The 71856-nt window shown below is 36.9% G+C and overlaps 5 protein-coding genes across 11 annotated transcripts; 1 reads left to right on the plus strand and 4 right to left on the minus strand.

The window, feature by feature from the left end:
- Positions 1 to 2305: 2305 nt before the first annotated feature.
- On the minus strand, positions 2306 to 3399 carry LOC104437010 (hypothetical protein). The gene has a single exon (XM_010049861.3). It carries the CDS (start codon positions 3277 to 3279, stop codon positions 2629 to 2631), a length of 651 nt encoding a protein of 216 aa, XP_010048163.2. The 5' UTR covers positions 3280 to 3399; the 3' UTR covers positions 2306 to 2628.
- Positions 3400 to 9446: 6047 nt separating this feature from the next.
- On the minus strand, positions 9447 to 16062 carry LOC104437009. Of its 5 annotated transcripts, XR_005549800.1 has the most exons (9): positions 15606 to 16062; positions 13546 to 14789; positions 13058 to 13117; positions 12740 to 12868; positions 12043 to 12096; positions 11524 to 11664; positions 10276 to 11405; positions 10088 to 10194; positions 9447 to 10012 (listed from the first exon to the last, which is right to left on the minus strand). XR_005549800.1 is itself a non-coding variant. In XM_039310090.1 (8 exons), the coding sequence occupies exons 1-8, from the start codon at positions 15769 to 15771 to the stop codon at positions 10362 to 10364; spliced, it is 2754 nt and encodes a 917-aa protein (XP_039166024.1). In that variant the 5' UTR covers positions 15772 to 16062; the 3' UTR covers positions 9447 to 10361. The 5 variants fall into 5 exon arrangements, 2 of the variants coding, with proteins under 2 accessions (XP_039166024.1, XP_039166023.1); XR_005549798.1 differs by having other exon boundaries at positions 9447 to 10194; XR_005549799.1 differs by having other exon boundaries at positions 10088 to 11405.
- A 13587-nt stretch (positions 16063 to 29649) lies between these two features.
- LOC104437007 (hydroxyproline O-arabinosyltransferase 1) lies at positions 29650 to 35901 on the minus strand. Its single transcript, XM_010049859.3, has 8 exons — positions 35224 to 35901; positions 33743 to 33810; positions 33438 to 33639; positions 33004 to 33101; positions 32841 to 32910; positions 31209 to 31280; positions 30905 to 31018; positions 29650 to 30060 (listed from the first exon to the last, which is right to left on the minus strand). The coding sequence occupies exons 1-8, from the start codon at positions 35638 to 35640 to the stop codon at positions 30001 to 30003; spliced, it is 1101 nt and encodes a 366-aa protein (XP_010048161.2). The 5' UTR covers positions 35641 to 35901; the 3' UTR covers positions 29650 to 30000.
- A 3370-nt stretch (positions 35902 to 39271) lies between these two features.
- Positions 39272 to 48659, minus strand: LOC104437005 (neurochondrin). Its single transcript, XM_039310324.1, is given in 18 exon segments — positions 39272 to 39805; positions 40015 to 40069; positions 40227 to 40390; positions 41281 to 41353; positions 41429 to 41533; positions 41802 to 41901; positions 41984 to 42073; positions 42852 to 42907; positions 42998 to 43089; positions 43185 to 43384; positions 43501 to 43621; positions 44033 to 44126; positions 45339 to 45434; positions 45530 to 45633; positions 45910 to 46046; positions 46384 to 46540; positions 48140 to 48329; positions 48450 to 48659. Coding segments are annotated over 18 exon segments (1911 nt in total). The 5' UTR covers positions 48453 to 48659; the 3' UTR covers positions 39272 to 39731.
- A 16043-nt stretch (positions 48660 to 64702) lies between these two features.
- LOC104439349 (disease resistance protein RUN1-like) lies at positions 64703 to 68778 on the plus strand. Of its 3 annotated transcripts, none has more exons than XM_039309171.1 (4): positions 64703 to 65287; positions 66781 to 66959; positions 67064 to 67716; positions 67828 to 68778. In XM_039309171.1, the coding sequence occupies exons 3-4, from the start codon at positions 67157 to 67159 to the stop codon at positions 68690 to 68692; spliced, it is 1425 nt and encodes a 474-aa protein (XP_039165105.1). In that variant the 5' UTR covers positions 64703 to 65287; positions 66781 to 66959; positions 67064 to 67156; the 3' UTR covers positions 68693 to 68778. The 3 variants fall into 3 exon arrangements, with proteins under 3 accessions (XP_039165105.1, XP_039165106.1, XP_010050730.2); XM_039309172.1 differs by having other exon boundaries at positions 66781 to 66954; positions 67062 to 67716; XM_010052428.3 differs by lacking the exons at positions 64703 to 65287; positions 66781 to 66959 and having other exon boundaries at positions 66966 to 67716.
- The last annotated feature ends 3078 nt before the right edge of the window (positions 68779 to 71856 follow it).

The following is a 71856-nucleotide window of genomic DNA, read 5'->3' on the forward strand; positions in this document are numbered from 1 at the left end:
TTTTGATTTTTTTGGAATGAGGGCCAATTACTCACCAATACTAGGCGAGGGTTTCATGGCCCTTGTCCAACCATTAAGTGATGGCTCACAGCCCTTGTTCGACCACTAATGGCCTGTTTGTTAACATGTTAAATAATAATTAGTCCTATTCTTTTATTTTTAGGAATAAATTTAAAATTGAAATATGTTCAGTAAATTTCTTGTTCCTGGGAACAAATTTATTTTCGAGAATAGATTTGGAAATAGAATTAAGAAATAGGAAAAATTTACTTCTTTGTATCATAAAATAATTCCAGAATCAAAGCCTAATTTTTCTTCTTTTCTCTTCTCTTTCATTCTCTTTTTCTTCTTCCTTTTAGCTGGTCATTGGCTTGATGACCGACCAAATGAGGGCCAGCAACCTCGTCGGAGCATCATTGCCCCTGACTACCCAAGCAATGGCGAGCTTATAGAATTGGCCACAAAGAAAGAGGAAGAATAAGAGAAAAGGAAAAAGAAATACGAAGAAAGAGAAAAATAACAAAAATATATTAAAAGTATTAAAAAATTAAAAGAAACAAAAAAAAAAAATTAAGAGTTTTGCTAAACACATATTTCAAGAATAAAAATTTTGGATTATTACCAAATGTCTTCAAATGCTCAAAAAGTTATTTGTGAAAACAAAATAAAAATGAATAACTTATTAACAAAAATTATTCTCGAGAACAAAACTATTATCAAATGCATCCCCCAATAACCTTGCTATGGCCATTGAGGGCTTGTGCACAATCGCTTAGTACCAACAAGGATTGTCAATTCTCAATCCAAAAAGTTATGAAAATGAAAGAAATTTTTTTTTAATTTTTTAAAAATATATTAAAAAATATTTACATAAGCATTGACCTTGCCATTTAAGATGTCGACATCCACACCAACAATTTTGCCAAACTTGACCAGATGAACTCAATTGATAAGGTTTTAGAATTTAATTAGTACAACTTAAACGTTTAAGACTAAATTAGTACATATATAATAAATTTAGAACATTTCGTTATAATTTTCTCCACTTTCTTAGTTGCTCAATTGATCCCAAATAAAATACACTTGTTGCCGAACAAACAGAATACTCACATAGTTTAGCCTTTCCCTTTATTCCCTCTTTATTTTATTACTTTCGAAACCTAATTGACGAGAAAAAAAATTCACTTATTTTTTATTCATACAAGTGTAGATTAATTTCTTTTTCCTTTTTTATGGCAAATCAATCGGTTAGCGTGTTCATTGTATGAAGATTAGATTTAGGATATTGCAGCATTATTAGCGGGCATTATAATTGATTCAAGCTCGGGGTGATAATGATTAAATTATAACAAAAATGTACGTTAATTTAATAAGATTAGTTGCCTTTGCTACTGGTCACTCTATTTTATTTTTTCTGCTGTAGCCGTGGAAATAAAAAAAAAAATGATTCCTAAATTATAGGTTATTGTCAACTTGTCAGGTCATTCGCACGAGGGCGTGCTGAGCTCATCATGTCTCTAGTCCAGCACGCAGCGTCCTTGTCCCGCTAGCTGGCTTCCACCACCGTCGACGACTTTATTTTATTTTCATTTCCCTTTCGATTAAATCTGACTAATTCTCGGAATTTTCAATTATATTTTTATTCGAGGTTTTTAAGGTCCAATCTCCACTACGGCCGCTCGGGTAATATTATTCCTTTTTCTTTTTCGATTTTTATTTCCCAAATGAATTATTTCGGTCCCAACAGTAAATTCTCGAGAACTCCCCCATTTTCCTTTCGATTAAATCTGACTAATTCTCGGAATTTTCAATTATATTTTTTATTCGAGATTTTTAAGGTCAAATCTCCACTACGGCCGCTCGGGTAAATATTATTCCTTTTTCTTTTTCGATTTTCCTTTCCAAAATGAATTATTTCGGTCCCAACAGTAATATCTCGAGAACTCCCGAACCTGTTTTTACCTGCAAGTTCTACAGATACTAAACGGAGAAAAAACAGACGTTAACCAGAAAAAAGATAAAAAAGAAACGGAATCAATCAACAAAGAGCAATAAAGGATAAAAGAATATACCTCACACCGAAAGCCACGCAACCACCACGAACGACGGCGACGTGAACGTAACGACGGTCGACGGGACGTTTCACGGGGGAACGACGACGGCGAACGGGGCCGACGAACGGAACGGATCACACGACGGCGATCCCCAAAACACTGCATAAGACGGCGAGAGGCCTAACGGGATTAGGGTTTTCGAGTTTCGAATCGGCGCGGATTTGATTAAGGAGTCGATTATACCAGTTCGATTAGGGGAATTTTTAGATCTGTCCAAATTGAATGTGTAAATTAATGTCCGAAAAAGAATTCTGATCTCCTTCTCAAAAGCCATCAAATTGGCTCAGCAGCACAGGGGGAGTCTATGTACACAAGAAGGTTCCGATCTTCGCAGCCCCGTCGCCAAATAACTCGCAGGGTCGATCCGGTCCTCCTGGTACAGCAAGAGGCTCCTCCGAGTTCAGCCGAGTTTGACCCGGTCCGCACCGCCCGATCCGATGCCTTCGGGAGCGGATTGGTCTCGCTCGCCCGCTCGCGGGCTGACAAACCTGTAAATATGAAAAAAATGCAGTTCCTATTTCGGATCTTCCGCCTTCGACATCACGGAGAGCCGGCTCGGCCTCGTCTCGAAAGCGCCGCGCCGCCGCAGGTGGTGCGACGACGGCCGGATCAGGGCCGTCAGGGATCTCCTCATCAGCTCGCCTTCCACGCCGCCGATCCTCACGATCGAGTTCGTCATCGCCGATCTCCTCATGTTGAGCCGATTCGACGGGAACGACGCCTGCTGACCGCCGCCGCCGCTGCCTCCGGCGACGGAGTTCTTATGCAAGCTACAGCGAAACGAACCTGGATGCGAGGTGGGGGAGCACATGCACGTCTTCTTCGCCGGGCCGCCCTGGCGCCTGATGACGTGCTGCCGGGGCGGGACGGCGATGGACCTGCCGGGGGACGTGGACCGGTCGATGGAGAACCGCACGGAGGGGGACATCTGGGACGACGACTTGAACAGGTTGACGCGCGTCGGGGAGGACGACCGGTGGTGGCTGAAGAACGACGAGGGCGGGGAGTAGAAGCTGGAGTTGGTGGAGGACGCGAAGGCCGACGCGGTGGCTGAGAGCGACGACTCCGCCGCCGCCGAGGCCGCCGGGGAGTAGTACCTTCCCGACGGGGAGAGGGATCGGAGCACCGGCCCGCTCCTGGATCTGGTCCTGGAAGAGGTCGCCATGGCCGCGCCGGAGAGAGAGACGGGAGAAGAGCTTGAGGCTAGAGAGAGAGAGAGAGAGCGAGCGAGGGTTTGGGTGGAGGTGGTGGAGCCGCCTTCTAGGGGGGGCGTTGGGTGTCTGGTTTGGCAAACCTAACGAGTCTCGAAGGCGCGATTTATAGATCGGGCCGGGAGTGGCAGGTCCCGTAAATTCGAGAAACTTCGTGGCGGGTTTCCTCTCCCCCAGCGGGGCGAACTCGGGTTAGGTTCCCGTGACCATGGTTAGTGGAGAGCGGTTAGGGTTTTTGGGCCTCTGGAAGATAGACCTGGATCTTTTTCGGGATTCCGATCCAACGGCCGGATCGAAAGGGACGACGTGGGGAGCGGCTACGTCCAACTGTCCCCGACGCCGCTCGGCCGCGCGGAGGGGCCGCCACGTGGAGGGGAGGGGGAGTGGGGGTCACGCGATTCGTGGTTGTCGGGATGTCGACGGCCGTAGATACGAGGAAGGCAAAGCGGCTGGAGTTACGTGGTTTGCCCAGCCCCCGTTATTTCCGAGAATTACGGTGCGATTTGTGGCCACAGAAAAAAATACTTTTTCCTTCGAGAAATATTCCAGTGGAGGATTTCTCGGAAATTATGAAGTGGGATCTTTTTGTTGTACCGTGGAATCTTTTTTTTACTTTTTTTGGTTTCGTGACTTTTTTGGTATTAGTTATATGGCAAATTTACGGTGCCTTCCATAAAAATTACGAAGAATTCGTGCATTCTTACTAAGTTACGGAAAATACGATTTTACCACGTTTTGTTCTTGTTTATGGCAAACACGCCAATTGGTGTTACAGCTGAAAATCGTGATATTGTAAAATAAGCAAAATTATTTGGAGCCATTCTACTTTTTAGTTTGATTAGCAGAATTTCGTAAACTAAGGCGGATCATTGGAATTAGCCAGTTTTCATTGTCTAAATAAATGCGGAATCATAACAAAAGATTCATCACATAATGAGATTAAGCTTGTTTGGTAATAATCCTAATCAGTATCACATAAAGGACTCAATTAGGTTAAAAATTCACTTAATCAGGAAAGCAAGGATGGGGTTGCTAATTTGTTAATTAGAGATATTTGCTCATAGTAATAAGTGTCTTGCCAATTTTATCGTCAAAACCTAGCATTTCCAATTTTGGTTGAAACATTAATTATATTCAACGATGACAAATCACTACTAATCAAGCAACTTTTTAACTTCAATTTCAGCATTTAAAACTATCACCACTTAAATTTTATTACTTAAATTTTCAGCGCTTATTACATTTTTAAGAAAGCGACTGTTTTGGTAATATCAATAAGCTGTCGATCGCTTATATAATTCTTTACATATGTACATAAATATAATCGAATTTTTGAGTGTAAAAATAGGATAAAATCAATACCAACAAACGTCATTGATTCTTTATATATGTACATATATATAATCGAATTGTTGAGTGTAAAAATGGGGTAAAATCAATACCAACTAACGTTATTACTTGACTTGTAATAATTAATTGAATTTTTCGAATAAATAAAAGATTAAGCAGATGTGTAATCTATACGAAGAACAGAAGAAAAGGGACGGAAGGAGACTTCACTGGCCTAACGTGCTGGTGGAGTGGGAAACAGGGAAATGTGGAAAAGTTGGGGGGTTTGGGTTTGGAGGTGGGTCAATGTCAACGAAAGTTGCAACCTCCACGACTTAGTGCCCCCATCATTGCTTACCTTGCAAGTTCATCAACCCTGTATTTAAAAAAAAAAAAAAAAAAACAAAAATGATCTTTCCTAATTTTTCCTTCAAAACCCAATTGTAATTTTATAAAGATTTTTAGTATGTCAGAGCTTGGTGATGGCGTTGAAAAGTTGGGTTTTTATGGGTATTTTGGGGAGGTTGTGTAATTAAAGATTTCAAATGTTTCGTATTGAATGACGAAAATTTTCAAATGAAAGATTCAAACAAAATAAGGATAACGTGGGAATTGTAAAATCAGCCTAAACCCACCTGAAATGTTACTATTGTTGTGTGTTCAATTTAGGAAGATCATTGATAAGATGCATGCTTTTTCTGTTTGGAATTTACCCATTGTTCTTCGGCATCATTTACGTTGCGATTTTGAAAGATGCGAATCAAGCATGCTTCTCGAGAGAGGATCCCGACCCATCAAGAATTTTTTTGTAATGGCACATGAATTAAGAATGTAGCTCCTTCACCCGGATTGGGGATGTGATAAGAGAAGTCCTGACCTTGCACATGTATGATTATTTAATCTACTAATCCTTTTCCTTTTCTTTTGCGAATTATTTGGATCGAACACTAAACCATTGAATGTGGCCTAAGAATATCTGTTCCTTCTTTTTTTTTTAATTCTCATTTTGGAATGGTTGTTCAAAATTTAAGTTATGTAATGGGAAGAAGGACGTTGGAAGTGGGCCTTTCCTTGCCGGCCAAGGGTTTCTTGGGACCCCATGATTAGGTCTTCCCCCCAAGCTTTTCGTGCTGCGTGCTAGAAGATTTGGAATTTTGAAATTAGTCTTGGAGCTGGCATGTGACGTGTCCATCCAAAAGGCTACATTATAATTCTCAAATCTTTAATGGGAGATTCGGTGACCGTTTATAATTTATGACCCACTAATCGGAAACGCGGTTTGCGAAACATAGAAAAGACAGCCGACGGAATTTCCTATGTTCTTGATGAAATATTGATTTTCTTTTAAAGACGATATTGGATCGTTATGCAATAAATCTAATATCAAAATGGTTGCAAGGCTTGGAAATAATAGTATGGGTAAGATGCTTCGAATGGGTCCTTCAGTTGAAAAACGTATTCGTCATATTTATTTAGTGTCGTTGTTGGATGGATGAAATGAAAACAACTAATTGCTGTCAAAAGTATTGGTTAAGCGCTCGTTTGATGACGATAGCATTCCTAGTATGTCGTTGTCGTGATAGAGCGATGTTTTTATTATAATTATTTGCTTTTTGGGAAGATTTAATTCTATGGTTGGAAGAGAGATTTGGGGAGGAGAGGACGGAGTAAATGCTCGAAATTTTCCAACTTCTTCCTACTCTCCATTCTCATAAATATTTCATTGCACTTACCAGGTCAAAACAAGAACTTCTCCGACCTGTCACTGTTGACTTAGACGCCTTGAGAGTTTTAACTTTTCTACCTGTGATCTCGAGTACAAGTCTTTGTCGAGAGGACTACAAGAAGTGAAATCCCAACCACATTAGGCCAAGCTTAGGAAGCCCGCTTTTATGATCGCCATCGATGTATACCAAAACCTATCCTAACACCACCTAGTCATGTTTAAAAGAAAAATGTCAATGCCATGAAAAACACTTAAATTGGCAATCTGCAATAAATTTACTTCAAATAACTCAAAATTGGTACACTTCTGATAAATTTATTATTCGTTAATTTTTATTAAACTTTATTATCAAATTGTTAAGTTAAATGGTATGTAACAGTTGATGAGTATATTAATTCATGGTTTTAACGGCACGTGTAATAATTTATGATTTTTATGACGTTGATCGAATTTAACGAAGAGACAAATATATTAGTTTGGGATTTTTTGTACTAAAAAAATTAATTTGATTAAATTTGTCATGAATGTACAAGTTTTGGATTTTTCATGATTAAAAAAATAACTTGGGATAAATTTATTAAAAATACCAAATTTAGGATTTTTCGTGAGTCTTGCCATGAGGGAACATTTGGGAAGATTTGAATTGATACAATCAATTTCCATTTTACTTTTGTGGCACCTAATTAGTTTTGTGGGTTATGAGCAGACTTGTTATTAGTGATGTCAGGATATTTACTTGGTATTAAAACAATTGATGGTGGTTTCACTCTCACATGATATTAGAATATGATGTACTAAGTTCAACTCTTTTCAAGTCTCATTTGCCTCTCTCAATTAAATATACCCACATTGAGTATTAGGTAAAAAGACTAGATTAAAGGTGAGGAGGAATGATAGAATATTTAAATATTCTAATATGCCTAACACTCATTAGTCTCGGTCAAAAGTTGACTAAAAATTACAACTTCAAAGGCATGGCATGCCTTGGTAAATAATGATAAAAAGATCTCTTATATAAAGGGACTAATCATGTGAATTTTTTATTGTAGTACAACTTGATTTCTAATCTAGGACCTAAGCAAGTCCCTAAAATGCTTCAACTCGATTCTCCTTTGGATCTCAGGATCACCGAGATGTAAAACAACTAGAGAGTAGAGGAATTGGAGACGTGAATTATGCAGGCACCAATACATTAAAACAAAGAGCACAACCGTGGAGCTGTTGTCTTTGCATATCAAACAAACGGACTGTGAAAACCCTTGTAAGAGCATAAGTTCCCTTCCTTAGGTGAGGTTACCTTTTAACTAAACACTTAACTGAGCAGGGAGTATCCAATGGAAGCCCCTCTTTCTTGGTTAATAATATAATCGAAAGATTCTCCAGTATAATTAGACCAATCATGTGTATTCTGTATTATAGAACAAGTTGATTTCTTATCTTGGACTGCAATTAACATGTGAACCGGGGCAAGCCCTGGAGTCGCCACCACGGCGCCGCCATTGCGGAGTCGTTCTTCTGCAGCCGGAGTAGGTCAACGATTTCAGTTCCATGTGAAGGAGGAGAACAATTCACGACTTCTTTAATTATAGCAGAGTCAACATGGACTTGGTCTGGTCTAGCCTGTCAGAACCTTCCCTACACAATATGTATTTTCCTAGAAGTTAGGCGCAGATCACTTTTCTATTTTTAATTTTTTTTGGAAGCTTATTAGTCTCTTTAAACATACTTAATGAGCAATTTTATTTTATGTTATTTTAACTTTTTATGTCACCGATTGCATAATTGTGTTTTTCTTTCGAAGTGTCCATGATTGGGGTAGTTGTGAGTTATTTTCCTGTTGATGATGTTATTAGCTGGACTGTCCACGAGGCATAATTGAGAACATTGATTCTTGCACATGGTGGGAACGAAATTGAGTTATCCATCGTGGCATGGCACGGACCCATTAAAAATATTCGGACCAAAATGATGCGTTGTGTCTACGTTTGCTGATAATTTGAATTTCTATGGCCAGAGTTGTTCCGACATCTTTTGTTGGTATTGATTTCGAACGTGTTCCATGATGTGATTACGTCCACGAACCATCGCACCTTCAGAAAGAATTATTAGTTTTCCAATCGCTACCTTGGTCCCTTTATTGTCTATTTTATTGACGTGGTTCTTGTGTAGCTTGAATTTCACATTTAAGATGCCTCTTACATACAAGAGAGTCGGGTCTTTGGTATATATTTGTGGGTTTGTTTTGTAATATTTTGTACTTTTTAGAACAGTGAATGTCGCTAGTTGTCACTTTCATTGAATTCAATTCTAAAAGAAGTTGAAAGTAAAGCAATAATGAATAACTACAAGGCAATGCCCCTCTCGTCTAAATTTGTGCCGACCTTTGGGGTCGTACTTTGAAAATGAAAGCATACATGATGAATACTCAAGTCTTATTTACAGAGCCATCCATAGGAGACGACTTTGCTGGAAAGGACAGAACGATAGCATGAACAGAGATCGGAATCTTCTTTTCCCTGTGAAGGGAATTACTAAGAAAGGAGATCCTCCAATTCAAGAAACAATTAGTTCAAAGTTGGGTGTGCCAATGGTAGAGTTAAGTTGCAATTACTAAAATTTTTTCAGATGTGGACATAGGTTACTTTGACACTTCTAATTACATTTCTTGTAAGATGGAATATGTCCTTGCAAATTAAGTACCACGATTTTCTTTAAGGGGTCCTTCCACGGTCCGGTAAGAGCAAAACGGGACCGATCCCACTTAATCGATCATAATTTTCTTTTGACATTCGCATTTTACTTTATTAATAATAACTTACGTATTACATATGATTTCTTTAATTTTCTTCGCGGGTTGTAATTTCCCTTTTGTCGTCGTGACTTTTGTGGCTCCGATGGTTAACAACGTTCCAAGAAAATAAGCTCAATCACCCCTGCGTTGCGTCCCTAACTTTCCTTCAACGTTTATAAGTAGCAAAAGTCGATTTTGCAGAACTAATCTGACGGACCACAATTTTTTCCCTTTCGTTTTATCCAACGAATGCGAGACGGGTCCCCGAAAAGTACTTAGCGAACCATAGAATCTCCCTTTTCTTAAGAATAGCAATAATCGAACCTACAAAGCAACTTTCCATGTCTCTTTCTTACGTCAGGCATAGGAATGGTTTCTGATCCCGGCAGTCAAAGCGCTTCGGTAACAAGCATTCACTTTCTCCTTGACGTAGAAGCATCCCTTTAGCTGAACCGCAAGCAGATGTAGAATTGAGGATTAAGCTACTCGTGCTGGTAATCAGTTCTTTTGCTTGTGCTGGTTCATCAACTTTCTAAGGATGTCACGAGTTTTCTTCAGTCTTTGCGACTTGCAAGGGGTTGCACTTGGAACGTTTACTCGTCAATGTGTATCTGCAGAGCGCCCCCATGTTCAAATCCAACTATTCTCCGGTGTAGTTCCCACTCCAACCGGTAGATATGCAACTTGCCGAGATAAAACATATTTAGTTCCACACTTCCCAGGTGGCGTGTGGGCGAGGTGCAGGGTATTGCCTTCATGGAAATTTGTGTATAGGCTTGGATAATTCCCCTGTCAGATATCTTTCCGGTAATGTGAGATCTCTTCTAAAGCGACCTTTCACCTAAATTGAGAGACTTGCCTGCTTAACAAAAAGAGATATACATTATGGAGGACCTGAATTCTAACCAAATGATACCTGACTATTGCCACTTGAATAGGTAATAAGCCTTGCCACGGTCACGCCGAATGGATGATTCTGTAAACATGAGACAGTATCCCTCTAAACTGCTAAAACCTCAGTTCCTGCAAGAATAATAACGAGACATTCACTGAGAAAGCAGAAGCCATATCAAAAGAACCTCCAGGATCATAACAGTTTATAACCTGGACATACGCTTTCCAACTCTTCGTTTTTCCCATTTGCAACTGTGAAAACAACATGGTTTATTCGTCCCATCTTATCTTGAACACTATTGCTTCTTCTTTCCAATGTTAGCCAATAAATCCAGAATTTTCGAGGCCTTCGCTGAATCATTCTGAAGACCATGAGCAGAATCCTCACCAGCCTTACCAGTGACAGCCCGATGTCCGTCAGCATGCTTCAATCTTGTGTCTGTTTCGAACATAGCAGCAAATGCTAACGTTGAGGACAATGCCTTCTGAGCTGAACTTGAGATGTTCCTGTATAGCCTAGGCATTGAATCTGAAGGTTGACCTGGAGTTATTGGAGAAACTGGCAGCTTCCATGTTGTCATGCTAGAGCTCTGTGTCGTACTAGAGGCACTTGGTTTCCCTTGCAGAGATCTGTCAATAGCGTCATTACCAACAGAACTGGAGCCGGATTGTTCTCCAGGTGTAAAGTCATGAAGTGAAGCCTTTCTTGAAGAGAAACGCATCAAGTCCTCTGGTTTTACCACCGGCTCAATCCTTTTGGTCGCTTCATTTGAATTGGGAAGCATTGACATTGGTTGGCTTTCATCATTAACAATATTGTTACTGTCACCCTTCTGTTGAGTAGAGGTAGCATGTTTGAGTATATTCACGTTACTTGTATTAAAAAGGAAGTTAGCTGGTTTCTTCGTATCCGTCTGCTTTGACGAAGAACCAAAAGATAAAAAATTTACTCCTTTTGGTGGCAATAGTGGAGTAGTCTTTGAAATCGTGTCCACATTTTGAACTGTGCCAGAAGCATTTTCTCCAGTATGGATCCCAATTCTGGAACCATCTTTTGCAGATGAACTGCCCTTTTCTGACTTGTTGAAAGAAATCAACAAGGATTTCTCAGCAGAGTTGGAGCTACCTCTTTCAGGTTTGAGCACTGGTAAATTTGTTGCAGAGCCTATCATGTTCGGTTTTAAGTACTTGAAAGTAGCATGGGAAGTGTCTACTGCAGTATGGGCATTGTTCTCGTGGGAGCCAACAATTGTGCCTGGTTGCTTCTTTGGAATCAATGGCATAGCTGGATGATTTGATTCGTTGTTGTAAGTGTTTGAAGCAATTGTAGAATCTTCTATCTGCAGTAATTGAAATAAAGCATGTCAAAGATAACTAAATGAATTTAAAGGATAAACCCCAAGTCCACATCAATGTGCTCTCCTCAATACTTGGAATATAGTAGCCTTGTAGAAGTACCTTATGTGAAAACATACAGTTGTTGCCTCTGCTGCAAAAGCCTTTGGATGCATAATTGCTACAAGGATACTTGGAGAGCTGATGATCAAATGGACAATCGTCTCCTTTCATGCATGAATTTCGTGCATAATGACAGCACGGCTGCAACATGAAAAAGAGAGGAGAAAGAAAGTGGGTCAAGGGTGCTTTATCAGACAAGCATGAAAAGGGATTTCCATCTGTCTTTCCTGCCACTTCAAATACTTGATGGTTTTTAGAGAGACATCTAAGAATAGCATGTTTGCTCTTTAGGTGAGCATTGGCCAAGCTAAAATGTCATTGAAAATGCTTAAGAGCATATTCATACTGACCTTAATCTACAGAGGATGACTTATAATTAGAATTAGTCAGTTTAGTTTACCCCTAAGGCTATTTTAGACCAATATCAACCGGAAAAATTGTTACCAAAAGAAACAGTAACAATAAAAATGGATCTGAAATACAGACAAGAAATTTAAATAATAGGCACATAAACTCTACCTTTGTAGATTTCGTCAAAGGCACAGTATCATGTGAAAATTTGCACTTCTCTCCCTGATAAACCAAAAAAAAAAAAGGGGAATCACAAGGATCAGGGAAATGCTCACCTAAAGAGTAAAATAATAAACTCTGATTGCTTGTGAAGTGCAGAGCAGAAAACAACAACTACTTATTCCAGGATCAACCCCCATTATTACAACACAAAAAAGTACAAGCTTGTTACATGATGACCACCATTCATTACATCTTAAAATGCAACTCGATATGGTCAAAAATTAACCCTGGTAAAGAAAAGACCTATGGGTATTAATAGCAAAAACTTAATTAAGGAAAATGTTCTCAAACAAATAATAACATACATGAGCCTCGGGATTTTATGATAATATGTACCATATAGCGATGAACCGTCTCTTTTTTCCTGCTTTGTACATTACTGGTGTGCTAAAAAAGTTTCTCCATTAATATATGTTTATCTCATAAAAAATATTATGATGAACTGCCAACTAATCCCACCCAGCCACAGAAAACTGAAAGGTACATTTGTAACAGATAGCAAATTAAGGAACCTTCCGCAAAATTTTCACCATTGACAAAGTAGCATATCTCAAGGTAAGCAACAAGTTAAGACCTCAAGGTTTGCAGCTATTAAAGCATTGATAACCCGATGTTGTTGTTTAGGGTGGTAGATTTCTCTTACCTCAGTGCATCTACCCTGGAGATAATGGCGGCAATATGTTACTGTTTTTTGTTTCAGCACTGGTTGCAGTTTCAACCTTTTTACCCCAAGCTCTCTATTCTTTTGTGCTCTCTTTCTTCGTTCCTTTTGCTGGAAAAAAAAGGCTTATGAGCAATTCATATAGTACATATATTGTTTTTAATTATACAAGTCATTAAGTAAAAGTGGAAAATCATACATGTTAAGAATTTTCATGTCAGAGGAAAGTACGACCACATCTTCATAAATATGAATCTCAAACACAAAAAACAATGAAAGAAACTGGATGGGTGGACACACCTTTTTTTTCTCCTTCCTTTCTTTGCTAAGAGTACGTCGTTTTTTCTTATCTTGCAACTCCTGCAGCAGAGCCACATGACAGTTACACGATTCCAAATTCTCATTAAGCAAGAATTTTCATAAAGAAAACTATCGTCCACATATATATACCAAAAGACCATGGCACAAGCCACCTTAACACTTTTTAACAAAGACATGCCACGCTCATTTCTTTTTACCGTTCATCAATACAAAAGGAAAATGATGCCTTAACCACAGGAACATGATGCCATAACCACAGTAACTCCATACTTCCAATCATCACCTTCATGCTAGAGACCTTTAATCATGGCAGCACATAAACGCATCTTCTCAATCTATAAAGCAAATTCACCAATTTGTGGACAATCACACCCTATGATGATATTAGTGCACCAGATACCACAAAGTCGAAATAAAATGTATCTCTCGATAGCAGTGCAGATAAGAAAATGTGTATAGGATCAGACCTTCAATGTATTTACAGCCCCTTGATCTTCAGATTTCTTTTCCAAATAAATATCTGCATAGGAAACTATATCGTTACATCGACCTGCATGAGGGGTCACGTCTTCACTGACTATGCTACCTTGCTTTTTGGCCTTTTTATCTTCAATTGAAGGACAATGTGTACCTACTTTTTCAGCTTCCATAACCACTGACTTTCCATGAAAAGCCATCTGAGGTTCACAAATCTTCTTCCCCCCATTATTTTCATGGTTTTCAGCTTTTCTCACATTAGCAACATCATGGTCCATTTCATCACCGAAAGAAGAGACTCCAGATTTTGTTTCAAGTTTTCCTTTTTCTCCTTCATCAGTGACACTCTCCACAACTGCAACGCATTCAGACACTTGCTCATTGTTGAGCAACTTATTCGACACAGCAATATCATCTAAACGCATATTAGACGCTGTTCCTTCCACCCTAATGCTGTCAGAAATTTCCCCCTCCTCAGCGTCTTGTTCTTCTGTCACTTCCTGAGGCAAATTTAATGTACTATCTGGGAGATGCACATCCGTGTCTCTTGTACATGGATGTTGTACTTCATTCTCTCCAGTCAATGCCTTGGTTGCTGAGAGTGGACATTTCTCTTCGAAATTCTGCATTGGAGTAGGAGCAGAACCAATTGCAATCTTTTGACTACAATCATTTATATCTCCTTGCAGGTGACTCTGACTTGTAGGGTCATCTACAACTATTTGTTCACCAGAATGTTGTTGATTGGTACTTAATGAATCCCCTATACCACCAACATGGCGTTGATCATCCATGAGCTCTACTATAGAATTATCCTGATGAACAGGTGCAATGCCTTCATCATTCAATAGGATGCTTATATCGTCAATGTCCATATGCTCCAATTCAAATCCACTTTCTTCTATATTAACCCCTAAGATGCTCTTCATGACCATCTCATCCTTTGGGGTTGAAGGATTAACACCATATTCTCTATCTGCTCTATTGGCTATCTCATCCATCGGAACTTGAGCTTCACTAGATTCTCTGTCCTGAGAGCTTAGACCTTCCAACTGTCCATCAGCAACATTTGATTTCTGAGCACTTTCGAATTCTCCTGCAATGGGAAGTCTGTCACTCTGTCCTGATGAATGTTCAAGTGGTTTACAATTTGAACCGGCCACTTCCAACTCAACTTGACCTTGTTCACAAAATTCCTCTCCAGTTTTTTCTCCCCTGTCATCATGGGCATCATCTTCAAGATAGAGAGACAAATCATTAAAGAGAAAAAGCAAACAAATTAAAGGACTCCATTGAAGCCATTGTTAAGACTGTAGATCAATCTTGTTGAGAATGCATTTTTATATAACATCACCATGAGGTTAAAATCGGATTTTAAAGTTGTATAATTTTAAAACAATGAAAAAAATAAAGAAATATTCCATCTTTATCATCGTAGATGTTAAACAATAATGTAAAAAGCACTACAAATAAGAAACAACGATAATACCGATATATATCAAGCAGTTCGCCAAGGAAAAGCATTTTACAAGCACAGACCAACTATACGATAGTTTCATAGTCCATACCTTCATGTGCAGCATAATACAGACCAAACAGACCCAGCAGTCTAGATACAATCAAAAAGCACTAAGAAAGACACTGATAACTACTCTGGAATGAACCTTGAATATTTCTCCCGGCATTTTGATTGATCAACTACCTCCATCATCCTCATAAGCTAAAAAAAAAAATCATCATACGCAAGACGACGACTTCTTCAGTGGGTTTGCAATGTTGTTCAAGTGCTAGAGCTCTAAAAACTAATTGTGACGTTTCGCCCAGCTCTATCCTTGTTCCAGACTATGGCCCTTGCATAGCGCATAACCAAAATTTCTCTCCTTTGGACTCATAACTCAAAATTTCACCGACTCTACAGCGTTACACGATTCAGGCGACGGAAAGATCTCAATACAGGGCAAAGCGGTGAAAAGCTACGTAAAGCAACCCCAAGCCACATTATTAAACTCCAATTTCAGAGGGGGAGACAAAGGCGGTGCGGTGCGGATACCTGGACTCGGCCAGTGAGTGTCGAACTTGACGAGGCGCGGAGCGTAGCTCGGGTCGCCGCAGAGGGAGAAGATGCGGACCAGGGCGTCGCAGGTCTCGCTCCTGAGGCGCGGCCTCTTGAGCAGAGGAAACGCCGGCGTCGCCGATCGGAGCTCCGAATCCTCCATCGCAAACGTCGCCGGAGAATCGCAGGGCCGACGGCGTGAGCCCTCCCCTGGCTCGAGCAAGTCGCCGGCTCCCCGCCGCCGCCGCCGCCGCTACGCTCGCCGGCCGGCCGTGGCGGTCTGGAAGGGCGTCGACAGCCCTCGGCGATTCAAGGAGAGAGGAGAGAAGATCGTCGACGGATCGTGCTTTGCCGTTTCGCGCGCTAAGAGGGAGAGCGACGGAGGAGGCGCGCGCCGTCGCTGCAGTTTTAAGCGGAGCACGTCGGCGGAGGTGAATGAATTCGAGATTGCGAGACCAACCGCCCTTTTTCGAGTCTTTCGTTTGTCTTGGCCTAAATATTTTCTAAAGAAAATCGATATTGGAAATATAATTTATTAGCTAATTATATAAATCGATACAATCAATAATATTTTGAAAATTATTTTTTAAATTCTTCATTTTCTGGCCAAATAGTAATTATTTATATTCTTTTATTTCTCAAAACCCAAAAAAAAAAAAAAAACAAAAATCCGTTTAATGACATCAACTAATTTTTTTTATCTCTTTAGACAAATGTGTTCCCGATAATAGATTGGAATAGAATTGAAAAGTTAAAAAGAAGCTATTTCTTTATTTTTCAAAAATAACTCAAAAATCAAGCAACTTTCTTTTTCTTTTCTTCTTCCTTGAGCCGATGACCTCGTTCAAGCCTCATCACTCAAGCCTCATAGTGGCTAGGCGACCTTAGCCTCCCAAGGCCTAGGTGCCCCCAACCAGTTAGAGAAAGAAAAAGAAGAAAAGGAAAAATGTCAAAAATTATTATAAAATTAAAATAATTTCTAAGTCATAAAAAATTTGAGAGTTGTTGCAAATGCATCTTTATTTCAAGAATAAAGATTTTATATAGTTATCGAACGCATTCCGATATTGATAAACTCGTTTCTAGGATAGAATAAAAAAAACTATTTCTACCATAAACGGGTAATTTTTATATTTTTTATTCAATAGTCATCGTAGGTCTCAATTCTCAAAAATCCATGGGAATGCCCCTTTTTAAGAGAGAAGGCAACAAAGAGAAAAGTTCTAAGATTTAAGCTCAATACAACCCAAAACCTCTAACTATATCATTAATGTCATATTTATCGTAAACTAATTTTGTGCCACAAAAATTACCAAAAAGGTACAACCATATTATATTTACTGTAAACCGGGCACACTTGTGCCATAGGTGCTCAAATCAATTCTTATCTAATGAAAAATCTCAAACTAATTTGTTCATGCCATATTCACCCTAAATTAATACATTTGAACTAAATGAATCAGTTTATGTAAATGCGGCATGGGTTGCACCAATTTGGGAATTTTTATGAAACAAAATTAGTTTATGATAAATGTAGCATGAACATTGCAGTTTGAAAGTTTTTAGGATACAAAAATTAATTTTAAATAAATATGGCAAGTGTATCAATATGAATTTTTTCCATGGCATTAGCTCAAATTGTAATCTCGTATGAATGGAAGGAAAAGGATGGAGATACAAAATTACGAGACATTATAAGAGATTAGGAGGGATTAATGTGTTCAACCTACAATGATGCTTAGGCTACATTTGTTTCACCGAAAACTTAATAATAAAGTAAAATATTTAGCGTTAGTTTATTTTATGGAAAATGAATGATTTATAAAATAATTTCTTAAAAATGGTTGCTTGAAATAAATAGTCCATGAAAAATATTCTCAAAAGCAACAATTATATTTGTCTAAATATTTTTGTGGACAATGAAAACATTTTTTGTTTATTCTGTCTAAAGCAATAATTTTTAGGAAATTTTTTTCCAAATCATTTATTTTTCACAAAATAAACATAATCTATGGAAATTGTTTTCAAGGAAAAATGGTTAATTTTTATTTTTTTGGTGGTTTAGTATTTCTAGTTGATGGAAGAATGCTTTTTTCCTTAAATCGATTAATTTTTTTTGTCATTTAAACACCAAAAATTGAAAAAAAAAATATTTGAAACGATTTTCCTTTGAATAAATGGACCTTAATCATAATAGTGTTCCCCTTTTGTTCGCATCCAAATGACATTACACACAAATCCCTTTAAATGCTATCTAATCTTTCTCATGTAAGAACTTAAATTCATTTTTCTTTTTGGATTAATATCATGAAAACCCAAAATGATATATTTGTGACAAATTTATCTCAAATTAATTTTTTGGCCATCAAAAACCTTAAACTAGTACATTTTTGATAAATTTATCCCAAACTAGTAAACTTATGATAAATTTATTTTTTGTTAGTTTCTGTTAAATTTTACTGTAAAATTGTTAAGTTGAATGATATGCAATATTTGATCTGTGTATTAGCTTAGGATTTTACTATTCGTTTGTCAAAATTGTATCGATTTTATGGCTTTTTTGGTATTATTCTAATTTAACGAACAATATATTTATCACAAATATATTAGTTTGAGGTTTTTAGTGGTCAAAAATTGTAATAAGGTAAAATTTGTTACAAATATATTAGTTTGGGGGTTTTCATGACATTAACCATTTTTTTTTTGCTTTAAATAATTTAAATTCATTATTTTCATTTTAAATCACCAAGACATATATGGTAAAATGATTTTATGAAAAAATGATTATAGACATATTACATTGATGACTAATTAATCGAAATACAAGTAACAAGTCACAAATCGAAATACTTTTAATCTAGAACAATGCAAAACATTCTATGTACACTTTTGGATACTTTCCCGACATGATTTCAAACCATGTGCAAATGATCGAAGTTAATTGAAAATAGAATACCTAATTTACATGATGATGGATATTATTAGCATTTAGAATGGCTCTCATTTGTCCAAGTAATCTGTTCATTTGTCAAGAGTCTTGTTAATAAGTGCTTTTGAGACATTTGATAATCATATTTACTAAAGAAATATTTTCATTTTTAATATACTATTTACAGGAAAGTATTCCAAATACTTAGTACATACATATACTAAATCAATCTAAACCGCTAAATATCATGTGTGTTTATATTAGATTCACTATTTTTAATTAATCTGGATTCATTTTACTATATATGTTACTATTGAAGGTGTTGCATGAATTACGGAAAAGATGATGATAAATTATTGGGTTAATACTTCAAAAAATCCCAAATTGTTATAGTTATGAAAATTGACTAAAAATTATTTTTTTACCATGAGAAATCATAAATTGATATACTTATAATAAATTTATCACAAAAGACCCTACTCTCCATTAATTTTTAAAGTAGATTAATGTTAAAAAAATCATAAACTAGTAAGAAAGATAAAACTCTAAACTGACACATTTGTCAATTCTTACATGTTATTTAACTTAGAAATTTGATGTTAAAATTTAATAAAAATTAATATAAGATAAATTTATTATAGATATATTAATTTGAGTAAACAATTATAAAAGTTTTGATTTTTTTTTGGTAAATTTAACTTTTTTTTTTTTTAATTGAGACACTGAACAAGTACGGATGAAAACCATATGATAATAACTCGCTCAGGCAATTGTCCCCGTCTCCCTGCCATGACCAGTCCTCCCACCACACGTGTCGGCCTTCCCTTCGGCTGGTCCCACCGCCAGAATATCCGGTAACGCTACAGTCACAGTCCCACAGTCCCAGGCACAATTCAATGCTTGACAATGAAGTGACCATTTTCTGTCATACGATGGACTTGACGAGGTGATTTATTCTTTCGCGACGGAATGAGATCGACGGAGGTTCACATTCTCTTCCATGCCTTACCTGAGATTTGCGACGAAATAGGACACGAAGTGATGCAAAAGACAACCTTTTCCACCTCAACAAACTTTTGCTCCATCAGTCTTGGCTCTATTATCTGGACCGTCATCCTTGTTGCAGTATGATTTGAAAGATTTTCCAGAGCCCAAACCTGTCAGCAAGTCCGCAAAACTTACCTTTGAGGGATGTAATGTTGTATTGGATCTCGACAGAGGAAAATGGTCACTCATAGTGCTGCTCCTCCTGGCAACATGGCACGACTGAACTTTGGTGGGTCAGCATTAAATGTTGTAAATGGCAAAAACTTCTCGTGATATCCGTGTCCGCTTGTTTCACCTATGGTTATGTCGAAACCCAACCGTAGTGGAAAGTCTGCTTTTCATCATGGGATTCCAAATGTAGATATGGATGTATATCAATTTGACCTGGTCCACGCAGTCGTCAATGACACAATTTCTAGTAAAAAGGATATGCTGGATTTTTCTTGTTCGGGCAAAGGACCATATGGAACATGTTCTGAACACGTGAATTTGTGAAAAGTTTCCATTACAAGCAGATGAATGAGGAGGTCATGTTCCATCAGTTTCCTTCAGTGTGTGTCCTCGAGTCTACTGTCTAAGAACAAGTGAGTGATTATGTAACTTGGTCTTAGTAAATGGATAAGAGATGCCTCTTTAGCAGAAATCTTGACAGTTAGCTCTGTTTTGGCTATTGTAAGATGGGATTTTGCTGCTCAGCAATATGGGTGTAGTGGGTATTGTCTGTTCATGCCACTACTCCCATATGTCTCTCTCTAAGTTCTGCAAGGTAACTTTCAGTCATATGTTATTAAGTGTAATGCTTTCTACATGGTAGATATCCATACAATTGGATAATTATTATTCTGGAATCTGGGCAGGTTATTTGGATAATGGCCCTCACAAATGCTGGAGAACTGATTCAGTTTGCTGTTTCTTTTCAGCATTCAGGGTCATCTGATGCTAACCCTGGGGATGTGGTTCTTATGGATAATGGACAGACCATAGCTCAACGGCGTTAGCTCTATTTTGAAAAGTTTGGGGTAAGTTGATCCGTGGTTTCTCAATAGTATTTATGCACCCGGAGTTTATCTACTTTGCTAGTTTTCCTTAAACGATATGTATTCTGCTCAAAATTTTGTGCTTCACTAGGTGCAAACTTTTTCTAACTTGGCAGTGAGTATTGCAGGAGTATTTTAGGGTGTTTGCATGTATCTTTCTGCACGCAGATGGAGCTTCTTGAGGAAAGTGAATACATATGTAATCTGTGATTTGAGTCTTAAAGCACATGCTTATTGGTTAAAGAGTCTCTATGTACATATATGTTTTCTTTTCTTCAGTATCTTGATAAATCCTAGCGCAGCCATAGTTTCTAAAATCATTATGATGAGGAGTATGAAATGTGCTAGATAATGAACCTAGCTTCCTAACTATCCCTGTGCTTTTTAAAAAACTGCTAGAGATCCAGCTTAATTTAATCTGATGTTTGTCCAAGCATGAACTTCTTTGGATACACCATTGCTTCTTTACAAGGGTGCTCTCAATATATATTTTACAAATGCATGTTGTCCCAGTTATCTAAGCAGGAGTTAATGTCCACTTTTCTATAAATTTTGTTTAGGTGGTTCAGATTTATTCATTAGAAAGTGTATGTCCATTTTAAGTTTTCTGTAATTGATAATACAGAATCCTATTTCTTTCCTATGTATGTATGCATAAACAGATTGTCTACTTCTTGTGGGTCAAGTCATCCATGCAGATGTCTGCAGGCATGGATAACCTGACCTGTCTCGTAAGCAACTCCACCTTGCTTACAGGTCTCTTCTATGCTATGTATTGTTTGAAGTGAAGTGCAATATTATCTTTTGGCATGTTTTGAAGCAACAAGACAACTGGATGGTGACATTTTCATGCTGCTTTAGATTATGCTTCCAGAAGACCAGTGGGGTGGGACTGGCCTGAAGGTTTATCTGGAACTACCGGCTTGGCTAATTCTAGCTTGTTTATGCTCAAATGTAGTAGCACAAGCCTCTGTCAGTTGGCTGGTTCACATGGATGTTTAACGGGGCCTGGGCAGCATTCTGTTGATGTTGTATCATCAATTGACCAGCATTTTGCTAACAATTTTGTCATTGATGGGTCGCAAAACAAATTGCAGAGAAGCATTTAGGGTATAAACAACCTTCTTTTTGAGGCATTGCCTTACTGTTTGGACCAGAATCAGCATGTTGCAAGAGAGAATGAAATATTTGAGTGTCAAAGGTCATGGTGTTTCGGCACATCTAGTTCTCGTGCTAAGAAAACCAGTTAATGGGAGCCAATCTTCCCGTTATATTGGCTCCATCAGGAAAATTGCAGTTGCATCCAACGAACTTCCTTCTTTTCAGAATTCAAGAAACCTAGTTGAAGATTTGGGGATTTGGTTCATTGGGATGAAAACTGCAAATGATTGTGTTTCAGTAGATAGAGATCCTGCTGCTTCAAAGGTTGAGTTGGGACTTGGGCAGCCACATGAGCAAAATCGGGCTTCAGGGAATTCATTCCAATCTTTCATGGGCTTAGGATATTTGGGCTCATTGTTTAATAGGTCAAAGACATTCCATGAGCAAATGGTACATAATTGTAAGCGAACTGTTCTTATCAATAATAGCAATCAGATAATATCAATGTGGTCATTATGATCATGATTTCTGCTACTTTTCCAGTTAAGCGACTGACCAACTTAGTCCTGAATTTGATGCAGCGGCTACTGTTAGTAAGATGGAGGAATCTAGGAGGAGTCTTAAAAATGACATGAGCTCATTGAGTGCCTGTCCAAGAAGAGAAAGACAGGTGAACCGCAGGAATCTCGCCTATAGTGTGAATAGATCAGTCCATAGCCATATTAAAAATGGTGAAGGTCATACAGACAAGAGCTCAGAAATTTCCTTGTTTGAACAATCTGATAATATTATTGGGAGTGGACCATACAAAGATTACAATGACAAGCAGTTGGGGCATCGACCCCATTATATTCTCTGGGGACCCTTGAAGACCATTCTTAGCTGAGGCGTGTCTGGTGTACTCCTTTGGTTGCTGCTGTTTGCAGTGAAGCCGTGCGCTTTATCCTCCCTCGCTGGGGTGCTTGTTGTTTGGTAGCCGGTTGTTCATGCCATGCTAGTTTTTGGTTTTGTTTTGTTTCGTTGCCATGCGTTAGGTGGCTTTTACATCTCGGCATCCTTCCACTCTTTATCTTTTCTCATTTTGAGTGTAAGTTTTGGTGCCGAGATCTTTTTTACATTTGGCCTTTCCTCAATATATTTCTTACCGTTCACCAAAAAAAAAAAAAGATTACAATGACAATATGGAAGGCTGTGAAGTAGTAAAGCCCATGTTATGGCATTCCATCTCTGATACTGCTAAGCGTGATTCAGTTGATGTTCACCCAATTTTTTATTATGTTCCAAAAGGGCAGTTGGACAACTCTTGCCTTCCAACAGAATCAAGGTTTACAATTCAAGGAAAGGAGGAAAATGTAGCGTCTTTTTCTGGTTTTACTGTTGGAAGTTCAGTGAAGAGGAATCACTTTTCAGATGGATTACTTAATCAGCCTCAAGATGCTGCTTTCAATAGAGAGAGTAATAGTCTCGGGGAGAAGTTCTCACATGGTAGTGTTCATAATGGTGACAACTTCCTCAAGCCTATTATTTCACCCATGTGTCTTAGGCTCACTTCGCCATTGCAAGCATCATCATCAGGCTCCCATCTGGAGCCAAATATGAACCCAACTTCGTCAAAACAAGGAGCCAAATATCAACATGACCTCTTGTCTACTTGATGACAATATGAGATTTCTTGCATTGAGGCAAATAGTAGATTTATCTCAACAGCATCAAGCAATTTTGGGGTTAATGAGCCATGGTAATGAGGGGTACAGTGGCTCCTCTTCTTTCCAAATGCAAAATACTCTTTTTGATCCATTAAAAGTAGCTGGAAAGGACGGGACACAATCTACTTGTAGACAGAATGATTTTGAGTTGGACACCACCTTACTGCCTGCTGTTGCTACTACCAGGATGTTTGGTTCCTCCTGAAGCTGGCAAGCTACTTTGCATGATTTTACGTATCAGTGTCTTAAGTTTAGAGGTTTAGATGATTGTTTGTGTTCTTTGTGAGGTATGAATCAATTAGAGTTTACACTTTTCCAATTTTATCCAGGTCAGAATCACTTGTGTGATGTTTCAATGGCTACAGCAACTTTATTTTCACTAGAAGCTAATATGCGGTGTCAAACTCCCCAGGGGCCTCTTCAACATAAACAGCCCTCACCAAGGTCGTTCTCTTGATAGAGTATCTGGTTCAGTTTATGAGTCTGATGCCATGAGCTGAGGCTGTGCATTATGTCTTTTCAGAGGAATAAATTGTTTGAACTGCATGTCAGTACATGAGTTCTTGTGAGCTAAAATAGTTGCTTCCACATGAGAAAAAATTAAATTTGCATGGAATAGAACCCATAGTGCATCTCATAGTTCAAGAACCTTGAGGATATCTGGCATTGGATCTGTGTTCCTTTAATTTATAATGCAACATGAGATTCTCTCCTCTAACTTGTCAGTTTCAATTGCCAGACTTAACCAATCTGAAAGAGTATTCCCTGCACCAACCATTGTTGAGAGATGCTGTCCCATATTGGGTTCTATGTGCTTTCCAACCATTTCTATAGGTGCTAGGCAGATGAAGAATACAAGAGGAAGTTTTGAATTTCAAGCTGACAGAATTTCTGAAGATTGGACAGAAAGGGCTGGTAGCCAACCTCACATGTTTGTTGCTGCAGAAAGTGTCAAAGATAATGCTCTTTTGGAGGAGAAGCATGTAGTCTTAGATCAGAGTGTTGACTTATCAGGGAAGATTCTTGAGAGCAATGTCAATCTGTCTATTCAATGTAGTGATGGTCCTAGTGAGGTGGAAGGGAAGGGCAATACAATTTGCATGGACCATGTGGGACATTTGGCGGGTGGAAGAGGAAATAAAGTCCAGCTTGATAGGGCTGGTAAATGCTTTAATAGGGCTGAGCAGACAGTTGACTCTTTGAAAGAACATGAAAAATTCTATTGTTTCTTCTGGATGCTCTGTCCCTGCGGTGACTCAAGCATCAATTACAGTTAACAATGACAGTACTTGTGCTGTTGATGCTCAGCATGTTGAATGTGCAAATTGACTTGTGGTTGATGAAGGATCAGGTGTTGATCAATGCTGCTTACCTGATTACCTTTCTGAAAGCAAAGGAAGTGCTGAGTTTCATTGCACCCGTCCTCAGGCCTATACTCAAGGAGAATTACCTTCAAAAGTAACTTCTAATCACCTGCCTAATAGTCTTCTGGGTGAGCTGAAGTTCATGGGTTCCTTGACATGGAACAAAGGTCAAAATCAAATCGATGATGACCTTTGTGTTCATAAAAGGTCAAAGTATCTGCATAAACCAAAGACTGTGTTGAAGATTCAGAAGAGACGGAGGGTGATGAAGTTGAGTGAACTGGGATCATCCTTTTCCACTGCAGGTCATACTAGAAAAACAACATTTACTGGTTATAACAACCATGGCTCTTGCTTGTTTGAGGATAAACAAATTTATCTCCATTCTGGTCATTGAACATCTTGTTTGGCTGATGATTGTTTTTGTAGAACCAATTTCAGGTGCTACCAATCTCCATTAGGTCCCTCAAAATCATCATCCCGGAAAAGAAACCTGCAGATAATATACAACGAAGAGGACATAAGGAATAAACAAGCAGCTATCAGAGATCACATTAATTATGGTAAAGATACCCCAGTTAGATGTGTGAAGAAGTTCAGGGGAATAAGTGCTAGCGATGCTTCTGGGCAGCCAAATTTGAATGTGAGGTTTCATGAAAATGCTGAGAAGTTAACCGAGCACGAATCAATTGGTTTCATAAAGGCATCTCCACTGCAGTTCAATGCCAGTTGAAAGATGGCAAAACCTATGGTATATGGACTATATATTGAAATATGTAGAGGAAACTTTGAATTATATGTGTCAAAGCCAGCAAAAATCATTTCACTGAGCAGGATTCTCAAAAAAGTGAGAAAATGTGAAGCACCTGAAATCTGTGGGGATATGCTAGCATGCATGAGTGAGTTGAAACAGGCTGCATATGGAGGAAGTGATGCATCAGCCAATGGAATATCTGATTCGGTGCCAAACGAAGACAGTAAAAGCCATGATGTTAGATCCTGCAAATTGTCGCAACATTCTGCTGCAAAATCATCAATAATTGCATGCCTGGAAGAAGATGAATTGTGTGCAGGAAAATGTTGGAAAAATAGTGTTGTTGGTACTCATGCTCAACTGGAACCAAAGTTTGGGAGAGTGCAGGAGCGTACACGTAGCCTTAATGAGCTATCTTTGCCAGGTAAACGTGCTTTCCATGCCACAGCTGACATTTGGAACTGGTAGATTGCTCTTTATGTTGAAAGGAAAAAAAAAGTTCATTGTTGAGTTCGAAGCAATTCCTGTGTAAATGTGAAACTGTGGCTGGTCCTTGCATCCCCTATAATTTGTGAAAAGAAACCAGTTGGTTTATGATGAATATAAGGGTGAATTCCTTTCCATTGCTGTTAGCTGATATTTTTTCCTTTCCCTTTAATGTTGCACTTTGTGTTTTCTACTATATAGAATGAATCTATCCGAGCAATATGACTAACCACGTTAGAACTGATGTATCACATCATTCATGATAAATACATAAACCAGTCTTCAACAGGTACCTTATAAATGTATTGGCCTGAAAGATGTTTGTGTATGTATATCACTATTTGACCTGGTCATTGAGCATAATTAAAAATCAATTCAGTCAAACTTTTGCCTCTTCTAGTTATCTAAGCAGTTTCCAAATGATTATACTGGTGGATAATGGCTTAAAATGTGTTTTTAACAAGTGAACAGAAGGCCCCTCCCCCCCTTCTCCTCTCTCTCTCTTGATATGCACCTTGCGTGCGCCCCATGAACCATTATATTCCTTTTTGATCTTTATCCTATTTGTTTCTCTGGCCAGATAAATTTTGCAGTGGGAAGAGATCCTTCATTCTGGAAATTGATTTTCTCCTGAATGAGTTCTAGTTATTTAATGAAGAGAATGCATGTGACTCTATCACTGTGAAAAGTAAAAGTCATATAGGACAGCACAAAAGAACTTTGCTTCTGAAAGTATATTCAAGATTTAATGGTTTGTAACAACTAAGCTCTCTCTGGGATTTGCTCAAGAATAAGAATGAGGGATCTAATGCAAATTCCATCTAATAAGCTTGGATCAAATTCAGGGGGTGATACTATGCTCGGGGAAGATTAAGTGATTATAAGTGAATTGGTGGTATCGATCTGGATTTGTGCATGCTCCATTAACATCATCTTTTAACTTTCCTTTTTCAAGTGGCTCGTTGACATGATTTCTTCTTTTTAATTAATGAAAGTTGCATGCCTTCGGGAGTGAGCCCCAGTTCCAAGACATTTTCCCTGAAGAATAGCAGAACTGTGACAACAAAGAGATTTGAGTGTAATCTTGAAGGATACTCAGACAGAAAGAGTTCCTGCACATGGAATATGTGATGTTTCCACAATTAAGTGAGCAATGAAGTTGTTTGATTAGGACTCTATTCCTTGATAACTGGGTCTAGGTACACGAAGACTAGGAAGGCCTCGTGAGATTGAGCCCATGGTGCCTGTGCCTAGGTCCATGGAGGATGGGCTTGACATATTGATGCCCAAGGTCCATCAAGGCCAACTTGGGATTGTCAAGGTCGAGCCTAGTTCCTCGATGTCCAAGCTTGGTCCAAAGAGGTGGGGTCCACATCCTTTAAGCCGAGGTTGAGACCTTATGTCATGACTCAGTCCGACGAGAGAGGGGAGTGCTCATCGGGGTCAAAAGGTCCTAAACGAGGAGCCACTCTTAGTAGACTTCCTAGATGGCGAAGGAGGTAGGAATGAGCCGAAATTTGCAACAAATAAGGGGGAGAGCGTTATTAGAATATATATGTGAAATAGGAATTTAATTCATAAGAAATAATTTATGATGTAATGGAAACTTTATAGTATTAAAATTCCAATGTTAAGTGTGGTCAAGTAAGAGCATTATTAGGATGAGTAATCACTTTGAAAAATGTCCACTTGTACACCAAAGGATAAAACCATGAGATTGGTATTGGACAAGCAAAAGTTGACAATACCTTGAGTGAGTTAATTCATGGGTGTCGAAGTATGGTATCAAAAGAGACCCTTTTCTATAGACCTATAATGACTCAATCTGGCAAGAGCGAGGAGTGTTTGTTGGGGCCTAAGGGCCCGAACAAGGAGCAACTCTTGATCGACTTCTAGAATGGCTAAAGAAGGAGGAAAGAATTGAGCTATACATTAAATAGGATGCACCGAACATGGGGAGAGCATTCTTAGGATATGTGCGTGCGTGCATGCGTGCGTGCATGTGCGAAGTCGGAATTAACTCACAAGAGGTGCCTATTGATGTAATTATAATGCTTAACATTAGAAGAGTATTATTAAGATGGGTGACCTCTTAAAAAAGTGTTTGCCTCTGCCCAAAAGATATAACCATGAGGTTCAGTAAAGGTTTGGTCAAAGTGAACAATATTCTGAAGAAGTTAATCCAAAGGTGTCACACCTCAATGCGCATGATCGGCTCTATAGAGGCCGAGCTTGGGTCTCCAATGGTCATGCTCGATGCTTGTCTTGGTTCTTTAGTAGCCGAGCTCAAATCCAAAGTGGCTAGGCTTAGGTCCCTTGAGGCTTGGCGTGAGACCTCCTTGCTCAAGCCTAGGTCCCTAGCAGCCATGCTTGGATACCAGCTCCCATGCCTAGGTCATTAGCACTTGGCCTGGTCCCTCAAGGCTAGGCCTAGTGCTCATGCCTTGACCTTAGCCACCATGCTTGGATACTTGGCTCCCTCACCCAAGTCATTGGTGTTTGGCCCAAGCCCATTGAGGCTAGGCCTAGTTCTTTGGCAATTGAGCTTGTATCTAAAGAGGTTAGGCTCAAGTCCCTTGAGGTCAAGCCGGAGATCCCATTGCCCATGCCCAAATCCATTGAGGTTAGGCCCAATACTTTAGCAATCAAGCTTGTGTCTAAAGATGTTGGGCTCATGTCCCTTGAGGTCAAGCCTGAGACCCCGATTCCCATGCCAAGGTCTCTTGAGGCAGCCTCTTTTCTTTAAGAAAAGAAATAATTTCGCACGCAATTGGATCAAAGCATGGTTTTCAACATGAACAAACAATATCATAATCACTTGATCAATATATTTTTTTATATAATGAAATGGCATAACTTTTATAGTGTATTACAATAATTTAATTATACCCAAAAACATAAAATGGGTTAGTTCCTAGGTAAAATGGGAACCAAAATAGAACCAACCAGTTCATAGTCCTAAAGCCTCTTCGTTCTTGTTCATAAGTGCAACGTTTACACATGTCTCGACATTGCTCACGTGCTGTGTGAAGTCCTAACCCACAATATGACTTAAGCATTGGAGCTCGCTTACTAATTTGGCAAGTTAGTCCCCAAAGTCGAATATTCTTCAACTGAGGCTAGATTGGGTTGGATTTGAATTGTTGAAATTGCATTGCATAAAAATTAGTCTTATCAATTAAATTGATCGATTTGGGATGGGCTATTTTCAAATTGACCCGACCCACTAGTTTAATGAGCCTAATTTAAAAAAAGAACAATGTAGGGCGATGATGATTAAAAAGCCTGTTGTTTGATTGATAAACCAATGAACAAGTAAATTCCTTCAGGCATTCAATTCTTACACCAATCTGAGAATTTGCATCGTGTCAAATTTTTGTTCACTCTAGTGCATTGAGATCATATATTACAATATTTTGGATAAGCAAACTAGAAATCCTAAAATTTACTAGTAAAGGGCAATCATGTCGTAATTTTTATTTATTTATTTTTTGTTCCAAACATGGAGTTTTCTCTAACCAAGGGGAATGATTCAATCTTCAAGATCACGCAAGTCGATACTCGTTCGGACATCAATGTTTCAGTGAAGATGGAAACGCAATCCGGGTTCTATACCATTTACCGTGTGACGAAACTTCCGTATCAAAAGGTGAAAGTTTATCGCGTGGAAAAAGCAAACTGAAATGAATCCTGTGTATATGGTGTCATTTACATGCTTCCTAATGACATCTCGATACTGTTGGACGACAATGCATAAGTTTTACAGCTCAAACAGCTCAGATACACATCTGCCAGATGAGGATGAACCGAAACCTTGTTTTCCTGCAATTGACATAAAGCACGCATCCTCCACAGTGCATAGGATGTTGACATGACGCCAATTCTCACTCTGCTGTGCTTGTTAGCCCTGTAACCTCTATTTTGATGAACCACCGATGAACCTTTTGGTGGCTGCAAAAGGCATATGTTTAGGATCCCCAGTTTGGAATGTTTGCAGTCGCTTCGTTTACCATTTTCACCAAAGTCACCTGCCAGAAATCAAAATTTTCAATGGAGACAACGAAGAACAAGGACATAAAAAGGAAAAAAGAAGTAGCAACTAAAACACAAAAGAAAGAACACCTCCAACAGCAAACCATTATTGAGCTTATGACCTTCACCTTTACACAACATTGCTTAAAGAATATCCAAGGAGTGCTTCACATTACGCTTCAATATTAGGATTCAAATTATTCTTGGCATATTCTGCTAGGAATAATTTTCTACAGGCATGTGCAGATCTGTGTAATATCTAACTAGAGTATTGATGTCTGATTGGGCAAAACTTCTGGATAGTGCAACTCATTGCTGTGGTATCTTTTTCAGGTGATCGTTTTTTTATTTTGCATAGCATTTTGAGGGGATCTCATGGCAAATAAGAAATTACTAGAAACCCTTGTGAAAAAAGCTATTAGTTAAAATCTATCACTACACCTCCAAACACATTCAGAGAGAAAAAATTGACTGCCTGACATGCTTTCACTGTTCTGCTTTCAATCTATTTGTGGCAAGAATTCCTCTAATTTGTGAAAATGCCTCAATGAAAGTAACCCCTATCCTGAAGTTGTTAGTTACAAAGGATTAAGGCTATGAAAAACATAAAAGACGTCATGAAGCAGATGCTCCTTCAACATACACTGATCAGAAAATAGATTTAGATTTGTAAATTTGGTTATTTTTCCTTTGTTTGAACTATACTCTTCTAGATGTTTGGCTTTAATGATCCATGCTCTCAAAATGGGGAAGCAATCTTTCAAAGATTACATACATGGAGGTTTCCAGGGGAGAAAAACAAAAAAGCACCCTAGAACAACATGGAGGGATTATACATACCACACTTTCTGGAACACCAGGAGGAGGTAGTGGTAGGTTCTTTGGAGGAGGGACTTTGTCATAAGATCTCTTGTCGAACCTCCATTCTCCTATCTTTCCATAAGTCAACTCGCCCTAATTGCCAAAAAGAAGTTGAACTTGAGTCATGATGCAAGCAGCAAAAGGAATGTTATGATTTAATTTCAGAACTACTATCAATACATGAATTAGGGATAATATACTGGTTAAAAAAAAGGCTTATCATTCTATCATATTCAGCAGTTTCCCCCCATTTTCTTATAATTTAAGCAGTGAGCAAAATCACCTTCATATTGTAGTCACATCCATAAGTGTAATGAATTATGAACTTCTCCCCAAGTTCTTTGTCCCAGGGTGGCTGAAATACACAAAATAGAAAGTGATCAACACATCAGTATATTTCCCTGGTTAAATGATTAAGCGATCATATGAAAATTAATAACAACAAAGAACAACAATATTGATGGGAATTATTAGTAATGCAATGCCACAACCATTAAAAATAGAAAAGTTGATCCCTACTGACGGTAATACCTGTTAATATTAGACAACTTATTAATGACTATATGCATGTCTCAATGACCATGACCAGTTCATTGCAGCATGATATCATAGTTATGAATACTACCTTACAAGAAGAATAGTCACGAATAAAAAGTAATGCAATAAAAGACCACCCTTCTCTCACAACATTTGTAAGCATTATTTTACCCTTGACCACATGGAAGTACCTCTTCTTTAACTATCTCTTTTCCAAAGTCAGAAGCTTCCTTTGAAGAGAGATGGATGAAGATGCAAGGTAAATTTAGAAAATAGACCAGGACACGTTAATGAGCCGGTCACCTAAAAACCAGCATGAGGGAATCCAATCAATGATAAAAAGTGTGGGATAACAAGTAAAAGCTAACATAAATCGGGATTTGGAAATAAACAAATCACTCTTCTTCATATTTCAAGTTCTTATAGACTTATCCTTGGGATCTTAGACGGTGTGAATAACTGTTTTCAGCCAAGATTAAGAATCTCCACTATGGGGAACTTTACTTCAAGATGCTTTAGCTTCCTTAGTCATATGTTTACATGTTAGACAGAATCTTTGTTGACATTCCTTGATTTAGAGAGTTTAGTATATCCTCGGATATTAAAAATGCAGAGTTCAACTGCTTGTGACATTCTTAACGTTTTATGTTAGCCAATTCATCAGGCAAAAAATAGTAGGAACGAACTTATCCTTCAGGGCTACTTATGTAAATCTTATGTTTTGTAAGTTTCTTGCAAGGTTAAAGGTATTTTGTTAGCATAAATTTCATTGTCAAGTCTATTTTTGTCAGCTTTAAGTTGAACCCAAAGATCTCTTTCACTTAGAGTATTATAACATATCATGTTAGTCCCAGTATTGGCATTATTTGACAATGCTTCTAAAAGTTCATTTATTCATATGTGTTATTTTGCTGTAGCATAGCAAATTGACTGATTAACAGAGTAAAGCAGAACTGTAAGACGTCTTAAGAACATGGCATCAGGCTTTGTTATTAAAATCATGAGCAATCACACAGGCAGCACAACAGCAGAAATAGCTAACCTAGTTGGTAAGGGAACCTGCATCCATAAGAATTAATGTCATTGACTTACTATAGTTACCTGTTGAAAATTTAAAATTAACCTATCAAATACTCAACTCAACTACCCAGCAATTTTTGGCCATTGTACGTTTTCCCTTATGTCTTTCAATTGAAGATTTACTTTCTCTAAACTCATAATCAAGTAAGCAGGTTTTTTAGCAATATGAGGTCAAACTTCAAACACTCGATCATTAACATGCCATCAAGATATAGTACTCCCAATTTCAACCAAGATCTTGTGCCAAGTCAGCAAAATCATTAAGAAAGTAGGAGCAACAAAATGATTATCTGCAAACCTGAATCATAAAATCCTTGTATAAAATGTTACCAACACCATGAAATGCTGATGATACAGCATAAGCATACCTATATGGAACATAAATGTTGAAGTCAAAGTAAGTCTAAATTGAATATTCAACTTGAAAAAAGTATGATGTTACATGGCCAAGAAGAGCTCACATTTCAAGCACCCAACCGAATGCTTTATCTGTTTCAGGATCTTTCTTCATTGCCAAGGAAACATTCATCCAAGTTGGAGCAATTTTTTTAAGAGATTCCTATACAGAACAAAGAAGAAAGTTAATGGAGGAAAATAAAAGGAAAAAATGCATCGTCACTGATGAAACTGCCTTCTGAGATATATAGTACCAAAACCTCACATATAATAGGAACTTACTGAGGAAATTCTAAACTTGACATGAAAACAAGTGGTGCTTAAACTAAGCAAGGTCTAAATATGCTCCTTTTCCAAGTGACTGAGCTATGAAAGTCATACCGTATATTATTCATATGTAGGTTCTAATATGCAATTTTCCAACACAAATGAACATAAGTCCAGGACATATAAGAAGTAATACTATTCGCTACCTCTGACACTGGATCAGAAAACAGACCTTTCCTACAATGACAGGAGAATTTCCAATCGGATCAATATTGGTTATTGGTCCCTTCTCTTCAGGAAAGAATTTCCGAAGGACAGTCTCATACTTCTTAGGCTCAATATAAAAGAAAGGAAATGCAGCTCCAAGTCCATCTCTCGATAAGTTTGGTATTGGCTTGACAATGACATGATCAGGCTCTGACATCAGTATGTAACTGGACAAAAGGTAAGAACAGCATCGGTAAAGCCAAGAGAACAAAAGAATAGAGAAGAAAATCTCTGTTAATTTTGAAATGCCACAGTATCAAGAGCTCATACTCTTCTTTAATGTCAGCTTGTTGAAGCCACTGTACAAATGCCCATGGTCTGTTGAGGACTATATAACCCTGAAAATATAAATGCGATGCAACAGTGTTAAGATGGGCAAACAGTCTATTTATTGTAACAGCAATTAATCTCTACTTCAAGTTCACTGTTAACCATCCACAGAGTTACCTCTGGCCGAATGAATGTGGAAGCATAAGATAAATTACACTCTGCCCCATTGCAGACATCTTAAATTTTAGAAACCCACTATTTCAGAGGGACAAAAGAGACCGATCAAAAGGCTTAGTTGCTTATCCTGGGGCCACAAGGATGGATGTCAAATCTGAGTCCAAAATCATATGGGAGAGGCCAGATCTCGATTTTATTTGGATTGTTGACTGAAGGAAAGAATAGTAGGGAAATCCTTGAAATAACATACTAGCAAAAGTAGCTGGGCAAATTGATTCCGTTAGCTATTACTGGGTCTGATTAGACTTCTTCCTTGCCATCAGCAACAGAAGAATTTTGATTGCATATTAATATAATTTCTAAGCCCAATTACCTATAGTTCAGTGGTGGCAGATGCAGAGTTCTATTCCCAGAGATATGCCAAACCATGTATAGGGGTTACCAAGAGGAAGAATTTCCTTCTTTTTAAATTTTATCTTCTACACTTCTGCTATATATTTTTCAGAGTATCCTTCACATCTAATGATCTTAATGTATACACAAGCTTTCTAGCCATTCCATTCCTGGTAAAGAAGCCCCATGTGTTTAACCAAGAGTACACTTCTATTGTCAGTAAAAGGAACCTCAATCAACCACAACATCTTCTCTGTTTCATAATATTTTGCAGGACTATATTTTTTCATTTAACTTAGACCACTGACATGGGTGAGATCACTTTTTTTATAGAATAGAACAGCATGTTTTCTGATTGTCAAACCATAAGAATCTCTTCCCCTTATCTCAAAGCTGGATTTCCACCAATATGTCAACAAGCATTATCAATCTGACTAAGAGGCAATAAATCATTGACAATTGCACTTAATGGAAGATCGACACAGATGGCATGACTGTCCTAGACCAGTCTTCAGAATATCAGGTTCAATTTCTTCGAGTCACTGCTTACAAAAATTTTACAGATAAATTCTCATGTGGAACTCATCATATTAGTTCCCAAAAAATATCAGCATGCAACAAGGCTCCGCATTGCTTTTCTCACTTCCAGTCAACATATATCGCAAACTGCAAAACCAAGGTTCTACGAGCACATCAAAATCTGCCGAACCACTGCCATTGTCCACATCTCCTCTAATTGCCTTCCTTTATCCATCCAACAGAGACATACAAACAAGACAAAAATGCAAGACAATAACTCCACAGAACTAAGCATCCCACAGCACAATCAACCAACTTACTCACTCAACCACCATACCAATGGCTAGTCATTCTTTCAAAAAGGGGTAATAAAGGAAAGAAGAAACCGTTACCTGATCCATCCCAGAAGGAAGTGGCTGAGCAACAAAAGTCGGGATCTCATCCATGTACGCATCAGGCTTCCCGGAGTGCAAGATCCTGGTGAACCCACCCATCTCCGAATTGGGCCCATTCTGGTGCTTCTTGAACCAGTAGTACATCACCCTACACTGCCAGGTGTTGTACACCGAATCGGAAGCCGTGACCGCCGTGTGGAACAGCCTCCTCCTGCCGCCGCCGCCTCCGCCGAACCTCCTCGATCTATCGAGAGGCATCTTGATCACGGGGTCCACGGACAATCCGGAAGAAGGGTCGGAAGGGCCGGGGAGCTCTTGCTTGAGGGGGGCATTGGCGGAGATGAGGATGTTGTAGGTGATGAGCGCCACCGAGAAGGTTATCAGCACCGAGAAGAAGGTATTCCCACAACCCATTTCGCTCGCTCTTTCGAAAAGGAAGCTCTTTTCTGGTACCCTTTGCCCGGCATGTACGTGGGTTCAGCTCCCTGCGTGAATTCTTGGAAGAGGAGGAGGAGGAGGGGGCGGATTCGAGGAGAAAAGTCGTCACCTTTCGGAGTCAAGGAGGCGAGAGGGTAGTTAGAGAGGAAGTCCAGCCGACTGCTTAAAAGAGATTCCTTTACAGCAAAGTGGCCCTGAATTTTTTGGCCAATTCTCTGTGTCTCTTTTCTGACTTTGAGCGAATGCTGGTTCCACGGGGAAAATTATCAGAAAAAATCCCTCAGAACTTTTGCTGGCACTACATGTTTGCGCTCGAACTTTCCACCGTTACACAATTTTAGTACGATTTCTCCGCAAGAACTATAACCCTGAAATGAGGTACTTCAAAAGCTACGGGATTGATGTTTGGAAACATGTCTCATATAGATGTCTTTTGATATCCAACATGGAGTATGCAAACCGTTTTACACGCCCGATCTAAAAAGCCCGATCTTTGTGGATGCATGTAGGACCGCCTCGTCTGGATGTATTGATCGAATACGACTCTATCAAACGTGATTGTTTACGTTACTATGAAGAGAATTCAAGTACATGATTTTCATGTCAAAATCAAGTGCTTAATCACTCAATCAACTCATTAGAGCCATTTCATAAATAATTATATTATTTATATCATTCTCTCATGTCACAGCTCTGATTGACTTGTTGATGCATATCCCAATATTGGTAAAACACAACAAAATTATAATTAATACAACAATATACACATCAAACAAGTGAAATTGGTTGAATATAGCACTTCTATAATTTGGATTGACTTTTAAGAGTTGTCTTCGGATTGACTCATGTAATTGGAAAGAATTTACATCAGGGTAGGCACCAACAAGATGAAGAACCCCCTTCCTTTCCAATGGATTTAGCTAATAATTCCATGAGAAGGATTAGGGTGAATTTCCTTTACCATAAATGAATCGATTCAAGCATTTTGGTCATAAAAAGATAGAAGAAGCCTATTCAAGTTTTGCATGGATAGGATTGCACGTTTGGGCATGAAAACTAACAGTGGTTCTGTGACTGCAAACGTTGTGAGATGAAGGACTAATTTGTGAAAAGTTAAAACAAAAGGGGACAATTTCATTTATGATCATATTCCATGAGGGGCAATTTGCAATAAATTCTTGAGATTAGCCAAACAAGAAAAAGTCTTCTTGTTTGGTACTTTCTTGTTTAGCACTTTGTTTAGTACTAATTATGGGCCACCCCTCGTCCATTATCTTTGTTGTCGCTGTAGAAAGTCAACTTTGAGTTGTATCTTGCAATGAGACAGAAAAAATAAATCTAGATTTGGTAGGAAAAAGAAATAAAGAAAAACATTTGATGGATGAATTTTTAATTAGAGGAAAACGCGGCGCTTATTTTATAATTTCATGAAAGTATACTTTCTGTGCAAGTTGTGCCTTACCCAAACGGCAGGAGGAGTCACTTGAGAATAGAGAAATGTAGTGGGCAATGTCAAGCGTCTAATTACATGTTAATTAACTACTTGCTAAATCCGTGCCTTCGGTTAATGAGAACATTAACATGCATAATTATTCTAATCAATTTTTTTCTATGATTAAAAAAGTTGTACCATAAATAATCTTAACAAATGGACGGAAAATCTGAAAGGAAGAATTTGTATTTTTATCATTTTTTTTGAAAATGTTTAATATTTTTCCAAGCGGCATGTCACTAAAATGTACCTATCGAAAAATATTACACTGCCAATGCAATTCACGGACTATTTGTTCTCAAAATTTTTTTTTTTGATGTTATTTATGTCTAAAGTTCAATGTTACCAAGATAATTCAAAAGGCTTTTCCCTTTAAATTTGTTATGCATAATTAACACTTTCTATACTTTATTTAGCATTTCAAAGTAATAATTTGTCACAAGTGACTTTTGGTCAAGGTATCTTGAGATACTCATGCTTTTATTTAAAAAGATTAATATTCTGAAAAATTCCAAATTGATACATATGTAATAAATTTACCACAAACTAATTTTATTCCAAACTGATACACCTTTGATAGTTTTATTCCAAACTGATATACTTATGATAAATTTATCATTTGTTAGCTTTTGTTAAATTTTACTGTAAAATTACTAAGTTAAATGACACGTAACGGTTGACTAGTACACCAGTTTGAGATTTTACTTTTTATTTGTTACAGTTATATAATTTTTGTAGTTTTTCTTTACTATTAATCCGATGTAACAAAAGTATTTCAGTTAATTTTTTTCACCCAAATTTAATTTTGTAAATTTATTATAAGTGTGTTAGTTTTGAATTTTTTTTTTTGTGGTCATTTGAGATAAATTTGTCACAAGTATATTAGTTTGGAGTTTTTCATAGTCGAAAAATTAGTTTGGGACAAATTTGTCAATTGCTTCAGTGGGAGCAGCTGTGGGATTTTTCAGTTCTTTAATCCTATTATTCCGTTATACTCAATCTCTCATTTCTTCCTCTCTTTTTTTTTGCTTTTTTGCACATTTTCTTGAACTTAGAAACAATGCCCGTTCTTGTAATGATGTAAATCAGAACATATTCATATAAAGATATTTTATCCAGATAAAAATAGTTCAATCTTTACTTTTTCTAATATATTTCTATTATAGCCGGTTAATGATGTCACATGCTAATTATCATTTGCTTGCCAAGAATATGCATCGTACTCATATAGATTACTACATTTTCTGTTCATTTCTCATTAAATAGCACGTGTTAACTAAATTCAATCTTTAAATACAATATTTCTTTTATAGAATCTGGAAATTCAAAACGACACCATCTTAATACGCAAGTTTCTTCATGTTTAATACGATTGATGTAAACTTAAAGTAACATTGTTTGTTTTTCTTTTTCCCCGAAATTCTCTTACTACGACATAGATCTTATTCAGGTAATTTCAAGGAAAAATGACTACAAACCCACCTTATTTCGCTCAATTATGATTTTTATCCTGTATATTATTAATCATTGAGGTGATTTGAATCACAAACGTAATAGGATCATATTTGACCCCACTAAGCGTTTTAGCTTTATGAAATCTAGCAATTTTGACCTAACTTTGCTTTTTCTCTCAAGGGATCGACCCTGTGATCTACCTACGTTTTACCTAACTTGTTACATGCGTTCTTGGTCCAATGTGAAACTTCTAATGTGAAACTTCGCCGGGGTCCCCAACCCAGATACGCTTAAGTCGCGCGTTATGCATTGAAGCATCACGTCCACGAAGTTTCGAACTCTCCTCCTCGGATAGCATTCAAACCAGCGACCCCACTTGTTACGTGCATTCTCGACCAATAGATTTGACCTAATTTGTTACATTTATTACAGCCGTAGCCTCATTACATGGTATCGGAGGAGAGGCCGAAGGAAACTTCCCGCTTCTCAAAGGGAGCCATCTATCCTGCATTACTTTCCTCCTAATATAGACTTACAACAACATCTCGAACGCAGCATCACTCAATGAATCTTTCAAAACTAAAATACACATCAAATTATACATCAGGGGAGTGCAATTTAAGCTCTCCTAGAACGCCAGGTACAACAAAACACAAGCACTACTAGAAAGGTTAAGCTTGCCAAACATGGAAAGATGATCCTTCGGCATGCAGTTTCATCCGAGCCCAACTACTAGACAAAGAACCAGTGACTCCGTTTTGAATATATAAAATTAAAGATCTAACGCTCTTGCCAAAGTAATCTAGAGAAATTACATTGAAAGAAGAGATGCTACATGTTTCTTTGGCCTCTTCATGATTACACAGTCAATGCTACAGAGAATTACATTTCCTGAATGCACCGAGAAACTGGATGTGATTTACCACTAAAGAACTGCAAAGGATGATTTCACTGAATACGTGATTAAGATGGGACCAGATGGATGAGTATAGCCAGGTAGTATGTTAGTGCTAGTGAAATATTCATCTTTGACAGCATTCTTTCTCCGTTAGCCAATCTGAAGAGGTTGGAGATTTGTATAAACCACTTCTACATGTATTAAGATTAAGTGAACCATGAGTCACATATGATCACCAAGCTCCCTCTCAACCGTGCCTTTTATATACGGAAAACGATGTGACCACCGGGAAAAACCTGCATAGGATGGAGTGTGCACATGATTTGACGTTGTAGCAATCTTCTCAAGAGAAACTAAATGAACTTCAACAAAATTAAAGTAGCAAAGCAAGGAGTTTAGATGTTGGATCCAAATCTTTAAGCTGAACATCAGAATCGCCGAGAAGGCAATGATGCATGTCTCACATGCTGGACTTAACTATTAGTATTTTGCAATTCAGACCTACCCGATGAGATAATCTCTTGAAGATCCATGTCTGCTCTAGCTTCATCGACCATATCCTGAGATAAATTCAGAAAGTAATCAGAGATGTAGCATGTGAGATTTTATCACATAATACTGGTAAAACAGAGAAAAAAGAAAGAACCAAGGTCAGAGTACAGGATAGAGTGTGGGATTGCACCATGACAATTAGAATTATTCTCTGAGCACCCTTACCATCTCATTTGAAGCGAGACTTTTAACAATGAGCCGACATAAGCTATGAAGATCGCTGCGATTAAAATTTGGATAACCCAGAAGAGCCTCCTCTGAAGAATGATCTAATATAAGCGAACATATGCTTGATGCCATCATTGTCACAGTTGGGTCATTAGAATTCTCTGCACCACAGCCAGAAATTCAAGTGGAAAACAATATAGTTTCCATGTTAGTATCAGTCAGGTTAAAAAAATAGCAAGGGGAAAAAATAAGAAGAAAATTATGCATTCCCCTCATTTAGTTATCTTCATTATCAGCATCAGCTTCTTTCTGTCACACAAATCCTTCTATTATCTCTGAACTTTTAAGACTTCACAGATCCTTGATAAGTCACTAAAGACATGCATGAGTACATTATACATTACACTACCATTTTATCAAAGTGCTACAAATCAAAGCGGAGAAAAGAAAGACGCAAAAAACATCCAAAAGCCACACGAGGCTAATTCTAGTAATATTTTCTGCCAATACTCATCATCTAATGACAATTGAAGCACCAAAAAGACCATTCCGCAGTCATTTCTAGCTCTTACAAACATTAATAGCAAAGCCAGTGCAATTCTTATCATTACACTAAAGTATCAGCAAAGTTGTAGCTTTTATGTATAATAAAACTAGCATTAGCAACAATCCTAAGGGTTTAGCTGAATAGGGAGAAGCCCATGATAAGTCAAGAACAAGATATTGGAAGTTTGAGGTACTATTCCAACTCATTGTAATCTCTTGGGCCGGGCCAAGTGGAACTAATTGCACTTGATTTCATTAGTCCTTGTGTGGATAGTTTGCTTGTGCACCAAACTGGAAAGGTAGGCTTAATTTGAAGTGTGAAAGCTGGTACAAGATACCACCCAGCCCTAACATAAAGCAAAGAAAGAGAAAAAAAGTTTCCATGACAAGAGAGCAGCAAGTATGTCCATGGAGATTTCATGCCAAATAGCAAAAACAGAAGATGAAAAATATCTTCGGGAACAAACAAGTAAATATATTTCCATCAAGAGTTCACACACTCTACCTGCCCAGCATGCTAATGTTCTCAACAGATTGACATAAATGGGCTCCTTTAGTGATAATGGCAGCTTCTCTTTCTGTCATAACAAGTTAAAAGGGTCATTGCACCAAAAAGATAAGAGTAATGTTCTGATGTAATGAGCAGACAGTACCTTCAGAAGGAGGTTCATGATAGTATCACAAGCCAGGAAAACGCTGTCAGTATCCTCTACCTTGTAAGAATGTGTATTGATCATTTTAATGAGGCATTCCACAACCTGCAAAGTCGAAGGTCAATAATTACTGCAAACAGCCATTGATCAGTTTCACAGATTCACAAATGGCGATTACGTGGACAATCATTTATTTCACTGCCCCAGTATATACTTTAAACAAGCTATTTTCCACCAATAAATTAGACAAAAAGAAGAAGAAGGAACCATGCCACCAATGATAATTGATTCTAATGTGCCTTCTTTACACCATTGCCAGAAATATGGAGTAACATGATCTCAGAATACATGGGATAAGAATCTTGTTGCTTACAGCTTTATCCCCTCCAAAGGAGGCTAAAACTTGACATCCTTCTGCCTTCATCGTTGTTTGACACAGCATAGGTAGCAAAAAGCACACAGAAAAGAATGGACTGTTGGAACAAAATTAAACAGATGTTATTCCAGAAGATTTTTTATTTAACTTGAACCAAATGTCACAGGGTGAATCCAGACCTAGGCTCATCATTTCCTTCAATTGATAGCATAAAAGGTAGGAGCTCCTGGACTTTCTCTTTACATGCAATAGGTGTCTCTGCAAGATAGCTGAGAAGATCTGTATAAGCAGATTAAACCAATGCAATAAACATAAAGAATTCTCACTAGAGTGGATGGATATGGGAGCTGTCATTTAACCATGTGCTGCTCAAGCAAAATTTTTGGTCCAACTGTCTAGCACATTCATTTGAATAAAAGATATAAGAAACCTAAATTATATCCCACTAACTCTGATATAATCCTACAGAGGAATAGAATCTGAAAAATTAAAGTGCATTGGTTTCTCTCTAGGATTATTCATCCTCCTGTGAACTGGTATCATATTCACATTCTTGTATACGATATGAGTGATTTAGACTCTTCTTATTTACATCATACTAAGATTTTTCTCCTGTTGAGTCAGGTCATACCAGGATTATTTAGGAGAAGCAACTGGTGCAGGATACCTGGAGGACTAAATCAAAAGTGCCTAAAGTGGTCATGCAGAACACTCCAAGAATAAAAAAACTGTCAACTTCCAAACAAGCCCTAAAGATATTCAAATGGTGTAGGTAGTTATATCTTGTCCGTGATGTAAAATGAGAATAGATAAGTAATCTCGCTGTATGATGGACATCCAGGAGTGCAAGGATTACAAAAAGTTGCATGGATATATGGTGTACACATGGTCAAGGCACAATTTACCCTATAATAACTACCATGAACTTTGAAATCTGTGAAACTAGCCCAGAGGAAGAAAGAAACAGAAGTCTGCATTACTTGCATTCATCTTGACTTACTGAAGAAATTCTTTCAAGAGTACCATGAGAGTGGTGGAAAAATATACCTCCCAACAACTCGCACTGACGCAAGAAGATCATCTCCCTTTTTCTCTCCATGTTCCTGCAGGATACAAGGCAACTCAGAGCACACATCATTATGCTACTAACACCCAACCAAAGGAAGATAATGTAAATGTCCTTGAACCCCAACCTTTGCATCTTGTAAGTACTCCAGAACCACACCAATTGTCTCATTAAGTCCGTGGATCACCTTTGTGAAAGTATTCTCATCAATAAGTTCTCCTGTAAGATTGAAGAACAATGTCCATAAAAATCCCACAAGATCATGATATCAGACATGCATGATAACTATCGGTATCCATGATGTAGCTACTTACCTTCATCTGCACCCATATTTGCAACTAGTCTAATTATCTTCTCAATCAAGGAAAAGGCAATAGCCAAAGTTCGCTGCTTTGAAAGGATAGAATCCCCATTGGAGGAGGAGCTCTTTGAGGCTTCATACTTCAAGTAGGCCATGTCATTCAGCAGTACAGCAATTTCAACCCTAGAAGATTCTAAGACAAGCAACAGACACCTAAAAGAGAATAGGGAACAATTTAGTGTAAGAACGAACCAAGATGCCAACATAACATCAAGTATTCCACTAAGAACCAATGATCAACTGAGAACAATAAGGCCAGTATGCATCACCTGTTGGCTGGAATGGGCTCCCTTGCATCAGGCGAGTTTACTTGATTAATGAGCCACTTCTCACCCATTACTGAGATGGCAGACTCGGCCAAAATGAGAGCATGAAGCTTTTCAGCAGGAGCTAAATAGAAAAAGGAGCTACATCAACATGCTTTCAATGAAAACCAAAAATTTTCCTCACTTAAGACACTCAAAAGGACATCATCAAAAGTTATTGTTATTGGTAGTGAAAATATCAGATATCAGATTAATTTTCCATCTAAACTAATGTTTAATTTAGCAATCTCTTGCCTTACAGGTTTGCTAAGAAAGTTACCTTGCTGCAGAAAACCTAGAATTAGAACTGTTAATTCTAAATTAGCATAAATTACTATCAGTAGATCCCTGCCTTACCTAAGGTAGGTAAAAATAACTTTGCACTTTATAATGAAAGTGCAATCAACATTAACTTAGAAGTGAAAATTAGTTGGTTAAACATAAGCATTTGGTTTCTTGCAATAAACATCCATGGAAATCACCTTTGCTTACATACCAACACGGTTTTGTAGGATTGCTGTGATGCCAATCCGTAAATTATCAGACCAAATACCATTTGGCATTACACGAAGTGCCTCATGAAGCGATGCCTGAGAATCCCAACACAACCAGAATCAGTTTCATCACTCTGCAGAACACCACACTGCAGATGGAAATATTACATAATTGGATGGATATATAATGCCAAAGATGGCCACAGACATTATTGTCTTCAATTAGACCAAGGACAGATAGACCAGATTGGTTAGATTTGTTAAGTTTAATGGATAAGGCATGAAAGCATTTTCAAAGAATCTAAAATCGTGCAAAATCCAAGCAAATGCAAAAATCTTCAAAACTTTAGGAGATAAATGCACTAAACTCCTCAAATTGAAACATGATACTCAATTTGGTCTAGTCAATTTTCAAAGCAGCAATTAATTCTTTTAACTTTAAAATCCAATCAAAACATTCTATTACCTCTTAACAAAATGGTGACAAGAAATTCATGATGCCAATATGGGAGACCCAAAGCAAAGCCATTTTTGGGAGGCTTTGTGAGGATCTCTTTTCATTTTTTCCAGGAGGCTTTTTGAGAGTTCTGAAACTAAAAGGATAGGAAAAAATTAAGGCACAGCTCTTTTTTTTTTCTTCCTGGGATAGCAGTCCATACCTATTTGAGTACAATACAATGGAGTCCATCTTAGTCAACTCAAACAAGTAGACTTGTGGTTAGTTAGGCTTCGTTTTTCCTCTAAGAATATTAAAGATTTCTTGACTTCTATATCCTAGATAAAGTTTAATGACCATATACATGAGTCTTGATGAAAGTAATGTTTAACTACAAACAAAGCTTGAAATTTTTATTACATTTGACCAATAAGAAATCCATTTCTCAAAGAAATGGATCTTTTTATCCAACTAGAGGTTGGAAAAGAATTTACTCATTCAAGTGCCACCAGGATCTCCTCATATTTAACTAACAGAAGCAATGAAAGGACTCAATTTCTTAAATTTAATTTTCTTTTCAAAATTAAGGATTTGATTGGCTATTTGAAAAGTTGCAGAACTGAATTGCATTTCAGACACAAGTTTCAGAACTTCTTGTGCATTTATCCAAATCTAATACTGTCAAACTAAGCACCACATTCTGCATCCAATTCCCACATCAAAATAATAAACAGGGCATGGTCCATCCATCATTAATTCAACACAAACAGTTACTCCCATAATGAAAACATGTAATGGACACAGAAGTGTACAAAGGAATTATTGTTTTCAGGCAAGGCAAAAAAGACACTATTTTAGAGGAAAATACAAACCGAAAGTTCTGAAGAGAAGATAGCTGATAGTATATGCAGCGCTTCAAATTTTAATGCATTGTGGAGGACAGCAAATTGCCTCGCTATGGCAGCAACCTGCTTTCAGAAGAGATTGTTACTGATCTCTAAGAGCAGAATCATATAGATTGACAAACTCAATAAAAAAGGACTCAACACAAATCAAAACTCACAATTATTGAAAGCTCCTCAAGATAAGTATTGCTAATAAAGCCCAGAGACAGCTTTCCCAGCGACAATTGCACAAGTTTCATGGCTAGCTCCATTGCACGAGAACCTGCCAAAAATTTGGGTTAAATTAATCTCTGACAGAAGATCCATTCCCAATCCATCAGTAAACATATAACATATTTTGTCCAGAAAATATCGGGCAAAAACATTGTAGAAATATACTCAAATGGGATCAATCAGAGCAAAATCCACAAACGGCAAAATAATTTCACTGGTGAATACAAAAGTCCCCACTGGAAACACAATATGACCACAAAAATTGATAGTCATAACTATTCTTAACTACTTGTCAGAAAAATCCAGTCAAGGTGAGAATATTTACCATCAGCAAATGTAGACATTTGAGGGGCTAGCACCTTCAAGCCTCCAGATTCAAAGAAAGAAACAACTCCATCTTCATTTGCAGAGAGCACTAGATATAAAAATTCATAACATTCTTCAAGTACAGGTGAACCGGATCTGTGTTTGATATTTTAAAAATCAATAAAGCACTAAAAGCACAATTGAAAGAAAAATGTCAGGATCAATCACTGTAAGTTTCACCCAGAAACGGTAGCTAGCTAAGTAGCTACCTCTGTTACATTTTTTTTTTTTTTGGCTCTGCAAAGACCTAACACACAATCCTGGTGACTAACATTAACAAGCAGCTCTTAATACATTTCCAAGGTAATACCAAAGATAACTACTATTCACAATTATCACATAAATCAAGAGCAAATCATTATGAGGAGTCCACCAACTTCTCTACTCAAATTCTTAAAATGTATAATTGTTAAGTTAAGAAAGAGAACCTTACTTGTTTGGCAAAATCTCAAGTATGAGAGGAATTTTTTAAACCATTTCATTAGAAGCAGCAATCTCAGTAACACGGCAGAATGCAGCCAAAACTGTTACCGAAAGCTGCAAGTATGCATCGCGATTGCCACTGCCTTCAGTAGATCCTTGTCCCATTCCTTCCCAGATAGGAGAAATTATGAGAATACCAAATGAGGAGACAAATATTATGACAATATCAAGGCAAAGAAAGAAAGTTCAACCATGAAAGAATTTTCAATTGATATGATTTTGGTATGCCCTACTTAATGAAATCACCTACTTAGTACTCAGCATATGAAAGTGAGTTTAAGGTCTACACAGAACATACGGTCCAGGATTGCTAATACTTATTACATCCGGTCAGAATTGAGATATCGGTGGTCCTTTCACATACCAAGTAAACATCATATCATAATAAATTGCCACGAAAAGTTCTACACATGTCAAATATAACTCAACAATGTTATATCTAAAGCTCTGAGATTCCAAATTGAATGACAAGCTAAATCTCTGCCTTGAGAAGTCACATATAGAAGCATGAGCTTTCAAACTCATCAGTACTGGCTTCTTAAGTTGCTAAAATTTTCCATCGAAAATCAGCAAAAGACTCAGAAGTACATGCTGTAAAAGCCTGCAATTTGTTTACTTTTACTGCTCTGCTACCCACTCATTAAGTCACTTTAGAAGCCTGTACCTCTAGGCATGACTTTAAAAGACCATAATATGAGATTTTTGCTTGATTTCAATTGAACTTTGCATTGACTTACATCGATAAAGTATTACAGTGCACACAGATAAAGTATTACAGTGCACACACCAACTGTCATTAGACTCACTCGAAAAAGGTGCTTCAATATCCTCAGAAGCAGCCATGACAATCCAATTGAAGAGGTTTTTACAAGACCGGCCCACATTCAATGCTACAATTCAAGGGGCATATAACTAAACTGAAAGCTTAAAGAGATCTTTCGGCACTTAGACTATAGAAACTCCATCAGCCACAATGGTTCCATCAACAGAACTGTCAGAGATACTCAAAGACAAGAGCTTCATGTAGCCAGCTGAAACAGAAATGCCTTGCAATAGGGGAGGTTCAAATTACCGAAACTGATGCCTATACAGTTACTATCAATTTCACCATGCCATTCCTCTATTACTGATGCTTCAATAAGGAGAAAGAGCTCCACCAATGCAAAATGATAGTCCATTCAATTTTTTTTCAGCAAATCCCCACCCCAAAGAGCCACACAATCACTTAAGCGCAAGAGTCACGTATTCATTTCTCATCGCTGTTAGCAAGCTTTGGGACTTGCTACTCATAAAGGATTCTCTTTGCCATATAACAAACCATGAGAGCTTATAGCATCTCTTCATTGCTTGCCAAAGAAGCAAGTCACAATAAAAATTAACAACCTTCACATATTCAAACCCTTCTGTCATCATATAGGGATGGTAGTGTAGAAAAATCTTTTCTGCACAGTTAAATCTACTACATCATTATCGCCGGTAACATGTTATTAGACTTATATGCTGACACAAGTTACTTCATGTCACTCGGAACTCGCGCGTTACTCGAAGCACTGCCTACCATTCCCAAAATGCTGATATTCACTTGAACACGCCATCTCGCAGGTCAAATAGCCAATCGGAAAGGCAATTCCTTTAGCCAAATCATGACTGCGCGACTCCCACTAACGACAGAACCGAAAAACAACGAAGGCGTCACCCAAAATTACCGGTTCTGAGGAGGCGGTCGAGGAATTGCGGCCCGACGGCATCGTAAACCCTGCGCAGCGAAGCGAGGTCGTCCCCTTTGCAGAACTTGGTCACCAAGAGCAGGCCGGCCAGGCGCTGCTCGTCTCTCTCGCCTCTCAACAGCTTGAGGCAATCGTCGAGCGACGGCGATTGCTTCTCCGGCGCCGCCTCCTGCAAAATCGCAGTATACCATCAGCATCAAAACGTTAACTTCCCCCACTTTCTGGCCATGCACCAAGACCGCAACTTGACCGTTCGATGAAATGCCACAGAGAAGCTGGTGCTGCTCACCATCTGAACAGAAGGAATCGAGGGTCGAGCTCGGGACGCACGATGAAATCGTCGGGAAGGAGAATTCGGCGAATTTGCTCGGCGGATTTTCGATTTCCTGGCTTGCTTCCGCTTCCCACCGGTTGAGTAGAGACGCTTCGAGAGCAGTCTACACCGCGCGGTGAGGAAATGAAATCGGCAAGAGTCCGGGTGGCTCGGAGTAGGGGAACCCGGTTCGGTCTTTCAGAAGACCGGCCGAGGACGAGGTCAGCACTAGAGCTAAATCGAGAACCGGCCATCAAGGTCTAAAAGATTGGAACCGAGACTTGGCCATTAGTTTTATGGATCCATCTTAAAACCAAATTGTCAATGCAGTCTGATTCCCAGGTGAATCCATGAATCTGGTCTCGAATTTCTACAAAGCTTGTTTGATCTTATATTTGGGTTGAATTGCAAGTTATTTATTTTGATTAAGAATTAAAAACTATAAGGTAAATTGAATAGACAATACTTGTTAATTAAAAAATTAATCTATTCAAAGGTCATGGTGTGGTCTTCTTAAAGATTCCCAATAACGGAAACAAGTGGAGAATTAGGTAGCAAATGAGAACGTTTATGTTCCTCTATGCTCTTTTGTTCCCCAAAATAAAATAAGAACAAAAAATCATTTGATAACGTTAATTAATTTTTCTATTCTCCAGAATAAAGTAGCCGGGAATAGATTTGGAATAGAAATAAGAAGTAGAAAAAAATTTCTTGTTTTTGAGAATAATTTCTAGAAATAATTTATTTTTTTTATTTTCTTCTTTTATTTTCTTCTTCTTCCGTGCCACTCTACAGGCTACCATTTGCCGTTGGTTGTCGGCTACCACCGTTGCTCGCTACTACCACCACTAGTTTACGAGCGGCGGGCAATAGAGACACTAATCAGTGGTTGGCGGTTAGTGGCGATTGGCGATCAACGACAGCGACAACAGGTGGCAATGGTCAAACACATTCCTATTCTTTTTGTGGATCATACAAAACACATTTATATTTTTCTATTTTTTAGAGAATATAAATTTTATATAATTACCAAACACATTGTTTTTTACTAAAAATTATTTGGGTGAGTAGAAATAAAAAGAACTACTTTAAAAAAGAAATTATTTCTCGGAACAAAAATGTTATTATTCACACCCTTAGACTCCATGTTAAAAATCCTAACCTCACAAAAGTTAAAACATTAATCACTTGATTCATCTTTTTTCAATGTCAATATAATTTAATCATGGGATAGGCTAAGGAAAGACCTAATTATATTCTTAAAATGAGCCATTGGCTCTTATGGACATCTCTAATCGATTCTCTCATTTCTCTACGTTTATTTATTTTGTTTTGGTTGAGAAAACAAATAAATGAATCATTAGAATGAAAAAGAAAAGTAGGGGGTTAATTCTATTGCACAACAAAGAGACAAAATTAGTCAATAATATCTAATAATTACAAATATTCATATATGTACATATATATTGGGTTGAAAAACTAAAAAATAATTAAGTAATTGAAATGCAATTTCTTTTTTTAATATATATATTGTTTCGGTCCGAGTGGGTGGGTGAGAATTCCACGCCTAAAATTAAAAACTAGATCGGTACTCATTAGTTCCACCAAATTGGAATCGGGAACCGGATCAGCCCTCATGGGAACTACTAGTCTAGTTTAGTTCCGAGCAGTCTGGGTGATTCTCGGTTCTTTTGCAAACCCCTAGTCGACACGCCCCTTTACCGAGTAGTGGCGTTCGATTGCACAGCGTGAAAGTTGAAGCTGACTGAGCTGGCTAGAGATGCAATCACTTCAAGTACTTCCCTTTATGTTTTGCAACACGACCCTGCCCCCCTTAAAATTTGAAAAGCACAGACCCACCAATTTAATAGGATTAATATCAAGAAAAATCACAAATTGATACATATACAATAAATTTACCATAAACTAATTTTTTTTTATAAAGAAAAACCTTTAACTGATATACTTATGACAAATTTTATAACATGTTAATTTCCAATATATATTTTTTTAATTGCTAAGTTTGATGGCTCATAACAATTAACAATTGTATTAATTGGGATTTTATCCTTCACTTGTCATAGTTGTACTAATTTGTAATTTTTTGTAGAGATGAGTGATCGAAATTCTATACAAGTTCTACTTAGAAATTGGAACCTAATCGTTGGAACAAGTTCTTTAATTTTTGAAACCTAGAACCTACTTTGCATGTCTTAGAACTTAAATCTACCCTGTCACAAGTTCCAAGGTTTACCTAGGTTTCACATATATTATTAATTGAACCACTACAATGAATTATCATTTTTAATGACCAACACTTTTTACTATAATTCACTGATAATAACTTATATTTAGATACACAAAAAATATGAAACATTAATAAAGTAAAGGTTTTGGTGATAAAATGGAAACTCAAACTAGTGGTTTTTAATTAGGGATAATACCCTAAAAAACCCTAAACCGGTACACTTGTAACAAATTTACCCCAAACTATTTTTTTGACCACCAAAAACCCAAAACTAGTATACTTTTGACAAATTTATCCCAAACTGGTACACTTGTGACAAATTTACCCTATGTTAGTTTTCGTTAAATTTTATTCTCAAATTATTAAGTTAAATGACACGTGACAGTTAACATGTATACCAATTTAGGATTTTACGTTTCGCTTGTCGCAGTTTACAATTTTATGATTTTTTTGTGCTATTAATCCAATTTAGCATAGGGTATATTTGTCACAAATTTACCCGGTTTAGGGTTTTCTGCGGTCGAATAAATTAGTTTGGGGTAAATTTGTCATAAATGTACCAGTTTAGGTTTTTTATAATTAGTCGGGTAAATTTGTTAAAGTTTACCGGTTTGAGGTTTTTTATGGTCAAAAAAATAGTTTGGGGTAAATTTGTCACAAGTGTACCAATTTGGGGTTTTTTTAAGGTATTAACCCTTTTAATTATACATTCATCATTGAATATCATAGAATACTGCCAGATCGCATGAATATATGCCCTAGGAAAAACATAGACTTGTTTCAGGTTCTAGGTTACAGCTTCCACCAACCTAGAATCTAGAATTTACCCATCGAAATAGGTTTATTAATTTTTTAAAACTTGGAACTTACCCTACATACCTTGAAATTTTGAACCAAACAAGTTTCCACCCATCTGATAGTTTTTTTGTGGTATTAATCCAATTTAACAAAAACTAATATAAGTAATTTTTTCACAAATGTATTAGTTTGGGGTCTTTAGTTGTCAAAAATTAGTTTGTGGTAAATCTAATACAAGTGTACCAATTTAGAATTTTTCATGGTATTAATCAAATTTATAAGTTTGCATGTTTTATGTTTGATCTATAGTATTATATAAAGCAAAAATGACCTTCTATCTTTTTATAGAGTACAATTCTTTTTGGTTCATCAAAGTATCCTCGAATATTCGATCAATGGATAATTATATATATTAATAATCCAATCTTATTTTGCACATATTTCAATTTTAAGATTCTAGTATTTTTCATATCACAACAAAACCCTACTAAAAAGTTCAATTGAGCTCTTTTCTCGTGTATGTGTAAAGTATCGTTCGTACTCTATCAATAGTATATTTCAATCAATCGACAATTCAACTATCAAGTAGACAATCTTACAAAACCTTTTAACCGTCAATTTTTCACATGCGCAGAACTCATCTGCACATCCGCCAGTACAGTATTATGAGAACCTTTACATGGAAATATTTATGTCATTGATAAGTGAAGCAATTTTTTAAAATTTTAATATAAAAATATTTTTTTTCTTATCTAAAGTAAGAGAACCTCCTACCTTTTTTTTTTTTTTTTTTTTATCTCAATCCCTTTTTTCTTTCTCATGTAATCTTAATTATTTACCTTACAGATTATGTCCCTAAATAAAATATAATAATTATGCTTTATCTCCCACCTATTTTAATTTTAATTTTTCAGTACTTTGTATCTTACATCGAGACAAGTGAAAATATTTTTTTCCCAGAATAAGCAACCTAGGGGTGAGCATGGTCCGGGTTGGTCAGGCCACCCCTAACCCTAGGACCAACCCATACGCATTGGTCCTCAATTTTGGGACCGAGGACCGACCATCCTATCGAGCCTGGGACCAAGGGACCAGACCGACCCAATGGGTTCGGTCCGGTTCCGAGGTTAACCGGGACCGATCGATTATTTTTTCGTCTTGTTTTTTTATACTCCCTAAAAAAGCAAACCTACAAATTCAAATTACACATCCATTCACAATGCGGCATTGTGCAACTAAACTATAAATACCAATATATATTTAGCAAATTTAAGATGACACAATAATAGAAATTTCGTACTTACTAACCGCTCATCGAGATATGAGACAAGATAGGGTCCACAATGCGGCAAGCGGGACATTGCTACTTTTGATTTTGGCAAATTGAAGAACAAAGAAGACATAATGGAAGAGAACGTACTTTGAGGAAGGAAGCTGTGAGGAGATTTACGGCGTAAACTTCGCGCCGTTTTGGATGTCGCGAGTCCGTGACTATGAGGAGTCCTTCGTCCTCACGGTGAAGAATGTACTCTAGACTATGGAGGAGGAGGCCGTGAAGACCTTTATGGCGTAAACTTCACGCCTTTTAGAATTAGATGCTGTCTATCCATGACTTTGAGCCTGAGGAGTCAACGGCTTTAGCATCATTTTACTTAAGTTTTTTTTTTTTAACAGACATTTTACTTAGGTTTGAATATATAAAAGAATTATAAATAATATAATATAATGGGTTGGTCCCGGGTTGGACCGACCCAAAACTCTCGTAACCGGGACCAACTCCGCACAGGTGTTGGTCATGGAATTCCGGGACCAAGGACTCGACCCAGTCCCCTTGGGAACCGGACCAGACCGGCGGGGTTGGGCCGGTCAAGGTCGGTCCCGGGTCGACCCTAGACCGCTGCTCACCCCTAAAGCAACCCTCTCATTATTGCACCCATTCTTGCCATGTAATTTTTTCAAAGGAAAAATAATAAAAATGATCTCTAAATTTTAGTATAATGTGCAATATTATTCATAAACTTCTAATTTGTTCAATGTGATTTTTGAACTTTTGGTGCATGTTTAGTTTAATTATATTATATACCACAAATTTAGGAATTATATTAAATAAATTAAAAATATTAGGAACGACATTGCACATTGAATCAAAATTTAAAGACCATATTACACTATTTAAAAATTTAGAAAGCAACACTGTAAATTCACCAAGGTTTAGAAACTATTTGTATAATTATCTCTTTTCTAATTTTGGTTACAGTTGCCTTTTTGTGACACTCATTTTAGGCCAGATGTGGAATCTTGCAGGGTGTGAGTACAGGGCAAGGGGTCATCATTTTCATGGCTTTTCTTGGGTCATGGGCCGACTCACGACTCACGTCGAGAAGCACCGAATGCTCGCGTATCCGGTCTACAGTCCTTGCTCTAAGGAGATAACTTTACTCAACACTCACAAGATCAATGAAGACGACGCAGGGACAAAGATCACAAGGGCAGCGAGGGAATTCGGGCGTCAAGGACAAGGGCATGGACCCGGCAACATTGATTGTAGTGTATTATTGCCTTTAATAATCACCATTTGCTATTACAATCCATTGATCATAGCTCGTATTTAACAAATCAAAAGTCTTAATTATGGGTGTCGTCAAAAATTAAAATTGAGAATAGTAAGTTCAAATTACATACTTATCATTGAATTACATGGAATATCGCAAAAGAAAAAGATAAAGACTTATTCCATATTCCGAGTTACAAGAATTTGGAATTTATCCATCGGAACCGGTTCTCTAATTTTTTGAACTTGAAACTTATCCTACATACCCAAACTAAAATTGTATCGGTTCCCACCAATCCAGTTCTTGATTTTATCTTGAAACTCTACTCACCTATGCAGGAGGAAAAAAAAAAAAGAGGAGAGAGAAGAAAAAGAGGAAAAAAACCAAAAAAAAAAAAAAAATGTCCGTGCACGAAAATGCCTTCCAAGTCTTGAAGGAACACATGAGTCAAATTTGCTCTTGAGAGAGAAGGATCTCATTTCAAGTTTTTATCTGAAATATTTCTTATTATATTCTATCAATTTATTATCTCAAATATTTCCCAATAGGCCTTTTTAAAAAAAAAAAAATAAATGTCTCTTTCTAGCATACGCGAAATGCCTGTACATTTTTGCTGGTATGTGATATGTCTTTGAATATAATATTCAGAGTAACCATCATATTAAATTTCTCCAATATTAGACACCGTGTATAATGTATGTAAAGAGAGCTTGGTGTACGGAGGTCATATATAGATAGTACCACCGCAATAACCACAGACAATTCAAAAGTAATTAATTGTTTTCATGAAATCTTCCCAACAATTTTCCAAGCGAAAGAATCCTCTTAAGGGTGCGGAAGTTATTTATATAATGAAAATCGTTTGCCTTATACTCAAATTAATTTTTACATGATCTTTCTTATGGTAAATAAACATTATTAATCATGGGAATGTTTCTCAAAGGATATACATTATTATCAAAAACTTAATTATTTGAGTTGTTGTATGTTTCTGAATTTATGTTCTTGATCGACCAACATAATAATAACACGCTATGAATAATTAATGTGTGCATAGACCAATGTTGTTTCGGGCTTAAGCCCCATCAATTCGATTTTTTTGGCTTAACCATGGTTGATGTGATTTCGAGTATTGTCACTAGCGAGAAGTGATCACAATGTTTGACATGAGAAATGAGTTCAGACCTCTTAATTATTATGCTATTGTTGATATTATCTGAAAATTGACTTTCTTTGTGCATTTGGAAAGCATGCTTTTGTAAGAAAAGATACCTTATTTCATTAGAGTATTATCATATTATATATTTAAGGTCTTTCAGTAATTGTATTTAATTGATCGGAGTGGAGTTTACTCCTTACTTAATATAGCTTCAATATCTCAAATTTTCTAGTCAAATTAAACTCGAGCATCAATTTTAATACTCGATCAAAGCTTGAGTCAAGTTTCAAGTGTCGAACATGCAAATCAAGTCGGACCAGGCTCTTGAGTACTGTGTCAACTGGACCTGACTTGAATGCACTCCTAGAGACAAAACACCACGTTTCTCCTATTATCTATGCCATATTGTCGGGCGAGGAAGCGTCCGGCGGCGGGCAACAAATGGCTAGGTGCATGAACCCATTCTCCCCTCGGACGCTCCCTCCAATCTCCACCGACGTGGAGCGCTCTCATATGCGGACTCGCACTTTGAGAATGGCACGAGCGCGAGGGAACATTCATCGTCCCCTCGTTTTGTTCATGCACCAAGGGACATCTCGGTTATTAGAGAGAGAGAGAGAGAGAGAGAGAGAGAGAGAGAGAGTTCTAGGTATGTGGGAAGGAAAACCAGCTTGGAGATCTAAGAAACCGCTATTGGAAGTGAAGAACTTAGTGTCACGTGAGAAGATTAGTGGGGATCATTGCACGAGCATCTAGGGGAATAAAATGATTTGTTATTGTGAGGTGAGAGAGTGCTCCACACTATAATTTGTGCTTTACTATTTTTACTGTTAAAATTTGTTTTGTTTTGAGCATTCATGTATCATCTTGAAATATGGATGGATTATTTACTTTCAATCAAGAAAAAATATTTATCAAAGTAACTTGGTTTGAATTCCCGATTGAATGATTGATTTATGTGTGCTGATCAATTTATGTAACATGCTTTCTTGAGATCGGGATCAATTTGCACATCAACACGTGTTTAAGGGATGCATTAACATGCCAACAAAGTATTATTGGTTTAGTTGGTCTGGACATCAGCTATCCACTTAAAAGAAATTGCATTAACATGCCTAAAAGCTAGTATTTGGCCGGACATTGAAAGAAAATGAAAAGTGATAGTAATGTGGGAGGTAATAGAGGGATTCAACCTTCGGATATTTGATTTGACATCACGTGAAAATCTAACATCCCAATTAATCCCATCTCTTATGTTGTCTTGTCTCCAAGTTATACTCGTTTAGTTTGCGACATTTCAAATCTTATTGATTTTTTTTTTTTGAATCTAATTGTGTCCAACAAATTCCCAAGATTATGGATTCTCCATCTTCGTATAAATTATCTTTAATGTCTTTAGGAGACCCCGGCTCAATTAGAAAAATCAATGATTTTAGAAAATATTTTTTTAATTTTGATTTTTTACATCACTCAAAAAAAGTGGTAACAAAAAATATTCTCATCATCAACAAAAATGTCCACGTATAAATTGTTGTTAACAATACAAGTAGTTTTCATTGATTCATTTTTGTAAGTGATTAAAGTTAAGAAAATATTCCGTGAAACAAACGGAGCCTAAGGTCAAAAGTCACGACTCTAAAGTCGCAATTTCGTTCTCGGCGTTTACTCTCTTAATTTATATATATGGTCATATAACAAAGGGTTAATACCACAGAAAATTCCAAACTGGTACACTCATGATAATTTTATCTTAAAATAATATTTTGGCCACAAAAAAATCCAAATTAGTATACTTGTGACAAATTTACGCTAAACTAATTTTTTTATGACCAAAAATCCTAAAATGGTACATTTGTGATAAAGAAACCCCTTGTTAAATTGGATTAATATTACAAAAACTACACAACTTATACAACTATGACAAACAGAGAGTAAAATCCGAAACTAGTATGTTAGTCAATTATTATATGTCTACCAACTCAACATTTTGACAATAAAATTTAATAGAAATTAATAAATGATAAATTTGTTATAATTGTATCGATCAGGATAAATTTATCAAATATATATATATTTATATTTAATATATATAGTTTAGGGTTTAAAATTGGTTTCGGGCAAATTTATTATAGATATACCAGTTTTTGTAATATTAACCCTACGATAAAACCCATAAAAGCATTATTTAAATTTCAACTTTCATAAAACAAAAGTGATTAAAAAAAGCAGCAGCTACGTGGTCCCCCACCTTCAGGAAATTACCAAACTGCTCAACAATAAAGATAAGAAAAGGTAATATTGAAGCCTCACGCGGGAATAACGCGAAAAACCGCTTCCCACTTGCCCACCACGATCCACCCGCGGTTTTCCTCACCCTCACTCCCACCACCACCACCACCACCACCACTCAGCTCTGCCGCCACACGCCCCCGTCCTCATCCGCGCGACCCATAAATACACCCCTCTAACCTCATCATCTCCTCCATCTTCTTCCTCATCGCCATCCACTCTCTCCGCTCTCTCCACAGCCTTGCACAGACCCGAGACCAGACCAGACCAGACCAAGACTTCGAATCCCGTCGCTCTCGCCGTCAAAATGTTGTTCCATCACAAGCTCAGATCATCCTCCCCGCTGCCGGAGATCCGGTACAGGTGCCGCAGCCTCATTGCTCAGATCGGGAGGTGCCGGTGGAGGCCGGGCCACGCGGCCGCCGCCGCCGCATCCTTGGAGTTTGGGTACGACCCGATGAGCTACGCACTCAACTTCGAGGACGACCGGAGCCGGGAGTCGGACGAGGAGTTCCCAGCGAGAAACTTCTCGGCACGGCTGCCGGTGTCTCCGAATCGGTTGCTGCCGGCGAAGTTGCCGAGGGAAGTCGTAGCTTGTAGTTGAAGTTTCCTCTGGAAGAGAAAAAAAAAGGCAGCTTCTTTTTTAATTTGGATCGACAAGCAAGGCTATATTAGCAGTCCTTGGAACGATCCGGAGCGCGTGTATATATTTGTAGAAGCTTTGAGATCTCAAAGTTATGGAGGATCTGCTTCGATATGTCCTCGTCATCACCTCCATTTCATTTTCGCTTTTTGTCTGGATTCTTTGTTGATACCCGGCCGAGCATTTTTGCTGCGTTACTTTATCGAAATGCGAACCTTCAACCAAAAAAGAAAAATTGAAACGTGAATCGATAAAAATGGGATTTACTCTATGGATAACATGGATGCATATTCTTTTCTTGTGGATAGAGACTGGTAGTGCGCCATGCTGACTCGGGTACAGCACCCTTGGGCCCGCGTTCAAACACGAATTGTTAAATCTACCTCGATATTTTTTCTAATTAAATTAAAAAATGAGAATAGAAATTTTTAGGGTCGTAATAAATGCACATGTTCTTCTTATCAAAAACTTATCTAAGTAATTAAAAAAATTGTCTAAAGAAAAGAAAAAAAATTGTTTCGGGAAACATAATAGTTATTCAAAAGCATTTTTAGTCTGATTTATTTTGTGAATTATATGTTGACTCGATAAGTTTTACGTTGGAGAATGTAATTGTTATTTTATTTTGAAAAATCATTTGATTAATTTATTTTTAGGTTGTACTTAACAATTTATCCATAAATTTGATCAACAACGTGACCAAGAAATAATTTTTTTTTTGGTATTTCTCTTTTTGGCAAAATTGATTTTTATGGAAATAAAATCTAACAATTAAAAAAAGCATACCCTTAATATACATGGAAACTTTGTCATTATGGTAACAAAATCCTATATAAAAATACCAAAGCTATTGAAACGTAAAGCAAAACTCTTCATCGGCACTGGTTTCGATTGCAAGAAATCATGGAAGCTTACGTCCTGAAGTTAATTACCAAGCCAGGGTTTCATTTGGCCTTGCTAATCAAGTAATGCTTCTGTTCCGAAAGGTTCTGTTTCCAGTTAGGAGTAACCGAGACTTTGAATCCTTTGTGGAGATAGAAACATGATCTATTGAGTTTGCTTCCCTGATTCGAACCTCTGATGTTAGTTTAGACTAAACTTAGGTTGGAATTTGAGTTCGAAACACCTAAAATCTTCCTTTCAATCTTGTTTGGTAAAAATGTTTGAATCAAATTGTGTAGATTCATATCTAATCTTAAATTCATTAGTTGTTAAGCATGATTTTAGCCACATCGCTTCATTACTGAAACTGCATGTGAATGAGTCTTTTTTTCTTGTTCTTTGCAAAATTTTGTGTTATTCTATCGTGTTTGATGATGATTGTATAATTTGAAATCACTAGTATAAGTTTTCATTTCCAGCAATATCCATGAGTGAAACTTTTACGTTGTTAATATCTCATATTTTTTGCATATCTAAATATGAGTTATGTAAATGGTGGTAATTAGATGTAATAATTGATTGAAATCATTCAATTAAGAATAAATGTGGAACTTGGATAGATCATGAAATTGATTCTAAAACCTATGACAAGGTATGCTTAATGCTCCCAAGTATGTAAGGGTAGGTTTCAGGTTCTATAAATTGGGAATCGGTTCTAACAGGTTGGAGGTTCCAAGTGAAACTTGAATTGACTGTGGAGCCACTCACTCCTAATTGAGATAAAATTTATTAAGCAAGATAATACATGGTCATTAGCTAATCTTCCTCCCAGCACTATAACGATAGGTTCTAAATGGGTGTTAACGACAAAGTTAAAACTGTATGGTATATATAATTATAAGTTTAAGGTTGAATGGGCTGTCATACAATATGTTAAAAACTTTTTGGACAATCTTCCCGCCAATCCTCTTACTAAGAGATAAGCTTGTGCAAAGCAATCAAGAGCTTTGAAGGAGATGTGATTAGTACCAATATTTAAGGATCTAGTGGATGTAGCCTACTCTATTTTGTATTATGTATGAATTAGAGTTTGAAAAAATTTAGTCAATTGTGATCTATCGAAATGTCAGCACTGAGGTTACATTTTCAATGCATGTTACTTTGCATCTGGTAGGACTAAAATTTTTAATAGGAAAAATTTCATCTCAAAATGTGCATTGTTGTATATCGAACTAATCTTAACGAATGGTGGTTGCGAATGCTCTTGATGGGATTTACCTTTGCTAATGTGGAACTCAAGGCCACTTCTTCTAAGTTGTAGTTATGCTCTAAAGCTCTCACTAAGCTAGGTTAAGTGCATGATTTATAATGCATGGCCCTAAAAGAAATGACAAACTTTGTGTGATGTGATCAACTTCATTTGTTTCGCGAAAAATGAATGATTTGGACAGCATTTTCCCAAAAATAATCGCTTGTATCACTTCAAGCAATTAGTTAATGAAAGATATTTTCATTATCAATAACAATTATATTTAAACATATTCATTGACAATAAAGATAATTTTGTTCATTCATTTCCATAAGCAATATAAGTGACTATTTCAAGAAAAAAATTATCTAAATTATTCATTTTCCGCAAAATAAATGGAGTTCAAATTAGTAGTTTTGAGATCAAAGTTTCTCCTATCAACTATTACATTTTGCTTCGCCATAGGTTCAAGGATATGCATTTATGGCTTGTACATGGTATTAGGAGTCAAAGTTTGCCTCATAATAATTCCTCCTTACAAAAATAGTGAGAGATTATTTTGGGACACAATTACAGTCCATAAACTTTGGCCTAATATGCAATTTAATTCCTAAATTTTTAATATGTGGTCCATAACTTTTAATTTTTTCAATGTATTCCCTGAATTTTTGGTGTATGTTCAATATAGTTCATAAATTATATGGAAAATATTCAGTATAGTCTCTAGTCTTGAATTAATGGAAGGATTATATTGAACATTTTCATACAATTTAGGGATTGCATTAAATATGTACTAAAAGTCTGGGGATTATATTGAACAAATTAAAAGTTCATGGACCATGTTGAATAGATTAAAAGTTCAAGGCCGAAATTGCTCATTAGTTATCTTGCCTTTTAGTTCTTATCCATCTAGTTAGATTATTACTGTTTAAAAACGGTCATCTAACTTAGGTTTCAAGTGTCATCAATGAATAGATGCGTCCAATATTGCATTTGTCATTTCCCTTGTCTATTTATCCAGAGCCATCTTCTAGAAAAGATAGGAACAAAGAGATCATCAACATTCCTCTATTCTATGTTCGTTTTTCTCCTCTTCATCTTCCTCATGTTTTCTATATATTAATTGTCTCGTCAAGGCTTGAATCGTATTCATCTTTCGCTTGCCACATGGACTAAGTGAGCAAAATTGGAGTCTAGGCATCGTACCTGGGGTCAAGATTTTGATTGGAATAATCCCCACAGCACGTATTGGATTCACCTATTTAGGCAAAGTTTGGCATCTTAGATGGGCTTATCAATATTAAATGGGCTTTCTCATATAAACATACTGAACCAGATACCCCTTACAATGCCGTTTGCTCAAATGAATATGATTGACAATTCTAAGCAGCATTTGAATTTGCACGATTTTGGATTCGTAAGTTTTATCACTTCATTACAATGAATTGTGTATGAAATTCATTTTTTTTTTCAATCACTTCATGTTGATTCCTTAGATACAAAGGATTTCCTAGGTTGTCACTCTCTAGTGAGTTGTGACACAAATTTGACAGTACCAATTGAACAATTTAGATTTCACTACATGAACTTTGCCCACCACAACGACGTTTTTCTTAGGACAAAAAGAAGAAAAGGACAAATTGCTAAGACGAGAAAATGGACTTTTAAAAAGATTGTTGATTTAGAAACCATTTAATAGCAAGAAGCAAAAAGGCCTCTTATCAATCATAATTTGTAAAATCACACCTTTTTCTTATGGTCGCATGAGAGCTACAACCTCCATGATTTTGGTAGCGAGGCTATTTCCATCTTGTGTATTGATTTTCATTAAGGGAGAGACACCCAACCATGAAGCTCGTGGCCTCCTGTGACTATAGGTCACTGTTGGAATGAATCAACGGAGGTCGTGAACTCTATGGTTGCGTGTCTCTCTTTTTATGAAAGTCAGTACTTGCGATGGAGCTGAGCCCCGCCACCACGACCATAAAGGTTGTAGCCCTTGCGTGACCTTAGATAATAAGTGCAATTGGAATGTATTTTTAAGCGATAACAATTTCACTGAAAGTAACTAGAGAATCAAGTTCACTTACGGCCCATTTTGAAAAAAAAATGTTAATAGTTCATTGGAATCTATTTTCGTGAAAATACGATTGGTGGGAAACTTCTCTATAGAAATTGGAACTAAACAATACAAGTTTGGTTTAATTTTCAATAATATATCCCATTTCCAGTATATCGGATTTCTATACTGTGAGGCTTCAGACTCTTCATATACTATTAGCGTCTATTAGTAAGAACAATGAAAAAAAAAATATCTCAATAATCAAAAAGAAAAATTAACCAATCCTTTTTGGATGATCATGTTAGCATGTGGGAAATTACTGAAGTCGCATAACAATTTGTCTGTCTTCTCGGCTAATTAAAGGGAATTCATATACATAGCATTAGAATTTCTTAACTAACTTGTCTTACATTGCAAAGGACAATGAAAAGAAAATCTTTAATAGGACATTTCTTTGAAGCTTTCTGAGCTATGGATTGAAAAGAATAATAAAAGAAAGGGTTAATATCCTAAAAAACTCCAAAATGGTACATTTGTGACAAATTTACCAAAAACTTTTTTTTGACCATGAAAAACCCCAAACTGATACACTTGTGACAAATTTACTCCGACTGACTATAAAAAACTCTAAACTGGTACATTTACGACAAATTTACCCTAAACTAATTTATTCAACCACAAAAAACCCCAAACTGATAAAATTTGTGACAAATATACCCTCCGCTAAATTAGATTAATCCCACAAAAAAATCACAAAAATTGTAAATTGTGACAACGATGCGTAAAATCCTAAGTCGATATACTAGTCAACTATCACGTGTAATTTAACTTAATAATTTGACGGTAAAATTTAACGAAAACTAACAAAGGGTAAATTTGTCACAAGTGTACCGGTTCGGGGTAAATTTGTCAAAGGTATACCGGTTTGGGGTTTTTGGTGGTCAAAAAAATAGTTTGGAGTAAATTTGTCATAAGTGTACCAATTTAGAGTTTTTCAGGATATTAACCCTAAAAGAAAATCTTAAATAGGAAATTTCTTTGAATCTTCCTGGAGCTTTGGATTGAAAAGAATAAAGGACAATGAAAAGAAAATCTCGAATAGAAAATTTCTTTGAAGCTTCCTGGAGCTACATATTGAAAAGAAAAAAAGGACAATGAGAAGAAATCTTGAACAAGGAATTTCTTTGAAGCTTCCTGGAGCTATGGATTGAAAAGAATAATCCTCTTAGAATTGGAAATAGCTTTAACCTTACGGAAATGCCCCAGTAAATGATAAATTTGTGTCCAAAGTGAATGGATATTAAAAGGAGAAAGTTAAAATAAAAGCATCCTGTGGGGAGCCACTTTTTTAGACGAGAATGAAAATGGCAAAAACAGAAAACATGTATTTTATACTTGAAGCCAAAAAATGAAAATGATTTTCTGTATTTTCGCTTGAAAATTCTCTAAATCATTCAAATGATAGAGAGGATGAAAATTCAAAGAATTTTGTCAAATGAATTTTAGTTTCAGTGGGTGCAATTGCAATGAGAGCGAACATATGATAACTTTTTGAAACTCATATAACTTGGCATAGTGGATCGCCACTTGAAGGCAAATGAAATGTGCTGCAAATTTAATAAACTGGCTAAGTTTAAGCTTTTGGATTGTGTGCAAATGGCTCCAACTCAAAGTCATTTTCTTGCTATTTGAATGTATGATTCTAATTTCTAAAATCAACCTATGATTTTTGTAAATGTAATTAGTATGAGACCTAAAATACATTTAACTCTCGTATCACCATCTGTATTATTTGACAAATAATATATCTCTCAATTATTATTGGATCACTTGGGTAAAAAAGAATAAATTTTTTTATTAGAAAGATGTGCAAATATATTTGGTTTTCTTTTAGATTCCAATTTCCAACCCACCTAGGAACACAATCATTTGGAGGTCCACAAGAAGTGTTAATGCTCTCACTTTATTGTTTTTGTTCTCCTGTTGATAAAAAAAGCAGGTTTACGGCTAATTTTTGGTCATCAAAGTGGGTGAGGAAAAAAAAAAAGCAAGTCACTAGGCGCCGGACCCATGTCTTTGTTTTTTTTTTTTGAACAGAGAAATAGAAATGCATTACTAAGTAACATTTAAAGCAGTTACAGCAATAGTATCCGCACACAACAAATTCAAAAGAACATACGGGGGGTTACTAACCTAATTTCTAGGAAGACAACCCAATCGATGAGCTTTGGCAAGCCAGTCGGCGGCCTTGTTCGTATTTCGAGTACAATGTGCTAAAGAGAGCCCAACATCTCTGCTAGTTTGCACTTAGCCCGGTCCACTAAAGGCCGAATCTCCCAACTCAGAATATCTGAAGTGTAACCCCATTTACCAGTGTACTACAATCATAGTAGATATGCATCTCCTTTTCAGATCTATTCGGGGTTAGCTTTGAGGAAATAAAATCAAGGGTTTCGACCAGAGCTGTTGCCTCTGCTTGCTCAGCTGATCTCGCGTCTATATTTTTAGTAAATCCATCAGCAACCCTACCAGGATCATCTCTGCAGATACAAGCTATAGATCCGTGCAGGGGGAGGGGTCTCTGTTGGGTGTGGGAAGAGCAGACGGCACTCTCGGATCCCAGATCTGGGTTCGCGTTTTGCTCCTGGCCGCTAGTCATCTTCCCTCTCCGCTGATCTCTACTTTCCCTCTGGTCGTCTACTGAGTTTCTGGGCAAAAAACTCTGTTGTGGAGTTGCATTCTCGGAACCTAGATTTGGGTTCTCGTTTTGCTCCTGGCTGCGAGTCATCTTCCATCTCTGCTAATCTCTACTTTCCCTCTGGTCATCTGCTGAATTTCTGGGCAAAGAACTCTGATGTGGAGTTTCGTTGTTGTCTGGGTGGGTCAACGCTAGTTGAATCCGCTCCTCTTCCCGAAATGTTGAAACGAACAGGTAAGTATATGTCCTGTTTTTTATTTTTGGAGCAAAATATTTGGCATGAGTCTCTGCAGAGGTGCTTTGTTGCTCCACTGTGGTGTGGGTATCGTTGCAGGACGGACCCATGTCTTACTCAGCTCATCTTTTTCCTGCGAAACTTCCATCATCGTTGATTCCATTCATCTTTAGAAAATCTTCACTTGCACACTTTTGTTTCACACCACTTTGCACTTGATTACGATAACGTCATAGAATATGCTATTATGATGTTCTTGTACTTAACTACCCTATTTGTTGTAATGTCGTAACATAACAATAGGTGTACCATAAAAGTTTCTTCATCTTTTGGACTTTGCTTTGATCCAGTGACTTTAAACACAACAATATTATCAATGTCGATCCAACGGTTTACATTGACAAATTGTTAAAACACGTGGGGGCCTTATGAGATTCATGTAATTGGATCTTTCTAAATGCATACTCAAAAGACTCTTGTCATTGAGAGAGAGAGAGAGAGAGAGAGAGAGAGAGAGAGAGAGGAGTTTCCTATGAAAGTGGCATGGCATTTACTTTGATAAAAGGGGTTGGAGGAACTCTCCAAGAAAGACATCGAAAAATTTCACTGATTGAAAAGGTTTCTCATAGTGATGGTCCAATATTTGTTAAGCTGTGATACATGTATGAATATATTTCTCTATACACACACATATTATGCAACTTGTTCGTGAAGAAATTGAATTGAATAAATAAATTAGCTTATCATTTTCAAAATGACTAGAAGATAAAAACAGTGTAAAATACTCAAGTTAACGTTTTCCTACTAAAAATTGCCACCACCTCTTTCTCTAGACATTGCTAAAACAAATCAATAGCAATTGTTTCCACTTGACCACAGATAAAAAGCAAAAAAAATGAAAAAAGAATGTAAAAACTGATAACTAAATAAATATTCGATTATGGAGAATTCATTGGCCAATAATTTCTAAATGTGACTCTAAAAGGATAAAAATTATGTAAAACATAAAAAAAATGTTAATATAAGGAGACGAATAAAAGTGCCTCAGGTGAGGGGTGATGGCTGCACAATTTTTAGACGTATCACATGGCATGGAGAAATTTAGTTTGACAAAATTGTTTTGGGTGAGAATTATCTAGTGATTTACTATTTTAGAGCAATCTCTTTAATGAAAAGCATGTTGCTGATTGAAAATAATAAGATCTCCTTATTTGAATAAAAAGAGTCATACAAACATTTGTTTTCAACAAAAATCTGATTTAATCCGACGATTCATATGTTTTCGTCATTGGCTCATATAATTTGACACCGGGAGCATGTGACTGTTGCTCGTCAGTTTTCTTTTCTACTTTTATTGTTAATAGAAAAAGCAAGTCAAAGTCAAGCCTTGCTGGAGAGCATTGCGTGTGAGCGTATCCGCGTCGCTCATCCCACGCACCTTCCGCGCGGTGCTACGGAAATTACGCCTGCAATAATTGTCCTTTCTGTGCAGCATGCATCGCAGCCGTTCAATTAGCATAAAGAGTCTTGGACCGTTGGATGGCCAGAACTCAGCATCGTTCAAGCACCCACAATAAGGAGGGTTGCGTGTGGGTAATCCAACGTCGAAGGTGAGAATCGGCGGAAATCATAGCAGTGAACGGATTGTGTTGTTTGAGCACTCCTCCTCAGGTAATCGGTGACTACTTGCTCTTCTCCTCTTCTCTCTTTCTTGTTTTTATTTCCATTTTCTTTTGATGACTTGTATGAGAGCTTTTGTTTTTGTTTGAATGTAGCTCTCAATTGAGTTCTGAGAGACATTTCTGCAATTCCTAGATCTAGGATTCCATACTCCTCTTCTTTTGAGGCTCCGCTCCATCTATCTCAAGATGATCAGAAAAGAGCCTCCTCATTCAGAAGATCTGCTATACAGAGCGTCTTCGTCGTCGAGCTCTCCACATGTAGGTGATAATGGTGGAACAAAAAGGCTGAAGGGAACTGATTACGAAGTGTTCTTGAGCTTTAGAGGGGAAGACACTCGCAAAGGCTTCACCGATCATCTCTATACTAGCCTTGTTGATGCAGGAATTCGCGTGTATAGAGACAATGATGAGCTCCGAGTTGGTGACGAGATTGGTTCGGAGCTTCTCCGCAGTATCACGCAGTCTAAGATTTCGATCCCGATTATATCTGAGGATTATGCTTCCAGCAAATGGTGCCTTCAAGAGCTGGCTCAGATGTTGAAGTGCAGGAGAAGTGGAGAGCAAGTAGTGTTGCCCATATTTTACAAAGTGGAACCCTCACAAGTGCGACATCTCAAGGGGAGATTTGGAGATGCCATCAATGCACATCAAAAAAATTCGGGTCAAATGGTTGTGAAGGAATGGGAAGAAGCGCTCAACGAAGTCAGTTCCTTAAAAGGATGGGAATCGGAGAAAATAGCTGATGGGTATGTTATTCTCCACCAAAACATTGTTAAATTTCTCATAAATATCTTACTTGAAAAAAATCATATAAACATTGCTATCATATATTGAAACTTTGTATTATTGTTTGATAGGCATGAAGCAGCATTAGTGAGAACGGTTGTCATAAGAGTTATGAGAGAGATAAAAGAAAAATTCCTCCTAAATGTTCCCGAACAGTTGGTGGCAATTGATGATCGTGTGGAGCAAATTATGAGCAAGATAGATGCTAATTTCAATGGTACATGGATCATTGGAATCTATGGAATGGGCGGCATCGGTAAGACAACTCTTGCAAAGGTGTTATACAACAAGCTATTTAGCGATTTTGAGGATTGTAGCTTTGTGGCAGATATTCGAGAAAAATCTCACTGCGAGGGTATTGAATGCCTACAAAAGCAGCTCATCTCAAATTTATTAAGAGAATCGCGTGGGTTGTCTAATGTCGATGAGGGAATAAGTGTACTCAAATCCCAATGTACAAATAAGAAAGTCCTCGCTCTTCTTGATGATATGGATGATAATACTCAGTTGGATGCTTTGATCGGAGATGGTAGTTGGTTTAAAGCAGGAAGTATAGTCATCATCACAACTAGAAACAAGACTATTCTTGACTACGCTAGAGCTAGCCAACCATATGAACTTGAAGAGTTGCCTTCGGAGCAATCATTGATTTTATTTAGTAGACATGCATTTCAAAATGATTTTCCTCCAAGTGATTATGAGCATATCTCTCATGCTGCCGTATCTAATACTGGGGGTCTTCCTTTAGCACTTGAAGTTATAGGCTCATACTTATGTGGAAAGACAAAGGAAGCATGGAAAGATGCATTAAAGAAATTGGAGAAAATTCCTGCTAAGAAAGTGCAAGAGAGGTTGAAGATAAGTTACGACAGCATTAGATTATGCAGAGCAACAGATTTTTTTGGATATTGCATGTTTTTTCATTGGATCATCTAAACAAAATCCGACTTATATGTGGGATGCTTGTGATTTTTACCCGGAGATTGGGATTGAAGTATTAAGGCTTATGTCCCTAATTAAAATTGGCAAATATGGCAAGCTAAAGATGCATGATCAATTGAGAGATCTTGGAAGGGAAATTGTTCGTTTAGAAAATCAAAAGGAGCCTAAAAAACGTAGCCGGATATGGAGTGATGAGGAAGCTGAACATGCGCTTGAGAGCAACAAGGTAAGAGTTTTGTCTATTTGTCTTATAGTTAGTGAATGTTGAGTCCATCTTCTCTTTCTTTTTTGAGATGAAAATTAATGCGCCAAATTTGGGGCAGCTAGTAGCAGAAGAGCTTGTCCGGTTAATTGTTTTTCTTGCCTTATTTTAAGACATAATTGAGCAGCACTTTCTTGGTAGTTGATATAGGATATATATATTTTTTTATCTCTTTTTTTTTGTCAAAATGAAAAAAAAAGAAGATATATATATATATATACACACACACCTCATAAAATTTTGTTGAGGACACTGTCCTTTCAAAACATCAATGCACAATGCACAAAAAAATTGCAAAACTGTAATGTTTGACAGAGCACTTTCCAAGAAAACATGACATCTATAAGTTGTTGGGCCATGCTTTTTCCACATTTTTGAAGTTTGGATTTTTCTTATAATTTCTTGTGAGGTATTTTTCTTCTTCTTCTTCTTCTTCTTTAACTGAATATTGACTTCTTATGTGTTGACTTCTTATGTGTTGCTTGCTATGATAAATGAGACCTCCATTCATTTGCAATGATTAGCTCACTTCCTTTTTTTTTTTCAAGTTGGGTTAAGTACAGATTTATTAAATGTTATTGTTTGTGCGATTTGGTCCTCTGTCTAATTCTTTTTTTCTTCCTTAATGTGATCTTTTACCTTTCACAATTGGTGCAATCGAATCTTTCGTTGTCAACCTTTAGTTAACTCTGTTAATTTGCTATTGTTGCTTTCGTATTTGTATGTGATATATGTGCAACCATGTAATATAACCCTCTAAACATATATTATTTTTGTTCTATAGGCTTTTCATAATACTGGATAATTTTCTTCCGTGAATTTGCTAATATTTTTTTTTTATAACTTTGGATTATTTTTCTATTAATCCCTAATAACATTTATTTGTCAAATCTGGGCTTTCATGTTTATAATAATTATTACCGCACGGTTCAACTCTTACTGAGCATCGTATTTAAAAGATTTATTTAATCTTTATATCATCATTTGTTATATATGGGCTATCATGTTATATATCTTTTTTGTTGATTTTTTATTTCTCTAGGATTAGCTACCATGTTATAATAGATATTTCATCATCGTTCAACTCATAATGAGCATTTTATAGCACAAATTTAGTACCTTTATATTATTTATTTGTTAAAATGAGCTATCATGTTACGTAATTTTTTTTATCGATTGTTAATATAATCTGCTTATGAAATACAAGAATATATTCTCATAATGAGTATCCATAGAACTTTTTAATCATAATAACCATAACTTATTATGCATTTTGTTATACTTATTGTAGAAATATATTTAATCATGTAAAAGATCCATCTAAACATATGTTCTTTTTCCTTCTATGGTGGAAATTTTATTACATTCATTTATTTGTAAAGCATGTTAAATAATTATTTTGTGATGATGGTATTTCTTAGTCACAATGGGTATCTATACATGTTCTCAATCATAACGTCCGTCACTACATTGCATCATACTTATTGTTGAAATATATGCATCCATTGAAAAAATTCCTCTAAACATGTAATGTTTTCTCTTCTGACGGAGAATTTGATTATATAATTTATTTCTAAAGCAAATAATATAAATTTTTGTGATGATGGATATCTTTTTATTGATCTTTTAATATTGTTTATTTGTGAAATATGAGTCCAATATGATATTGATCTGTAATTTGACAAGTATGCTTTTGATATTATTTATTTAATAAATATGACCTTGTTGCACATAATAAAAGATAAATCCACAAATTGTTCCCGTTGCTACAAAATGTATGTTATGCTATTTTGTTGAGGACTACAGATTAAAATGAGACATTAGAAGAAATTTTTTTTTTTAATTAGTTTTCTAACACTCAAAATACTTTTAACTTTTGTTGTGCACTCTAGTCTTGAGATCTCAATCTTCCCTATTCTTCTCAAATTCATGAATCTGGAAATTAGAGAGGTAGTAAACAACTTACACTAACAACTTGTATGATAAGGCTGCAATATAATCGCTATTACGCTATAATGTAATAAAGCTATAGTAGCTGTATGTCGATTGGTTTAAGTTGCATAATAGTTATTACCTGGTTTTGTTTCATGAACAACTTGTGTGATATGAAGGAATATGTCTATTCGAACTTATGCTTTCAAAACGAGGTGTTTATTAATGCAAACATAAAGGTAGTGAATAGATGTTAACTAATATCATTAAGAGCAAAGAAAGAAAGGGACCAAACATTAGGTATGTACCATTAAAAATAAATCATCTAGAAACTACATCACTCAAAATGCAAAGAGAACTTCCGGTCAGATGTATTACTTCCTAGAGAAGCACTATTCACCAACATGTGAATGATGACCTAAATTTCAAAGCCATATTTCTAAGAGAAATGTCTCTTCATCCAATAGTAAGTAAATGATACTAATCGATGGAATTGTTCTACCTCGAATTCGAGAAAGAAGAGAATGGTAAGTAGAATAACATACGAACTATATAAAAAATGAAATTCAATGTATCATTTGAAAAGTGATGCATATTTAAATAGATTGTTTTGAATAGAGGTGTCCATTTATGAGAATATAGATAAAAGCTTTATAAACATATGTACTGATGGAGTAGATAAAACATTAACAATAAACATTAAATAGGATAATGATTATTAACCAAAACCATTCATAATAAAAAAAAAATATGGAAGAATAGTGATTACAGTATCTATGTATATAAAAGTATATCTGAAAATTAATTCCTAGGTCACAAGATTTTTTAGTGGTGAAATTATAGATTTATTTACAACATTATATTATACATATAAAAATATGTATTTGCAATGATATGGTTTTTGACAGTTTTTAAAATGTAATTTGAGAACCATATATTCTCAACAAAACATATATTACCAAAC

The sequence above is a fragment of the Eucalyptus grandis genome, chromosome 3, assembly GCF_016545825.1.
Source record: "Eucalyptus grandis isolate ANBG69807.140 chromosome 3, ASM1654582v1, whole genome shotgun sequence".
NCBI classification, from domain to species: Eukaryota; Viridiplantae; Streptophyta; class Magnoliopsida; order Myrtales; family Myrtaceae; genus Eucalyptus; species Eucalyptus grandis.

What these genes read in the sequence shown, in the direction of transcription:
- LOC104437010 (XM_010049861.3), bottom strand. Translation starts at nt 3,279, where the DNA reads ATGGCGACCTCTTCCAGGACCAGATCCAGGAGCGGGCCGGTGCTCCGA.
- LOC104437009 (XM_039310089.1), bottom strand. Translation starts at nt 15,771, where the DNA reads ATGGAGGATTCGGAGCTCCGATCGGCGACGCCGGCGTTTCCTCTGCTC. An exon ending in CTTTGACGAAATCTACAAAG is followed by an intron (nt 11,665 to 12,042) that starts GTAGAGTTTATG and finishes TTCATGTTGCAG; the next exon opens with CCGTGCTGTCATTATGCACG. An exon ending in ACTGTATGTTTTCACATAAG is followed by an intron (nt 11,406 to 11,523) that starts GTACTTCTACAA and finishes CAATTACTGCAG; the next exon opens with ATAGAAGATTCTACAATTGC.
- LOC104437007 (XM_010049859.3), bottom strand. Translation starts at nt 35,640, where the DNA reads ATGGGTTGTGGGAATACCTTCTTCTCGGTGCTGATAACCTTCTCGGTG. An exon ending in CAAGCTGACATTAAAGAAGA is followed by an intron (nt 33,640 to 33,742) that starts GTATGAGCTCTT and finishes CCTTTTGTCCAG; the next exon opens with TTACATACTGATGTCAGAGC. An exon ending in ACAAGGATTTTATGATTCAG is followed by an intron (nt 31,281 to 32,840) that starts GTTTGCAGATAA and finishes TGTGTATTTCAG; the next exon opens with CCACCCTGGGACAAAGAACT.
- LOC104439349 (XM_039309171.1), top strand. Translation starts at nt 67,157, where the DNA reads ATGATCAGAAAAGAGCCTCCTCATTCAGAAGATCTGCTATACAGAGCG. An exon ending in TCGGAGAAAATAGCTGATGG is followed by an intron (nt 67,717 to 67,827) that starts GTATGTTATTCT and finishes ATTGTTTGATAG; the next exon opens with GCATGAAGCAGCATTAGTGA.